The 72089-nt window shown below is 49.1% G+C and overlaps 2 protein-coding genes across 2 annotated transcripts in view; both read left to right on the top strand.

Annotated features, from left to right (window-relative positions):
* Window positions 1-6098, top strand: part of LOC144947482 (E3 ubiquitin-protein ligase TRIM11-like) — a 13763-nt gene extending 7665 nt beyond the window's left edge. The window contains exons 3-6 of the mRNA XM_078876710.1: window positions 1-76; window positions 2405-2427; window positions 2863-2966; window positions 5551-6098. The exon at window positions 1-76 is cut by the window's left edge and continues 158 nt beyond it. Coding sequence (XP_078732836.1) covers window positions 1-76; window positions 2405-2427; window positions 2863-2966; window positions 5551-6098 — 751 coding nt within the window. The remainder of the gene's footprint in view (window positions 77-2404; window positions 2428-2862; window positions 2967-5550) is intronic.
* A 21964-nt stretch (window positions 6099-28062) lies between these two features.
* LOC144947481 (E3 ubiquitin/ISG15 ligase TRIM25-like) lies at window positions 28063-51636 on the top strand. Its single transcript, XM_078876709.1, has 6 exons — window positions 28063-28635; window positions 29256-29351; window positions 43890-44123; window positions 44971-44993; window positions 45346-45449; window positions 51089-51636. The coding sequence occupies exons 1-6, from the start codon at window positions 28063-28065 to the stop codon at window positions 51634-51636; spliced, it is 1578 nt and encodes a 525-aa protein (XP_078732835.1).
* Window positions 51637-72089: the final 20453 nt, after the last annotated feature.

Raw genomic sequence — 72089 nt, 5'->3', positions numbered from 1 at the left:
GATCAACGAGCTCCAGGCAGCAGCCACGCGCCTGCACACTCTGCAGGAGGAGAGGGACTCGCTCGCGTTCCTGCAGGTAGAGTGAGTAGGCATCACCCCACCTGGCCACCATTGACCACTGTTGCCTTTGCAGTGGCGATGTTTATGCACCAAACCAGGAACTCCTTTGAGGATGAGAAGACCTTGGGGAGGTCCAGGACCCATTCAGATAATTATCACTGGTGTTGGTCGTGAGCAGGAATCGAACTCGTGTAGCCGGGTTGGTAACACAGTGCGCTTACCATTGCACTACCACTCCCCCTACACGAACTTGTACACACACGCACATGCGAGCACGGGTGCACACATGTGTGGTGGTCATTTTGAAACACACGCGCCACAACCAGGGGGAGTTGTAGAAACCGGTCCGGACCGGTCGGGCCAACGTCGGTTGGAACCCCTCTGGGAGAAAGAGTATAAAGTGCGGGTCCCTGAGAGAGCGAGTCAGTCCGTCTCAAGCCGAAGCCAGAAGCCGCCTGAAGAAGAAGACCCTGGACCCCAAGCCGCCGACGTCCTTCTAAGGGATGGGGCTCAGTGCGGTGCCAGTGGTCGAGGGGTTAGGACCCTGAGGTTCCCTCGGCCTGATGCCCTTCTAAGGGCCAGGTCCGGACGGGCCAGTGGTCAGGGACCCACCGGGCCAGCGGTGGGTCAGCCTCTCCTAGGTATAGCCAGCCTGAGGGCTAGAGTAGATAGAGTTGTAGGTACGATAGCTCGGAGGCTGTACCTCCCTAGGTTTTGGGTGAAAGGGGCCTTACCCCTTTTTGTTAGGGTTAAGTGTAACTGTTTGGTATAATAAACCGTGTGGCCTCTACGAAGACTCTGTGTCTCTACAAGAACATTACACATGCACAAACACTCACTGCCAGCACGAGGCTGACTCATTACATCTCAGATCGCTCCACTGAAAAAACATTGTTCCGTGATTAAATTCGCGTTTTATGTCGAAAACTGCCCGTATATTTAGAAAGGCGGCACATGCAAGGTTTCACAAAAAACATAATAACGCAACTTGCATTGTCAATACAATCTATCGGCCATAGATTGTATTAAAACACGTCCACCAATGTGAATTTGTATGTTCTATTAAAAATATAACTTACTACTGAATTTCCAAATAATGAATAAACGATTAACATTTTGACTTTCAACTTTCGTGACTGCAGGAATTCATATTCTTTGGTTCTGTCGGTAAAGTCACGTAGATAGAAAAATAATAATAAAAATCATGTGTTTTGATTTTTATTATTTTATTTGTATTCTTTTTATTTTCATTAAATTTATTTTTATTATTATATTTCTATCTACGAAACCATTAACACACAAATCCTTCGAGTTAATAATCAGTTGGTAATGTATACAGACGTTGACACTACAACATCTATCCACATGGTCCTGTAATATACAGATCTAAGCTACTTAAATGTCGACCAACCAAGAGTAATGCTGAAAAGAGAAGAGCTTTTAATAACAGGAAAGCCAGAGGCATTTATTATTTGATCAGTCTCGGAAAGTTTAAACCAATCCGAAGATTGTCTGCTTCAACAAGTGTTCACCGTTAATAAGTTTTTATTTGGGTTAGATCACTTAAATATAAAGGTGTCATTAAACCCGCCACCACCCGATACAACCAATTAGATGTGTCATGTAAATATAAAATGCCAATAAGTTACTAGTTCAGCACACCGGTGTGTTGGAGAGTAAACGAATAACATTTACAATTGGAGTACAACGTTTTGCCAGTAATTAAAACCAGCCTCATCAGGTAACCGTCAGAATTATGGAGATATTCTCCTGTTTTGGTCTTCGAGGAATAATTGTGATGTCATCACCCTGAACCAATCAGGTGCGAAGCCCAGAGTGGGAGACGTGAGTTAATGTATGCATATTAATGACAATGGATCTCTATTATTAGTTGGGTTATTCACAGTTAATAATTATGTAGGTACGTTATGTATGTACAATACCGACTTTTGGGCACAAATTGTATCAATGGTGGGCTTCTCTGAGGTTTTTGGGCCCAAAAAATGTCCCTAAAAGTCAAAACTACTGACAAAGTAACACGATGCTCTGTGTGTAAGTCACCCTCGCAGTGGATAATTATTTACAATGTTGGTTCACAATCACTGCCACTCAATGTCGAGTGACACGTACGCCTATTGCCCGTGCAACGGTTTGAGAGGCCACACCTTGCTGATGAGAACCATCGAGTCCAAACGAGTTAACGGCTTTGTCTTGATGACAACCAACAACACTGGGATAAGCAAATGGTTGAGTGCAGCCTCATCGCCTCTACCAATCACCGTGTGGTTAATGTGGCTGGAGGTGAACTGATTCGCGTCCCCTGTTCTGTGTCTGACTCCTGCAGGTTCACCTGAAGGAGACAAACCGGTATGGAGTCATCAACTTGCACAGAATATTTTACTTTCATTACTTTTAATGTTTTACCTACGTGACTTTACCGAAAAAACCTGAGAATATGAATCATTGCAGTCACGAAAGCTTCAAATCTAGAATTGCACAGAATAACACACGGGGTGACGCCTTATCTGGGACATGGGCTGCATGATGATGATTATAATAATGCTGTGTGTAATGATGCTGTGTAAGGTACTGGCTATGATGATGCTGTGTGACGATGATGCTGTGTGTGATGGTGCTATGTGTGATGATGCTGTGTACCATGATGTGTGATGCTGTGATGATGATGATGTGTGTGTGTGTGATGAGGCTTTGTAAGACACTGGCTATGTGTGTTGTTGCGGTGTGTGTTGGTGCTGTATAAGACACGGGCTGTGTGAGTCACTGCTGGTTCTGGTCTCACAGGAGAGACGCTCAGAAGGGATCTCCACCCTCATCTCCCAGCGAAAAAGACATCGCCGCGATCAGCACCATGCAGGGAGCTGTGGTCAACCTGCTGGCATTCATGTGTGAGTTCCACAGACTCTTACCACCTGTGTGTGTGTGTTATTGTGTGTGTAATTGTTCTTGTATAAGTATGTTGTGGAGCGGTAGTGTAGTGGTTAGCGCACTGCGCTATGAACATTACCCCCTGGTGTGACGTGCGGGCCTTCACAGGTGCTTGCTAACAGCACTTGCCCCAAAAGTTTGTTGAGGATAGGCAGGGGCATCTTTATCTTTGTAAAAGTGTATAGATCTACATTGAACTTCTTTCACACCAACCGTGCTAATCTGAGTTGTATGGGTGTATGGATGAGAGTGAGTATGGATGTCCAGTGAAGATGGTTTGGTTTGTGCACTGAGCTACAAACATAGTCACCAACAGGCTATTCACGGCCATGGCTAACATCAGTGATGAATGGATTCAAAACCAATTGTGGAGCTCTCCTAGGTACACTCAGCCTTAACAAGTACCTAGTACGTCTTGTAAACATCACCACTGCATACACAAAGGGTGCCTGTAGGATTTGTACGGTTCAATGATACAAACTATAGCTTTAGAACAAGGTAACGTTTAGGAATCTTATTGTTGATTGTTAATATCCAAGAATCATTCACCAAGACTAGGACACTTTTAGGAGTCTTCGGGCTTCATGTTAACAGTTTGATGCACAGAGTCAAACTTAGGAACTTTTACAATTCTTAGCTTCCCCAGTTAATGGCTGAGGCTCACAGAGCCAGACGAAAGGCATAACCTTGCACGACACGTGCAAAGATAAACATTACGACTGCAATGTATTCATTGGACAATAATATATAGCACAAACACGAGAGTATTTCACTATTACATGAGCTCCATTGATATTACACGTGTGTATTATCTAGTGAGGATGCTGGTGGCCAAAGTAGTAGATGAATCAATTCTTAGGGATCAGTGTTACAGCCTGAAGCCCTCAGAATCAAAGTCAACTTTAGGTTTTATTAGACAGCCAGGCCAAGGCATCAGCTAAGTTGCCCGTGCAAATCACTACACAGGCAACAACAAGTTAATTACAAAAGAACACTAATCAATACATACCAATACGTTGATATAGATAAAGATCCCTTGCATGGCCTTAACAGACTGTTGGGGTAAGTGCTATTAGCGAGCTCCTATGAAGGGGTGGGTGGCCAGCACCTCGCCAGACCGCCTTTGTCTCCCCAGTGGCGATGTTTATACACAGCAGTAATCATTACACTATCAAACACAAATTGTACATCACTACACAATCACACACACACATTGTACATCACTACACTATCACACACACACGAGTGTACATCACTACACTATCACACACATACACACAGTGTACATCACTACACTATCACACACACGAGTGTACATCACTACACCATCACATACACACGAGTGTACATCACTACACTATCACACACACACACACGAGTGTACATCACTACACTATCACACCCACCTCGTGTGCCGTGCCGGCCTTCACAGGTGCTCACCAACACCACTTGCCCTACAGCCTGTGAAAGGTGACACAAGGGAGATGTTTGTGTTTGTTGTACACACACAGAGACGCTACGGCGGTATTGATATCCACGCTGCTGCCGCTGTGATCCACTGCCTCCCACGGGCACTACCGCACAGTCGGGCTGAACGATTAATCGATTTTAAATCGAATTCGCAATTTGAAGCAATGCGATTAGCAAATCGCAAAGGCTGCGATTTTTTTGCGATTTGAAAAGTCCAATTACTTTAATGGAATTGTTTTATTTTTTATAATTATAACTTTATTTATTTAACTTAACAATTGTTATATGTTTGATCGTTCTATTTCAATTAAAACATTTTAATAAATACATGTTGGAAGCAATTCAAATCTGTTAAGTTATCATCCTTGCATTAGAATAGATAGAGCAGTTCACATTTTGATGGTATCATGTGGTAATGCTCCATCACGTGTTTTAAATCTATTACACAGTGACTATTGAACTGAAGCTTGACTTTAAAAAATGTAATCGCAAATCAAATCTCAATTTCTGTCAGAAAAATCGCAATTAGAGATTCTCCCCAAATCGTGCAGCCCCAGCGCACAAAGCGCCCCACCTCCTGGCACCTCGCAAAGCCCCGCAGTGGCTGGGCCTGGGCAGGGCTCGCACGGGCGGCCACCACCACCCTGCCTAGCAGGTGCTACAGGCTGCGGGGCCACGTGGCGGGGCAGCCACCACCCTGCCTAGCAGGTGCTACAGGCTGCGGGGCCACGTGGCGGGGCAGCAGATGGCGGGGCAGACAAACGCACCGCTGTACTGTACTTTTGTGCTCTCTCCAGCTGCGCCGCCTGCCTTCGCCAACGCGCGGTGACCGGCGTGGTGAAGTATGGTCAAATATCCCCCACGATCTGCACGGTGTAGGGAGGCCCTTATCCAGCAGTGGATTGACAAAGTGCCCGTTACATGTCATCACACCGATAGCTACGCATTACAACGTTGTATAATAATGCTCATTATGAACTGCTCTAATGTAGTGTACGTGTGTGTTAGTGCACGAGTGCTGTTGTTATAGTGGTGCTGTTGTTAACACGGCTACTGTGATTATCGTTACTGCAGACGGACGCTCACTGACTGTGGATCCAAACTCGGCCCACAACAAACTCCAGATTTCCTCGGATTTCAGGACGGTGACGCGGACCGCTGTCTCCCAGGGTCTCCCCAATCACCCACACCGCTTTGATGCCTGGTCACAAGCCCTGTGCTCCCAGAGCTTCTCGTCGGGTCATCACTACTGGGAGGTGGACGTGGGGGGTGCGGTGGGGATATGTGAGGTTGGAGTCACGTACGGGACGATCGCACGGAAAGGGAGTGGTAAAGAGTGCGAGCTGGGAAGGAACGACTCATCCTGGGTTTTATGTAAAAATAACAACAGCTGCTCAGTGTGGCATGGTGGTGTACGGACCTCACTGCCGGTGAGGGATCCTCCCCGGAGAGTCGGGTGTCACCTGCACTGGGAGGCGGGGCTGCTGTCGTTTTACCGCGCCGACTCCATGGAGCTGCTGCACTCCATCCACCACTCGTTTAGTCAACCGCTCTGCCCTGCACTGAGTGTGTTTGATGATGGTAACTCAGTGAGGATTCTGGATCTGAGTCGTGCGTCCTGAGAGCACGGAGTGTGAGCAGCGCAGAGAAACGGGCACAACGCACAGACTCACACACACAAAGACACAGATCCCCGTGTAGCCTTATCAGACGGTTGGGGCAAGGGCTGTGAGCAAACGCCTAAGAAGGCTGACACGGCATTCGAGAGGGTGGGTGGCCAACTCCACGCCTGGCCGCCTTTGCTTCCCCAGTGGTGACATTTACAAATTGCACCAGGAACTAATTTGAGGCTGAGTCGACCTAGGGGAGGCCCATGACCCCGTCACCAACACTGTTGACGATTATCTGAACCGGGCCTCCCCTAAGTCGACTGAGCCTCAAATAAGTACCTGGTGCGGTGTGTAGTAAACATTGCCACTAGGGAAACAAAGGCGGTCGGGCGTGGTGCTGGTCACCCACCCCCTCGTGTGCCATACCGGCCTTCATAGGTGGTCGCTACCAGCACTTGCCCCAACAGTCTGTGAAGGATATACGGGGGATATTTGTCTGGGTGAGTGGGTTGGTGTGTTTATGCCTTTCTGTGTCTTTGTTATTGTGCCTGTGTCGTCATGTCTGTGTGTGTCTTTGTTATTGTGTCTGAGTCTTCGTGTCTGTGTGTATCTTTGTTATTGTCTCTGTTTTCGTGTCTGTGTGTGTCTGTGTTATTGTGCCTGTATCTTTGTGTCTGTGTCTTTGTGTGTTTGTGTGTGTGTTTGTGTGTGTCTGGACATTGTGATTGCCACCCACCCCCTTGTGTGTCACAGTGGCGGCCTTCATAGTTGTAACTCGCTACTTACAGAACTTTCACCAACAGTCTGTTAAGGCTACACGGTGTATCTTTGTCTTTAGTGTATAGAGGGGCATGTGCGTAGTACAGGTAGGAACAATATGTTCCACACTGCCCACCAGGGATTATTTGTCTGTCTGACTGTCGTGCATAAATATATATATATAATACAAACAGCTCTTTGATTGGTGGAGACCTACTGCCGGGTACGGAGAGGGGAGGTGCCTAAGGGAGGAGGGTCAGGGGAGGGACTTAAGGAAGGGGGGAGTCAGGAGAGTGCCCTGAGAAAGGTGGGTCAGGGGAGGGGCCTAAGGGAGGGGGGGGGGGTAATGGGAGGGGCCTAAGCAAGGGGGAGGGGCCGATAGTTAAGGGGGCTGGCTACCTGCCTGGCTGCCTGGCTACCTCAAATCAAGTTATATTTTTTACACGTAGGAACAACAGGTTGCACACTGCTCACCAGGAATTATTTGTATGTCGTGCATCGGAATGCAGCCCACCCATGCACCTCCCCCCCCCAAACGCCAAGCGGGGCCGCCATTGGTAGAGGTGGGGTGTAAACATGCCAACTCATGCAATCCCCACCCCACCGAACACCAAGCAACGCCGCGATTGGTTGATGATGTCGGGGAGGGTGGGGGGGAAGGGTAAACATGCCCACTCATCAACTGCCCCCCCTGAACGCCGCGCTGAGTGTGTGTGTGTGAATCTGACAGTGTGAGAGTGAGTGTGTGTGCGTCTGACAGTGTGAGAGTGAGTCTGTTAGTCTGAGAGTGGGAGAGTGAGTGTGTGTGTCTGAGAGTGGGAGCGTGAGTGTGTGTGAATCTGAGAGTGTGTGAGTCTGAGAGTGTGAGAGTGAGTGTGTGAGTCTGAGAGTATGAGAGTGAGTGTGTGTGTGTGAGTCTGAGAGTGAGTGTGTGTGTGTGAGTCTGAGAGTGTGAGAGTGAGTGTTTGTGTGAGAGTCTGAGAGTGTGAGCGAGTGTGTGTGTGTGTGTGAGTCTGACAGTGTGAGGGTGAGTGTGTGTGTGAGTCTGAGAGTGTGTATGTGTGTGAGTCTGAGAGTGTGAGAGTGTGTGTGAGTCTGAGAGTGTGAGGGTGTGTGTGTGTGAGTCTGAGAGTGTGAGAGTGTGTGTGTGTGAGTCTGAGAGTGTGAGAGTGAGTGTGTGAGTCTGAGAGTGTGAGAGTGAGAGTGGGAGAGTAAGTGTGTGTGTGTTAGTCTGAGAGTGTGAGAGTGAGTGTGTGTGTGTGAGTCTGGGTGCAATAGTGGAGAGAGTGGAGAGTTTCCCATACCTGGGCAGTGTGCTTATGACCGGCTCCAGTTTAACAGCAGAGGTCTCACTCCGAATCAGTCGAGCGGCAATATCTTTACATTGGTTGCGTAACGCTGTGTGGAAGCTACCTGATCTGTCACTCCGCACGAAGCTTCAGGTCTTCTCGGCCGCAGTCATTTCCTCCCTTCTCTATGCTTGCGAAACGTGGACCCCCCTAATGGAGCATCTTCGCCGGTTGGAAACATTTAGGCTGGCCTGTCTACGATCCATCCTGGGTTTAACCAGGCTGGATTGTGTGAGGAGCTCACAAATCCTTGAAATATCTGGGCAAAGTCCCATTGGTGAGCTCCTCCAGCAGGCAAGGCAGCGTTGGCTGGGTCATGTAGCCCGCATGCCCAGCCACCGCATGCCTAAATAGCTTTTGTTCGGCCGGATCGAGGGGGCTAAACGGGCGCGGCACGGGCTAGAGAAGAGATGGAGTGATGTGGTACAGGAGGACGTGGAGCTGAGTGGACTTGCCGATGACTGGTACCAGTGGTGTCAAGCTCGGCCTCTGTGGAGGAGGCTCGTGAAGGACGCTACTGGGCAGTTGGAGGCAGTCGCCCTCCAACAACAACGGAGGGCGGAGGAGCGACACTCACAACAACGAGCGGAGCGCTGGGTGGCTAAAGCACAGCAAGTTGGTACAGTAGGGGGCACAGGTGGTGCATCAGCCAGTCATCTTGGTCATCTCGGTCAGTCGACCCGTGGCACCTGGGTCTGCCCCGTGACCTCCTGCCAGCGGGTGTTCGACACTTCACGTGGCCTCAAGGTGCACATGACCTGGCACAAGCGTCGTGGTGACGTCACCGCCACTTAGTGGCGAATGGCGGTTGTTGTTGTTGTGTGTGAGTCTGAGAGTGAGTGAGTGTGTGTGTGTGAGTCTGAGAGTGTGAGAGTGAGTGAGTGTGTGTGTGTGTGAGTCTGAGAGTGTGAGAGTGAGTGAGTGTGTGTGTGAGTCTGAGAGTGTGAGAGTGAGTGAGTGTGTGTGTGAGTCTGAGAGTGTGAGAGTGAGTGTGTGTGTGTGTGTGAGTCTGACAGTGTGAGTGTGTGTGTGTGAGTCTGATAGTGTGAGTGTGTGAGTCTGAGAGTGTGAGAGTCAGTGTATGTGTGTGCGTGTCTGAGAGTGTGAAAGTAAGTGTATGTGTGAGTCTGAGAGTGTGAGAGTGAGTATATGTGTGTGAGTGTGAGAGTGAGTGTGTGTGAGTCTGAGAGTGTGAGAGTGAGTGTATGTGTGTGTGAGTCTGAGAGTGTGAGAGTGAGTGTATGTGTGTGAGAGTCTGAGAGTGTGAGTGTGTGTGTGCGAGTCTGAGAGTGTGAGAGTGAGTGTGTGTGTGAGAGTCTGAGAGTGTGAGCGAGTGTGTGTGTGTGTGTGAGTCTGACAGTGTGAGGGTGAGTGTGTGTGTGAGTCTGAGAGTGTGTGTGTGTGTGAGTCTGAGAGTGTGAGAGTGTGTGTGTGTGAGTCTGAGAGTGTGAGAGTGTGTGTGTGTGAGTCTGAGAGTGTGAGAGTGAGTGTGTGAGTCTGAGAGTGTGAGAGTGAGAGTGGGAGAGTAAGTGTGCGTGTGTTAGTCTGAGAGTGTGAGAGTGAGTGTGTGTGTGTGAGTCTGGGGCAATAGTGGAGAGAGTGGAGAGTTTCCCATACCTGGGCAGTGTGCTTATGACCGGCTCCAGTTTAACAGCAGAGGTCTCACTCCGAATCAGTCGAGCGGCAATATTTTTACATTGGTTGCATAACGCTGTGTGGAAGCTACCTGATCTGTCACTCCGCACGAAGCTTCAGGTCTTCTCGGCCACAGTCATTTCCTCCCTTCTCTATGCTTGCGAAACGTGGACCCCCCTAATGGAGCATCTTCGCCGGTTGGAAACATTTAGGCTGGCCTGTCTACGATCCATCCTGGGTTTAACCAGGCTGGATTGTGTGAGGAGCTCACAAATCCTTGAAATATCTGGGCAAAGTCCCATTGGTGAGCTCCTCCGGCAGGCAAGGCAGCGTTGGCTGGGTCATGTAGCCCGCATGCCCAGCCACCGCATGCCTAAATAGCTTTTGTTCGGCCGGATCGAGGGGGCTAAACGGGCGCGGCACGGGCTAGAGAAGAGATGGAGTGATGTGGTACAGGAGGACGTGGAGCTGAGTGGACTTGCCGATGACTGGTACCAGTGGTGTCAAGCTCGGCCTCTGTGGAGGAGGCTCGTGAAGGACGCTACTGGGCAGTTGGAGGCAGTCGCCCTCCAACAACAACGGAGGGCGGAGGAGCGACACTCACAACAACGAGCGGAGCGCTGGGTGGCTAAAGCACAGCAAGTTGGTACAGTAGGGGGCACAGGTGGTGCATCAGCCAGTCATCTCGGTCATCTCGGTCAGTCGACCCGTGGCACCTGGGTCTGCCCCGTGACCTCCTGCCAGCGGGTGTTCGACACTTCACGTGGCCTCAAGGTGCACATGACCTGGCACAAGCGTCGTGGTGACGTCACCGCCACTTAGTGGCGAATGGCGGTTGTTGTTGTTGTGTGTGAGTCTGAGAGTGAGTGAGTGTGTGTGTGTGAGTCTGAGAGTGTGAGAGTGAGTGAGTGTGTGTGTGTGAGTCTGAGAGTGTGAGAGTGAGTGTGTGTGTGAGTTTGAGAGTGTGAGAGTGAGTGAGTGTGTGTGTGAGTCTGAGAGTGTGAGAGTGAGTGTGTGTGAGTCTGACAGTGTGAGTGTGTGTGTGTGAGTCTGATAGTGTGAGTGTGTGTGTGTGAGTCTGAGAGTGTGAGAGTCAGTGTATGTGTGTGTGTGTCTGAGAGTGTGAAAGTAAGTGTATGTGTGAGTCTGAGAGTGTGAGAGTGAGTATATGTGTGTGAGTGTGAGAGTGAGTGTGTGTGAGTCTGAGAGTGTGAGAGTGAGTGTATGTGTGTGTGAGTCTGAGAGTGTGAGAGTGAGTGTATGTGTGTGAGAGTCTGAGAGTGTGAGTGTGTGTGTGTGAGTGTGAGAGTGAGAGTGAGTATATGTGTGGGAGTCTGAGAGTGTGAGAGTGAGTGTGTGTGTGTGTGAGTGTGAGAGTGAATGTGTGTGAGTTTGAGAGTGAGTGTGTGTGTGAGTCTGAGAGTGTGAGAGTGAGTGTGTGTGTGTGAGTCTGATAGTGTGAGAGTGAGTGTGTGTGAGTCTGAGTCTGAGAGTGTGAGATGTGTGTGTGTGAGTCTGAGAGTGTGAGAGTGAGTGTATGTGTGTGTGAGTTTGAGAGTGTGAGAAGTGAGTGTGTGTGTGTCTGAGAGTGTGAGAGGATGAGAGTGAGTGTGTGTGTGTCTTAGAGTGTGTCTGAGAGTGTGAGGGTGAATGTGTGTGAGTCTGAGACCGTGGGAGTGAGTGTGTGTGTGAGTCTGAGAGTGAGTGTGTGTGTGTGAGTCTGAGAGTGTGAGAGTGAGGGTATGTGTGTGTGAGTCTTAGTTACCTAGAGTGTTATACAGGTAGGAACAACAGGTTCCACACTGTCCACCAGAGATTATTTGTCTGTTTGTCGTGCATACACGGAATTCCGCCCACCCATGCACCTCCCCACCGAACACCGAGCTACGCCGCAATTGGTTGACGATGTCGGGGAGGGTGAGAGGGAAGGGTAAACATGCACACTCATCCAACTGCCCCCCCCCCTGAACGCCGCGCTGTCCAACCAAGTTCCTACCTGCCCACTCCGAAGGAACGTGTTGTGGGGTGGTGCAGTGGTTAGCGCACTGTGGGGGAGGGAGGGGGGAGCCAAGGTTCTCTCTTACGCCATCGTCCCTCGCACCACACGCCGCGTGGCGCTCAACGCCGAGAGGGTGGAGCTCCACCGCGGGCGTGCATGGAACACGCGTCACGTGACGCTACGGGGTGACGTGCGCTGTCCCCTCGCGGTCGCTCGCTCGTTGGGCGATAAACCAGCGGTGGGAATGGGATGGCATCACTAGGGGGGGACTACTCGTGGTGTGTGCCGAGCGTCGCTGGGCTAAAACACCACCCAAAGTAGTTTTATTTTACAGGGCATCGAGAGAGAGAAGCCATTTTATGACCAAGTAGGAGGGCTTTCGCCACCAATATTATCCGTAATAAAGGTGTGTTTTGTTTAATGTTTTAATTATCTTTGGACCTCCAGCCACAACCTTCGATTCATGGGATAACACCTCCCTTTGCTGACAAAAATTGGAACTATCTTTGACTTTGAAGTATGTTATTTAATTAAGTCTGATATATATCTCGAGTGAAGATCTACCTTTCACTACAACACGACAAATATTGTCTCAACATGCATTAGTACCACACATACACTGTGTGGTATTACAGGGAGAGAGACACTGCAAACTCCAAATATACAACAGCTGTCAGGGTCGGAATCCAACCCACGACCTCCTCCATATCAGTCGAGGGAGTTAACAGCTCCTAGTCACCACGGCGCCCCTCCTTAACGTGAGACACTAATCCGATGTGAACCCAACCTCGAGCCTCAGGCTGTTTAGCAATGCGTAAATGATTTGAAACGCATTGATTATATCGTACCAGTTGTGTAATTGTGTAAACGCGAATCGCATTGTGCTCTGGGCTGTGGGTGAAATTTATATTTGCTTCATTGCTGGCATGAGTTTGACTTGTTTTACTTTTTTCATTTTTGTGCCCCAGGTCACTCTTGTCAATGAGACTCATCCTGATCTCCTGAGTTCTCACCTCGTTAAATTTAAATTCAACTGGACTCGATCATCAGCATCAGCAGAAGTATCATCAGCAGTAGAATTAGTAACAGGAGCAACAGCATCAACAGCAGTAGCTCCATCATTATCATCATCAGCATCGGGAGTAGAACCAGCAGCATCAATAATGATAGAATCATTATCAGCAGTAACAGAATTATCATCACTCTTGCAACCGAGACTCATCCTGGTCTCTTGAGTTCTCACTTGGTTAAACAAATCGACTTTAACACGTAGGCTTTCGCAACCAATATTATCAATGATGAAGGTTTATTGGGTTAGATCGCGTAAATATACATAGACTTGATTGTGTTCTGGATTACCTGTGAATTGGAATAACATTGTATTGTGGGTAAAGGGTCAATGTGTTCTGGGTGAATAAAAAATGAAATCTGAAAATCTATTTTCAAGATTGTAATCCAGGCTGTGAATGCGACTATCTCATAGCTGAATGTATTACTTACTGTTAGTAGATCAGCTTATTGGAGAGTATATTTAGTATACTGATGATACTATGTAGTTTATACTTAAGTTGTTTACGTGGTGGTTGAGTTACTGCAGCTACATACTATTAACCAGAGGTGTGGACTCGAGTCATGTGACTTGGACTCGAGTCAGACTCGAGTCATGAATTTGATGACTTGCGACTGGACTTGGACTTGCATAACAATGACTTTGTCCCACCTATGAGATGTGGACTCGAGTCATGTGACTTGGACTCGAGTCAGACTCGAGTCATGAATTTGATGACTTGCGACTCGACTTGGACTTGCATAACAATGACTTTGTCCCACCTCTGCTATTAACATTCCTTCACTTTATTAATGCTACTCCTCCCCCCTCCCTTTGATTCTGCTAATCTTGCATAATGCACGGGCATAATGACGTTAAACCCCTTCCCACCTCCTACGCACTTCACAAGTAGTACTAATCCCATATCTGCATTTCCCATAAATATTCTAAATTCCTATTGATATGCAAATTATTTTGTTAAGGCGCACCTTCCCGCTCCAACCTAGCTTAAATAGACACTCCAAGCCTGGGGCGTGTCATTCAGACCCTGCCTTCTCGACAGACCTGTTTCTTCACCTGAGGACGGCTGCTTGCGTTGTGGCCGAAACGTCGTGAGAATTATTTTATTATGTTTTATTTTTATTATTTTATTACTTCCCTTCTACGCAACTTTACCGAAAGAACCAAGAAGATGAATCTCTGCCGTCACGAAAGCTTTAAATCGAAATCACCCAAATGTCAACAAGACGCAGGGAACTACTAACTTTTATATTTATATACTGTAGATGTCCATAATGCTGGTTGTTTGGGTGAGATGGTTAACCCCGAAAAAACTGTATAATGGATATTGGTCGCGAAGGCTTTACGTGTGTAATGCGTGCGTAAATGGGGTTGTTGCTGGGCTCGGGTCCAATCACACGGCCCGGGGTATTGGGGGGCGGAGCCTGGTCTGCGGGGCATGTGGGAGGGGGCACCGTTCACCTCGGCTCCAATGGGAGGCGAAGTGAATGGGGGCGGAGCCAGCAGGGTAGTTTGGGAAGGCCGGATCTGAGGATCCGGAAGGGGAGGAGTCAGGGTCACGTGGGGGAAATGTATATAAGTGGGAGCCCAGAAGAGATCAGGGCAGTCGGGGAAGTTAAGAGGCTGAGCCACGTTGGGTGGTGAGGGAAGATCCGCGCCATCGGCCACGTGGCCGAAGGACCTCAGCACGCCGTCGGCCAGCGGTGTGCGGAGTGCAGGAATAGAGGAGCTAACGGATGAGCGTGCGAAGCACGCGAGAGAGAGAGAGCGTGCGGGGCACGCGAGATGGAGCATGCGCGGGGCGCGCGAGACGACACTGGTCCGAGAGGAGGCCAGTGGGGGGTTTGGAGAAGAACCTAAATAAAAAAACAAGCGGAGACCAGCAGTGCCTGATGGAGTCTTTTATTATACGTGTTAAACTACTGAAGATGTGTTATGGTGATGTGTTAACTTTCCTTGTACTTGCACTACTATCATGTTTGTGTACTGTTTGTTGTTGTAACGTTCTTATCCCGTGCTCCTACTGGACATTGGTTAAAAAGAGCTTTACAGGTCATCGGATTCCTCCTGCAGTATAAATATTCAGATTCTGATGTACGTCAGTCCAAAGATGCCATATTAACATCTGTGATAATAACAAATCGCATTGCCGGTATCTGCTTTGATCCACATTGCTCACCATAGCTGTTGGGCTGTTCGGAATGTACCACTCACTCAGCGGGGGGGGGGGGGGGGGGTAGCAACAATTTCGCATGAACTTTTACTTTAAAACATAAATACACGAAGCAAGGCACAGCATGATAAAATCACTGTAACTGTTATTATACAATTGTAATAAAGGTCGGGAAGCAACTTCTACAATCAGGGTCTTTAGTTCTCTTTAGTTCACAACTCTCTTCATATAAATTCCACTACTGTCTAACTCCTTCACGCTGTTGACAGACAGCGTGAGAGGGAGAGAGACTCTTGCTGCCACGTGGCAGGCCTGGACCTCCACTCCTGCGTGGCCTCACCCTTCGTTCATTCCAGATCTGACCACATGTTGCCCGTTTCCACCTCTTTTAATAGCTGGGTCACGTGGTACCTTTCCACCAGTCATGGTTAACCTTCATGGAATCTTCCAGATTCCATCCTACGATCCCAGGACCACGCCCCTGACTCGTCCCCCCATTGGCTGTAGCTAAAGCCAGCAGATCCAATCATCTCCTCCCATTACGTCAGGGCCACGCCCCTAGACCTCTCCCCATTGGCTATGGGCCAGGACCGGTAGAGCCAATCATCGTAACGAGGTGTGATCAATCAACCACCCGGATATACCCTCACATTTCAATCACCCCCCCCCCCCCACCGGTGTAAAAAAGTCAGCCGTCTCGGCTGGGAAAAAGGTTTACGGCCCGAATCCTGTGAATAACATTTTAGGGCGTCCATGACGCGTAACAAGGTAAGGGGAATAGGGCGCCAACAATGCGCAGAGGAATTAAAACATTACAGACGTAAAAAAAACACATACATTAGGGCGCCCCTGTAGCGCAGTAACACCAGGGCGACAGACAGCAATGACAACAGTAATAGCGAAATGGAAGAGACTTTGACCGCATACGCGACGCCGGACCATCTCCTCCCCTTGTGCGTGGTTGCCTCACCGACTGTAAAAGGCAGCTCCAACCAACTCGCCCTCGCATTAAATTGACTTGCTCTTCCCTACATTCATGGCCTCCTTCAGCCACGAATATTCCATCAAGATCGTTAAGATCCTCAGCTTGTGCATTGCTCACCGTCCCACGGTCTCTAGGCTACACACGTGGGGTGTAACGGTGCCTTGGCAATCGCGGCACCTAAACTCTGGAACTCGTTGCCCTTCGAGGTCAAGGGGACTTCCGAGACACTGCTCATCTTCACATCTCCACTAAATCCGTATCTGTTTAAAATGGCTTTCTCCCTTTAGTGGTGTTCAAATGTCCTTCTCACTTCTTTCCTTGGGTGATGTTCACTATTTTCTGCATTACCATGCATAGCAACCCGAGAGCGATTGTTTATGGGCGCTTAATAAATGTAAATTATAATTATTATATTGTTATTAAATTACCATGATTGATTTATTATTTAAGCAGTAATAATTAATTATTTTATTACTATAGGGGTTTTTCCCATTATTATCATCAAAGTATTACAACATAATTGTTCTATTATTAAATGATTACACTGGTCAACAAAAAAAACTAAAAATATTTCTGGCCTGGACTTTTGCAGCTGTTTTAGACTAATTTCAGGGTGCTGATTCCAAATCTGATCTCAGATTTGCTCTATCACATCTCATTTTTAAATCCTTCATAATAAGTTCACTTGCTTGCTTGCGCGCTTCCGACCGTGCAAATCAGCCATCTCAAGCCAGAGGACGAGAGGACTCTAGCCGCCACGCATATAAACGATTTATAGTGAAAAACTTAGTTTTTACGGGTTAATTTTTATGCTATCGGCATACCCCATTTTCATTGATTTCACCCGAAATTAACTCTGTCACATATGATTGCAAGTTGTTGCGAGTCAGTGACTGCTTTAGTGTTAAAATATGGTGTTGTATTTTTAGGATAGTGTGTTTATAATATCATTTTATGTAGATCTCCACATTTATATAATATTTTTATTCTGCAGGGCGTGATCTAACAATGGCTACAACATCCGACAGAAGAAAATGGAGTAATGACCCAGATATCTTCTGCTACATCTGTGGCAGCTTCACTTTGCAGGATCAAAGGGGCAAAATCAATACCATTGTCAAGAAGGTTTATCTTGCCTACTTTAAAGTACGACTTGGAGACCAAGACAAAAATTGGGCTCTTCACAAAGTGTGTAAAACCTGTGTTGAAACTTTGCGATAATGGTCTAAAGGAAAGAATGCTAAGCTGAAGTTTGGTGTGCCAATGGTTTGGAGAGAACCTACAAACCATTTGGATAACTGCTACTTCTGCCTTGTCAATGTAAAATGTTTCAATAAGAAAAACAAACAACACTTACAATACCCAGATATCCCATCTGCCAGACGACCAGTTGAACACTGTGAGAAAATACCTGTGCCTGTATTTACTGAGCTACTAGAGATTGATGTTGAATCCCTCAGTTTACCTGCTTCTACAGTCTGATGAATTGTTGGCTTCCAGGCTGCAGAGAAATGACTACTCAGACCTGGCACTAGTGTCTCCTTGTATCATAACAGAGAAGCAGCACTGCGAAAGTACTTCCATTCAGATGGTCAACTTGTTTATTGTAATGATGTTGAAGGGCTTCTTCTCAATATGGGACTGCCCGCATATGATTCAAGTGAATGGAGACTTTTAATTGACAGTAGTAAAAGGAGTTTGAAATGTGTGTTACTTCACAATAGAAATATATATGGTTCAATCCCAATAGGACACTCTATAAAAATGAATGAAGAGTATGCCAACATCAAGATTGTTCTGGATAGATTGGAATACCATGTTCATGGATGGCTAATTTGTGTTGATTTGAAAGTGGTTAATTTTGTGCTGGGTCAGCAAGGAGGTCACACCAAATACCCTTGTTTCCTGTGCTACTGGAACAGTAGGGCTATATTAGAACACTGGGTTAAAAAGAACTGGTCACCAAGAATCAGTTTGATGCCTGGTGACAAGAACATCAAGAATGAGCCTCTGGTTGATAGGAATAAAATTGTATTTTCCCCCACTGCACATAAAACTTGGGTTAATGAAGCAATTCGTCAAAGCTCTTGATCACACCGGATACTGATTCAGCTATATATGTTCAACCTTTTCAAGTCTCAGTGCCAAGAAGAAAAAGGCAGGAATATTTGATAGCCCTCAAATAAGAACACTCATCAGGGATCCACACTTTGTTACAACAATGACTGCGGCAGAGGCTAGAGCTTGGAATGCATTCTCTGATGTGATGCGGAATTTTCTTGGGAACAGGAAAGCGGACAACTATCGAGAGATTGTGGAGGAGCTGCTCTTGAGTTTCCAAGCACTTGGATGTAGAATGAGGATCAAGGTTCACTACTTACATAGTCACTTGGCCCAGTCTCCAGAGAACATGGGTCACGTGAGCGAAGAGCAAGGTGAACGCTTTCATCAAGACAATAAAGTTATGGAAGAACGTTACCAAGGCCCATGGGACTCAAACATGATGGCAGATTACTGCTGGTCCTTTATGAGAGACATTCCACAAGCTATACATCGGAGATCGTCAAAGAAGAGGTCCTTTATGCAAATGCAACATCACTATTGTGAATGACCTTTTTGTACATATTTTTCTTATCTTCACAATTCAATTCTTACATGGTAATATGCATTCACTCACATTGATATGCAGTCACTCTCACAACTTTGTGCTACGGCTCATTAAATGTTTGTTTCATTATTATTGTATATTGTATCTTATCTTATTCTTGTATGGATGTCTGTTTAGATATTCGTATATGAGCATAAATTTGCCTTTGTTTTTTGAAAATGCAATATTTGATATCTCAAAAACCGGATGTGATAGACAAAAACTGATGCCAGATTTGGAATCAGCACCCCAACATTACCTTAAGACCGTTGGAATACCTTATGCCAGAAAAAGTGTGTTGACCAGTGTTATTATTATTACTTGACGCTCACGCCAGTTGGTTCAGGGCACGCGGTCGGCAACCTGCAGCTCCGTAGCAGCGTGCGGCTCTATGAGGGACGGCTGCTTCGTGAGACGTTTTTTATTTATCAAGGACCACCACCACCACCGTGTCTCGTTCGCACACCACGTTTTTATTTATCAAGGACCACCACCACCATCACGTTGGATTGTGGCTCTTGGAATAACGAGTTGTTTGGTTTCTATTTTACTTACCGAATTGTAAAAAATAAGAAAAATGTCTTTCGTTGTTTTGGTTGGTGACCCCCCTGGTTTAGGGGAATCGTTTTACTTTTAAACAATGAATACGAACTGACAGCTGTGTGGTTTGCTGGGCAAAACGCACAGCCTCAATCGAGGGGGAATGTTTTTTTTTGTTTAGGTGACAAACCTTACTCATTGGTTGTGTCGGGTGGTTGCGGGTATAACGACACTTTTATATTCATGCGATCTACCCCAAAACACTTTTAATTAATAATATTGGTCGCAAAAGCCTACTTATAATTTTAAATCTTTAATAAAAATTTACACGGTGCGGTTTACAGTGGAAAAACACAGCCTCACCCAAGCGGGTGTAACCAGTCTATAGGACAAACCATCACTGTTCTCATGGTTACCGTGGGGTTTTTGTTCAATATATCAAATGCGACTCTTTAACCTCGACACTGTGTGTGATTGTGACGCCACGTCTACACAGGTGAGTACGGGCTGCCGCGTGCAACATTCTAGGGCGCGTTTCGTGGTGTTTATAATTTAGCTGCAGGTGATGTCAGCTCGTTTCCTTGTTCGTTGTCGCTGCTCTGTGATTTTTTTTTACATCTCGATGCGGTGGCTGGAAGATGTTAACTATCTCGCATGGTATACAGGAGGTCGTCGGTTTGATCCAGACCCTGCCACCTGTACATGTGTAATAACAACTATAGTGGGTTCACGTGGGGGATTGGCTTGCCGGTCCTGCTTGTAGCCAATAAGGGTCGAGATAGGGAGCGTGGGGCCGGCGTGATCACGGCATGTCATCAGGGGTGATTGGCCCAGCCATTTGGGGCCCCAGCTAATGGGGATCCGGATAAGAGGCGTGGTCCCGGAATTGACAGGGAACCATCGAGAACGGTCGAGATTGCCCATGGAGGATTGGCTGGGGGGACCACGTGACGAAGGGATTAAGAGGGAGGAGAGAGGAATGATCGAGAGGAGACTGGGAACTGAACGGGGCGAGAGCCACGCGCGAACGGGGCTCCGGGTGCCACGTGCGTGGTGGGAGCTGGTGGGAGTCCGCCGCTCTCTGTTGTCTGCCAGCAACGGAGCGTGTGGGAACAAGTGTACCGTGAAGTGAAAATAAAGAGGACCGATTCCGAATCCGTCTCCGGAGAATTATTACATTGGAGTCAGAAGTGCTTCTGCGACTGTTTGGACGATCGTCAAGATGTCCAAGCACCCCAGAAAAAAGAACCTGCCCGTGCCTCTATCGGAGGAGGAGGTCGAGACGGATGAAGATGAGCTGTTGGGAGCTACAGCCCCTATGCCGCCTGCTGAAAATGTACTTCTCGACGTCTCTCAGCGTCGACCGACGGAAGACGCGACCACTGCAGGAACAAAAGGCGAGTGGCGGCTGATGGCGGAGCAGATCGCGTCATTACGCGCCATTCTGCTTAGTCTGGTGACCGCGGTGGCATCCTCACCAGCCGCGGGCCGCCAGATTGCCGATCAACTGGACGCCGCGGGAAGGAGTCCGGTGAAAGAACCTGCGTCCGCCATTCCTTCTGCTACGCGGGAGGACGCCGTCATTCTGGGTGGAGCGGCTGCGCCGGAGCCGTCGGCCGCCATTTTGGGCGCGCCTACCGCCACGCGGCCGCCGGCCGCCATTTTGCCTGATACGGGTGGAGAGCGGGAATGGCAGTCGGATACGCCCGCGGCGCGCGCTTGCCACCGCGGACATCGCCTTCCACAAATCAAAGAATTCATCGCCGGGGGTGATTGGAGTGCTTTCACATGGCGCTTTGAATCGGCTTTTAGATCCGTCAATTGGACGGAGGATGAAGCACTGGGAGCGCTACCTACACTGCTCGACGATGTTTCTCTGGGGGTCTTCCGTTCCATCCCGGCGGCCAAGAAGAAGACACTGCGGGACGCGTTCGCAGAGATGGCAGAATTCTATGACCCACCGACGTCAGCCACCAGAAAATTTATGTTACGTCGCCGAGCATCGGAGGAATCGCCGTTGGCCTATCGTGGGGCGTTGATGGCGCTGGCCATGGCTGCCTACCCCGACGCGACGGCCGACCATTTGGATCCTCTCATCCTCTCCCGTATGCTGGAGTTGGCTCAGGAACTCAAGATTTCGCTGCCAGTGTGCGGCCACGAACCACTTACATCGCGATGGGTGGCGCGCTGCCTGGACGCTAAATTTAATATCAGGCGTTGGGACCAGATGGCGGCGTGGACGGGGAAACCAGAGATCGACGGGCCACCTTTGGGGTGGTCTCCACGACTGGTGGTCCACTGCTCCGACGACTCGGGCGACGACGACATGCTGGCTGCTGCTGTTTCGCATGGGATTCCGGGACGGCGGCTGCGCGACCAGCGTGGCAACTACATGGGCCGTCCACGTGCAAGGGCCGGGTCGTCCGACCGCCGGCCGACGTCGGCGGCGTGCTTCAAGTGCGGCAGACGGGGCCATTTTGCCCGTGACTGCCGCTGCCGAACTCTACTGTCGCCTCTTCCGACGAGGGGACCTCCATCTCCTCTACCTGCTGCGGAGCCGCAACAACCTCGGGCGAGTCGGCACACATCGGACACCCGGCAGGTCCTGTCACATCACCCATCCATTCGCACTCATTCTCACACTCCTCAGGAAAAATTTACTTCCCCCGCTACATTTACGTGCTCTGCTACGCAGTGGAAAAAATTGGCTCGCAGGGTTGTAGCTGCGGCGTCGGGCTCGTCGACGGTACGCGGTACCATCGACGGCGTTGATGTGCGCATCTTGGTGGACACGGGCGCGTCGGCCACCATCATTTATGATGTTATTTTCCATTTGTTGTCCATCCCTGCGTCGCAGATACGTAAGGTTAATGATGCGTGTGTCGCCGCGAATGGGGGAAGCATGGGTATCTGTGGCCAGGTAGATGTGAACATCACTATCGGAAATATTACCGCCGCAGGACCTGTGTTAATCTCTCGCTCGCTAGCTGTTCCATGCTTACTCGGTACTGATTTCCTGCGTCGGATGCCGCTGAAAATACGAGTCGACCAGGACTGTTTAGAAATGCCGGGGGGTCGTCGAATGGCGTTCCTGCCTTCCTTGTTGGCCAGCGCGCCTACAAGTAACGCAGTTACTGCCGTTGTTGCTGCTACGGTAGAAGTACCGCCGGGAGCACAGATGCTAATACCGTTGCGTTATCGTAAACCCCTTCGAATGGGGAAGGGTGCAGAAGGCGTGCTGCTATCCCCATCTAATTCGGCATCTAAATCCTTTTCTTTAGCGGCGGCACAAACGATCGTGCGACCGGGTCAAGCACCTTTTATACAGGTGTTAAATGGGGGACCTGACCGCGTTATTGTTCCGGAGGGGTCGGTGTTGGCTCACGCCACTACCGACTTCGCCTCTTGCGATGCAGCGCCGCGCGCACGAATGCCCGCTGGTAGGCCCCCACACGATCGCTCTCAAGAACGCTGGATCGCAGATTTGTGCGGAGAAAATTCTTCCTTGTCGAACGAACAAAGGAACGCCCTGCATTCATTATTGATACAGTACACTGATGTTTTCAGTAAAAATGATTTGGACCTCGGCCGCACGTCGCTTTTGTCGCACTATATTGACACCGGTGCGACGCCTCCCATCTGTATGCACCCTCATCGCATGAGCCCGGCGGAAAGGGATCACGTGCGCGGAGCGGTAAATGAATTGTTGGCGGCGGACATCATTTCGCCGTCCAACAGCCCTTGGGCCGCGCCCGTCATTCTGGTAAAGAAGAAAGATGGTGGTACAAGATTTTGTGTTGATTTCCGCCGGTTAAACAAAATTTCGGTGGCAGATGCATACCCCTTACCAAGGATGGATGATTCGTTGGACGCTTTATCGGGTGCTAAGTTATTTTCCACCCTTGACCTGTCCTCGGGGTTCTGGCAGCTTCCCCTCGACGATGAGTCGAAGGCGAAAACGGCATTCCGCACGCCGCAAGGTCTCTTTGAATTTAATCGGTTGCCTATGGGCTTGAATGCGGCACCGGCGATGTTTCAGCGGCTCATAGAATTGGTACTGACTGGACTTCAGTGGGAAACGTGCCTCATATATCTTGACAATATAATTGTTTTCAGCCGCACGTTCGAAGAACACCTCCAACGTCTAGAGACGGTTTTTCAAAGAATGCGTACGGCTGACCTTAAATTTAAACCTAAAAAATGCCACCTTCTGCAACACTCTGTCCGTTACTTGGGTCATATTGTCAGTTCAGACGGCGTATCCACTGACCCTCTGAAAACGAAATGTGTATGAGAGTGGCCCACACCCACTTCAGTGGGAGATGTTCGGCGGTTTATTGGGTTCGCTTCCTATTATCGCCGCTTCGTAAAAAATTTTGCCACGTTGGCAAAGCCATTACACGTTCTGACTGGCAAAAATCAAAGGTTTAAATGGGGAGCGGAAGAGGAAAATTCTTTTATGGCACTTCGGGACCACCTCGCCACGGCGCCAACGCTGGATTACCCAGATTTCTCACAGCCGTTCATCCTCGATATGGATGCTAGTGATATCGGCATTGGGGCCGTTTTGTCGCAACGTAAGGACGGGGTAGAGCGAGTGGTGACGTACGGCAGCAGGGTTTTATCCCCTGCAGAAACACGCTATTGTGTGACAAGACGGGAACTTTTGGCAATTGTTCACTTTGTCCGATTGTACCGGCCGTACCTGTATGGACGGAAATTCCTAGTTCGCTCAGATCATGCGGCTTTACAATACTCCTTGAAATTAGATCAACCGTCAGGCCAATTGGCTAGGTGGTTGGAATCGCTACAGGAATTTTCCTTTGATATTACATACAGAAAGGGGGCCCGTCACGCGAACGCTGACGCGCTCTCAAGGCTGCCGCCCCTTCCTCCGTGCACTTGCCTGACGGGCACGCACCGCTGTGCGGCACCGGCCACCTCGCCTTGTCCGGTTATGGGGGCGATAGCGGATGAGGATGCAGGGGCGAAAGCGAAGGAGGACGACCAGCAAGGGTCGGTGGACACGGATGATATCTTACGGCTGCCACACGCGGTCTGGCTACGTGAGCAGGAGGCTGATGCCTCGCTGTCTCCACTACGGAAATTGATAGGGAAGCAAAAATCTCAATTGGCGGGTTGGAAATGACAGATGTTCCGAGGCAAGTCGGGATTGTTAATGTGTACTGACGGGTTGTCTGACCGACCACGCTTGGTGGTGCCTACTTCGCTTCGCTACGACCTGCTTCGTGCTCTGCACGCTGATAAGTTGATGCACCTCGGCGTCCAAAAGACTTTAGCCGCGCTGCCGAAGGATTTCTTTTGGGCCGGTATGACGGCAGACGTCAATGACTTTGTTCGCTCATGCCAGGACTGTGCAAAGAGGAAGCCGCCTCGGAACCCCTATGTACCACCGTTACGTTCCATTGAGGTGTCCCGCATTAACGAATTGGTTGCTCTCGATATTCTGGGCCCGTTTCCCCCGTCGGCGAGGGGCAATAAATACCTTCTCGTCGGGGTGGAATATTTTTCTCGATGGCCGATGGCCTGGCCTCTGCCCGACCAGATGGCAGCGTCCATTACCGACGCTTTCTTGAACGGGTATGTCATGGACAAGGGGGCACCTGAGAGGCTGCTCACAGATCAAGGGCGGAATTTCTCTTCCAAATTGCTTAAGGAAGTTTGTGACGCGTTGGGTACGAAGAAAATTCGCACTTCTCCTTACCACCCACAAACAGATGGTATGGTGGAACGATTCAACCGCACCCTCTCGGCTATGCTTTGTCACACGGTCAGTGAAAAGCAAACCGATTGGGACCTGCACATACCAGGCGTCTTAGCGGCTTACCGCATGGTTCCACACACGTCTACGGGATACTCACCATTATTTTTGATGTATGGCCGTGAAAATGTTCCACCCATCGATGTGCAATTGGGTGAGCCGAGTAAACGACCGTCCCGTTCCTTGCCTGACCACGTGCGTGACTCGCTTGAACGAGTGACGGAGGCGCGAGAGGCTGCCCGGTGTGCGACAGCCCGTGCTCAGGCAAGGAACGAACGTTATGCGCGTCGATTGCGTACTCACATGTCTTGGTCAGTGGGGGACCGGGCGTGGCTCCACTGCCCCCAGGTACCGGCGGGCACATCCCCCAAACTGCACAGGCCGTGGCGAGGGCCTATGACACTAGTAGATGTTCGGAACTTGCAGAGTATCCGTGTTCAGTACGGAAATCGGCGGTGGTATGTCCACTCCTCACGGCTTAAACCCTATGTTGACGCGCGTGTCGGCCCTTCATCCCCACTAGTTGACCTGCCGGGTTCCGTCGAGCCAACCACGCCGATTGCCACACCCATTGATCCCAAGGGGGACTGTGTTGTGCCTCCTACAGATGAACAGGTTCTGAGAGCTGAGGTGGCCCCAGCCGCCCCCCCTCCAATGAGACCTGCCCTGGACGTGACCAAGCATCAACAACCTACTTCTTCTTCAAGCCTACCACCTCCTGTCCATCCGGAAGCAAGGGGATCATGCGCTGGAAGCGGAGGGGGTCCCGCGTCGCGTACGCGGTCGAAATCTCTTCCGTTTCGTTAACGTTTGATCGTTCGTTTAATTCCCTGTTGTTACTGCGCTGCAGGGGCGCCCTAATGTATGTCGTGATTTTTGTTGTATGGGTGACTTTTTAAATGTTGTTAGGCGCAGGGACGCCGGTTCACCCTCGTATCGTTAAACGCACCTTGGTGCCCTAATAATATGTTTCGGAATTGGTTTATCACCCTTTCCCAGCCGAGACGGCTACTTTTTTTTCACCGGGGGGGGGGGGGGGGTGATGTAATAACAGCTATAGTGGGTTCACGTGGGGGATTGGCTTGCCGGTCCTGCTTGTAGCCAATAAGGGTCGAGATAGGGAGCGTGGGGCCGGCGTGATCACGGCATGTCATCAGGGGTGATTGGCCCAGCCATTTGGGGCCCAGCTAATGGGGATCCGGATAAGAGGCGTGGTCCCGGGATTGACAGGGAACCATCGAGAACGGTCGAGATTGCCCATGGAGGATTGGCTGGGGGGACCACGTGACGAAGGGATTAAGAGGGAGGAGAGAGGAATGATCGAGAGGAGACTGGGAACTGAACGGGGCGAGAGCCACGCGCGAACGGGGCTCCGGGTGCCACGTGCGCGGTGGTAGCTGGTGGGAGTCCGCCGCTCTCTGTTGTCTGCCAGCAACGGAGCGTGTGGGAACAAGTGTACCGTGAAGTGAAAATAAAGAGGACCGATTCCGAATCCGTCTCCGGAGAATTATTACACATGTACTTGGAGTTTGCTTGTCTCTCTCCCTGTAGTCGCGTGAATTTGTCTCCGGGTTCTCCAATTTTTCCCGCCACACTTAGAAACGTGCGTTTAGAGTGTTTGGCTGAGAAAAATGTCCACGTAATAAGCCACGTCGTTAAGCTATAAATTGTGGCCAGGTCGCTTCTGAAAAGAGCTATAAATATCAGTGGGCCTTACCTGGTAAAATAAAAATAGGTTTTATAAAATCGTCCAAACTCAGCAATTCCAGGATGTAAAATCTTAACATGAACAATAGGTGATGAATATATATTGTTTAGGTTAAGAAGATTTAAATCCTTGAAATTTTTTAAGCATAATAGGAAAATGGATAGTGAAAGTCATGAACCACGATGTTTATTTAGCCAGGGGCTGTTCGCTGTGGTAATGGTGAGGCCATCCACCCAGGTACCCAATCACTCATCCGCACGCCCTCCCGGCCACCCTCCCTCCCTACCTCACCGCCTGCTCACCCACCCTTCCCGCCATCCTCCTGCCCATCTGTCTCCCCTCTCACCAAATAACCCCCCCCTACTCACTCAACCACTACCACCCACTCACTCGCACCTTCGATTAGCACGAATGGCTACGTACGCTGCGAAATAAGTATACCATACATATTCACACACTCACCCACACACCTACTCACCCAACCACTCACCCACACACTAAACCAATCACCCACCTACACCCTCACCCACACACCTTCGATTAGCACTGCTGATTAAGTATGGTGTAAAAGAAGTTCAACATACATACAACCACCGTCCACTCAGGATTAAACGGTGTCGTAGGAATAAAAATAAATTGACAAATGAACAGAGGATGCATGAAGCCAGTAGTTAAATATTAGTCGATAAAGGGGGAAGACGATTACAGACTGTGAAGCTTAAACAAACAGGCCTTGCAAGAAAAAAATTATAAAGACACATATGGGAAAAAACTAGTTAACCATTACCATCAGAATGTTTGTACAAGGTGCGGTTCCACTGTGTGCAATGCACACAGCCTGACCCTAGCTGGTCAATCAGCCAGTGGGACAAACCATTATCGCTGTGTCCCGCGTTGCTGCTGCTGAGTTTTGTTTGTACAAATATATCAATTGAGACCCGTCAAAGCTATGTATGCATGTTGAATTTCTTCCACACCGTACATAGCCAACCTTGCTAATCGGAAGTGAAGGGGAACGACAACTAAACACAAACATCATTTTTAGCTAACACAGTGCGTGCTGTAACGTCACGTCTACACAGGTGAGCCCAGCCGCCGTGTGGAACATTCCAGGGCGTGTCTCCAGGTATTTAAAACTTAACTGCGGGTCAAGTCAAGTTCATTTCCTTGTTCATCTCCACTGTGTGAGCTGCTCACACAGCGTCTCCTGAACAGAACACACCTCGTCAATGGTAATCAACATCTCACGATATTATAAACATAAATTATTTTTGTTGAAATATATTCGCTGAGCCACAGTGAGAAACTATTTTGGGTGCATCCTTGGGTCATGGCGAGCGCAGCTCCCGCTGAGAACGTGGACCGTGAGTTGACCTGCTCCATCTGCCTGGACACGTTTGACTGCCCCTCCACGCTGAGCTGTGGCCACTCGTTCTGCCTCCAGTGCCTGGAGGACGCCTGGAAGGAGACAGACTCCTACTGCTGCCCGCAGTGCCGCAAGACCTTCCCTCGACGACCCCAGCTGACCAGGAACGTGACGATCGCCAACCTCATAGAGCAGCTGCTAGTGACTGAGACCATGGCTGTTGCTGCTGCTGATAGTGTTGTTTTCTGTGATAACTGCCCAGAAGGAGAAACGCTTGCAGTGAAGACTTGCCTCAAGTGTGACACATCCTTCTGCACGGAGCACCTCGCGCCTCACCTGGAGAAGAAGAAGTTTAACGATCACGTCCTGGTTTCACCAGATGTGAACCCTGAAGCACGCAAGTGCAAGAGGCACAACGAAGAGCTCAAGTTCTACTGCAAGCAGGACGTGAGCCTCGTGTGCACAGTCTGTGCCATCGCTGGAGAACATAAAGGACATGATGTTGACACGCTGGAGGACGAGCATCAGACACGGAAGGTGAGGCCCGCATGCCGACAGTGAGAACAACTGAGGTGCAGAAAAAAAACATGCATTGAGATTATTTGTCTGCTATACATTTCCACATGATAAGCCGCAATGTTGAGTTATTATTTGTGGCCAGGTCGCTTCTAAAAAAATAAATTAATACTTGGGTGGGATTTGCCTGGTAGGATGGGGATGACTTAGTTGTATGTGTATGTTATTGGGTGATTTGTTTACCTTTCTTGTACTCTGCACTACTATCTGGTATTTGTATAGTTTGTTGTTGTAACGTTCTTACCCACCCGTACTGGACATCTGTGAAAAATATCTTTATAGCTCATCTGATTCCTCCAATATAAATACATATACTTATTCTGATACCTCTACATGAACTGATCAAAATTGTCACCTGGGAATAATAAAAAAAACATCTCATACAACGAACATCACCGTGAGTTGATTCTCTCTCCACGGTCCCTTGTCGTTTAGCCTTTTTGAGTCAGTTCAGGCTGACTTCCTCAACACTCTTCTGGTGGCATTTATAGAGCCATCACTGTAGAGGGCTCCTTGTGGAGTGGGGCTGAGAGGGGACGCCAAGGGAGTGGAGTCTCATCTGGTGACTTCGTCTCTTACAGAGTGGAGTCGGAGAGGAGATGCGAGCGGTGGAGGAGAAGAGGAAGAAGGCGGAGGCGTCCGTGGGACGGATGGAGGCCGCTCGCAAGCACGTGCAGGTAACGCGTGTGGACTCTGTGAATCCGTGACCTTTACCCTGCGTGGAGTCTCCCTGTGAGTGTCTGTGGAGTTGACATCACTGTGAGGCCCACTCCGTAGACTCAAGTGAACTGTAAGTCTTGAGTCAGTGTGTAATAACTGTGCAGGATATTGAATTATTATGGAAATGCGTGCTTGAACTGTAAACAAATGCAACTTTTATAGAAAAAAAGTGCTTACCTCGTGAGACTGCAAAGCACTTCGCAGGATAACTCGAATGACTTGCAATGGCTGAGATAAAATAGCACAGTATGGAGCAACGACTATATTGAATTAGAAACTACAAATTAAACGAGTGAAGTTGACGATTAAATATGATAGGAAATATGCGTTAAATGCTACAATAAACACAAGAAACGCGACTTCAAGAGAGTAAAGGGGATGCTTGAAAAACACGTTTGCTCTCATGACACGAACCCAACTCAAAAGCAGACACAACGTAGAGTCAATGACTATTTAAAACATTTTAAATGTAATGTGCACACGTCGTGATGTATTAGTGATTAACTCTTTTGGAGTCGTACATTTTAATGGTAAGGATAATTACAAAATTGCGTCTACCTTTAATGCCTTCAACGATATTGCTATGTGCCTGTTTATGTTGGCGTATGCGTAAGTATTCATTGTAACACAAATCCTCCTGTAAAACAGGGCATACAGTCAGCTGGTGATATGAATAATTTACATAAAATATCCAAGTTGTGGAGAATATTAGTCACAAAAAAGCAGATAATAGGTCTCCATCATGCACCTGCATCTGTATAAATTATGAGAACAAATGTACACATTCCTTCAGCCCCACTAAGTGGGAATGCATATTTACAAAAGTATGATTCCGCAGTCTTCTGGGAGGGCATCATTTTGTCAGCATTGATTCAGTAGAGGCAACAATAGACTGGTTTATGTATCATAAATTTGCGTTCAACTTGGATCCATATCATAGCAGCTCACCTGCATTGATTCAAGCAAGCCTGACTCTGCATGTCAAAACCGCTCAAGAGTTTTCATGTACTGAATGAATACAGGCAGACCTAACTTTGCACGACGCCGTAGAACACTCATTCATTATAGCACTCATGGGCCTGGAGAACATTTTTCCAAAAATAGAAAATCAGAACATATGTATCTATATATTAACGGCTAAGGATGACTCAAAAACTCAGCTGGTTTCCAAAAAACGGTTCCTGGATCATCTGCTTTGGCTCCTAAGATGGTGTTTAAGCTCTGAAGACTAGAGAGGAAATATCCACGATTTATTTTGTGAAGTGACATTTAAACAATATTCGTGTCGCCTTCTTCAGTGTAAAATTTCAACGGTTTGAATAATTTCAGATTTTATTTTTTATAAAAGGTTTAATTTTACAACTGTTACATACCTCATTAAAATACCAGGAAGCCATAATCTATGATGTATATTTTTGAATAGTTAAACGTAATTATTATCTTTAATATACATAGCTAGACGGCTCCGGCAACGATGCTCTTTTAAATATATATAGATGAGATGGTCGGGCCCTCATAACGTGATAGTGATGGATCGAAGTAGTCGACACTATTACAGACAGCGGAGTGAAGATGAAACATCAGAAGAAAGAAACCTATGATTAAACACTGATCGAAATCTACATGCACAAAAAAAAGAGCAAACGAAACGGCAGAAGAAAAAGGCGACGATTAAACTCAAATAGAGAGAGAAAGGAAGCCAAAAGGAGAAGATTAAATAGTGAATTGCCCAATGCCAACAACCAAGAAATATATGTAGAAGTCGATGAACGTAATATTGTTAATACAACAATTGAATGAAAATTTTGTGAAGCAAAATATTGGTCCGTTGAACTAAATGCATCAATGAAATAGACAAAGTGCTGTCGTGATGGGAAAGTTTTTGTCTGGCACCTTAAACAGAAGCACATGAACTATTAAAAAAGGCTATTGACAGAAGTAACACCAGAAGCACGAAATTACTGAGATCATATCAGAGACTGAAATTCTGCTGGAGCTTTTGCATCGATGGGAGCTGAAATGAAAAATTTATAGAAAATAATAAAAAATTATATGAAGATTTGAAAAATGCGTAAGTATTAGAAATTATGATAATGTGTTTAATATGTGCATACAATATGCTAATTATGGAGATAATCTTATCACTGTATGCGAATGTATGTGATTATGCTAATGTAGGCTGTTATGATAATTAGGCTTAGCTTCGTTGTCTCGGGTCGTATTATCAATCGGGATGATACCATGAGTTGTATGAAGTTATCCAAGTGTTATGTAATTATGCTAAATTAAGCTCGGCTTCGTTGTATAGGGTTCTATTATCAATCGGGATAATACAATTATTCTCGTTTTAACATTTACTGATTATGTCTTAGAGTGTTTATGTCAGGTCTTCGAATTCAAATCTCAACGGAGGATACAGTTTTTATAAATAAGATTATTATGCATGAACTCAGGAAGAAACCACTCAGACTATTTAAGCAATTTTAATTCTAAACAAAAACATAACACTCTAATATGCGAACTCTCATGCTTGGAATTATCCACAGTACCACCGGCGAAGTTCCCCTCACTGATCCGTACCTTTAACCATCAATGATTACGTTGTTAAACTGGGCAACCGAACAATTGATTAATTCCACCGAGTAACGCGAGCATATACGGCAATAGGGAAAAGTCCTGAACATGCATGCGACGATATTCATACGAAAGGCAATAAAAAGATTATCAGTATATCCCGAAGGCAAAAGTATACATCAATAGATTCATCGGGAAGATCATATAATTAACTAAATGTCTTGGGGCAATGGTGTGCGGCAGTGTAGGTCTGTTTACGCCAGATGCTTATTTTGAGCGAAAGCTTCAATTAATTCGTGGGCAAGATTCGGTGTTCAAAAGAATGGTTTAACACAATATTCTCCCGGTGAGCGTGTAGATTCGTAAAAAAAGGTTTCAAACGTTTAGTTTACATCGATTAATCTATTGGTAATCTTGATATAATTAAAAAGAAAAATAACGGCTAATGTACTTATAAACGACCGTATTCATATCACTCGATGAACACCAATGTCTCCACGATCAGCTAATGGTTCATGCACACTTATAATGAGTCTTTTATTATTGGCTCAGGTTTGGTTCATGTGTGTGTGTGGATTGCCCCTTGATAAATTATTTGTATTAAGCAGACGCCGGGCGCTGCATCGTGAGCTTGTGAGGGTGGGGGAGGGGCATAGAAACAGTTGGTTGCTCTCTCTCGCTCTCTCGCCCGGGCTGGTTTGCTGTTAGCTGCCGGCTCTCTCCGCTGCTGGATGAGCTGCATCGGCATAGCGTGCAACAGCTCGTCCGCTGGGCCGCCGTTCCTCACTCTTGCTCATTCTCTTTGAGGCAGCAGCAGCAATGTTGCTTGTCCGCTGCTGGATGTCTTGGTTCCCAGCTGGAGCAGGTCAGTGTGTGTGGTCGAACACACGGCGCTCTCGCTGGCGCTGACACTCTTGCTCATGGGCGGCTGGTCGGGCTCTTTCCACTGCTCCGTGCTCTCTCCTTGATCGTGCAGCTGCCAGCTTCACACGGACACCCGCCCTTACTTCAGGACTGCGCTGACTCAAGCTCTTTCTACTGCTCCGTGCTCTTTGGCGATGCACGATTGCTCTTGCAGCGTGTCCTCTGTTGCTGGTCCTGTGTGATGCTCGCTTGGTCGATGCTTGGCGCTTTCTGCCCTTTCTCCCAGTTGATTGCTCGTCGTTGCTCGTCCGTTCAACTCCAGCTGCAGCTGCTGGCATTCACTCTCAAAACTTGTAATTGTATTCGCACACCTCTTAGACGACTGTGAAAGCTTAGTGCAATCCAACTTATCGCAATCCTTGACTTTGCGAGCGACTCAACACATCAGGATGAATGTAGAATAAAACTTTCAGCGATACTCTGTCGGCTCATGCCGAACTCAGCTTTTAATCAAGACATCGTCCCTTTTCTCTGCGAGACACGACACCCATGGCTGATCTCAAGGCCATGCCCCGGAGCCTGCCCCTCGCAAGACTCCCTCACAAGCCTCCGTCGCCAGACTGCCTCGCAAGACTGCCTGACAAGACTGAACTATTTGTGAATCATGTTCGTGCTTAAAAATGTGCAATTCCCTCCCCTCTTTGCGCGTCCCCCGCGAGAGAAAAACAAAAACAGATGCCCTCCTTCACCGTCCTCTCTCCGTGGCCGCCCTGACTCCCCCCCTCCCCTCTTCCCTTGATGACCCCGGACGGGCTGTTTTAGCGTCAAAGTTTATGCTTGTTTGCATTTCCCCCCCTTTCTTCGTAGTGTTTGTTATCTCGAGGCCAGACACCCTTCGTACGTATTTATGGCTGCCATGTGTTTGTGTCAAATTGTTGGAAGACAAATGTGGCCGGGGAGGCTTTGATTCCATGGAATACATTTATCTGGTCTTGTGTGTGTTGGACCTGTTTCTTGTATCTCTTATGAGTTACCCCCGGTCTAATATATCGGGGTTATTATTTGGTTAATGTTTAATCAATATTCGTAATGCCCCTCGTTACATCATTATTTCGAGGGTTTGCCAAGCTTTGTTATAAGTTTGTGTCTCCAGGGATCGGTGTTTTATTTTGAGTTATATTTTGATGTTTGGAGGGATAGCTTAGTTTGGACTTACGTTTTCGTGATGGCAGGGGCTCATGTATTTTGGTTAATTTGGTGAAATTACATGGATAGAAAGATACCATACGAAATAATGTATGAGTTGAATGAGGGTGAAATAAAATAAGTAACAATGATAAAACCACTGATATAGACTGCAGTCTATCACGTTGATTTGTTCTTTTGCTGAGTTTCAAACTTTTACCGTTAAAGAAAATGCGAATTGTAACGTCCGTTTGTCTCTGCTATGTGTGTGTGTTTTTTTCTGGCTCTGTTTGTGTGGGGAGGTCATGTGGTGGCCCTTTGACAATCTGGAGATTTTGCAAATAGTCGTTAGCCTTCCTTTGCCCCGGAGTTTATTATTTAATGGTCTTTTACGACCTGCAGATGCTTGGTGTGGCTTGTGAGGGGTAGCGGGTCGAGTGTTGGATTTATTTATTTGTTATTTTAAAAAAATTGGCAGAATTATTCTTAATCTTAATTTTTTGGGAAAAAGGTCTATATATAAAACAACCTTACTGTTTGAGAATGCACGGTCAAATGTATCATATGGTGCATCCATTATACGCAACACCGGCAATAAACAGCATATGAACAAATTTTGATTTAAATCTTTCGTGACTGCAGGAATTCATATTCTTGGTTCTTTCGGTGAAGTCACGTAGAAGGGAAATAATAAAATAATACAAATATAAAACAATATTGGCCGCATGACATCACAGGATGTTATGTCATGCGGACCTTCCGGGGCAGCTGGAGCTGCTCCTGCGGACGATGGCGCAGCTCGTCGCCACAGTGGCCGAGGTGGGAGAGCGTGTGCGCGTTCCCGACACATTTTTGGAGCGGGAGCGGTGAATTCCCGCCAACTCCCCAACAGATACGGCGCGGGAGTTGGGCACCATTTTTGATGCGATGCCACCATCGGGTGCCATTTTGTATGCGACGTCGTAACCGGGCGCCATTTTGAATGCGACGCCGCCAACCACCGCCATGACCGCCGTCATAGCCGCCGCCATGGTTGCCGACGCTCCGCACACCGCCACCGGTGCTGGCGTGGTTCCATTCCCTGCCGCGACTCCGGGTTCCCCCGCGGTTGCCGCCGTGGCTCCACGCCCCGCCGCGGCTTGCCAGCTGAATGCCAGGGCTGATGCGGTTCGGCAACCCAGCGTCGCTGTCGCAGCCCTAGTGGCGCCGTTGGGGGGGGGGGGCATAGGTGCGTCCTCGCCATGTTTATTGTCGGGTGACCGGCAGTTGCGCCGGCTGCCTCCTGTCGCGCCGTTCATTGTGAAAGGGGGCGACTGGCTGTTCTTTCAAGACTGCTTCAATGCGGCGTACGAATCAGTGAGTTGGCCAATAGAAGAGGCGCTGCCAGCCCTTCCTACGTGCCTGGATGGGAGGGCGCTACAGGCTTTTGAAAGCTATTCTGCCGGCTGACAGAGCATCGCTCCCGGCGGCGTACCACCAGATGGCCACCGTGTTTGAGCCGCCGTCCAGCGCACGCTTGAAGTTTTCCATGCGGCAGCGGGAGGAGGGGGAGTCACCACTCGCATACTGCTGCTCCCTCCTGGCGCTGGCTCATGCCATATATCCCGACCTTGGGGAAAGGCGTTGGACTCGCTGGCCCTCGAACGACTGCTCTCCCTTGTGCGGGAGCCCGGTATCGCATTAACTATAGCCGAGAAGGGCCAGATAACATCTTTAAAAGAACATTCAAGCACATCTCGCTCTGTGACAGCCGCCCAGGGTGGCGGCATGCGCGGGAGGTGGCCTGCGGAGATGACCGCCTCTCAGGGGAAGGACACCCTCGCGGCCCTGACGGTGCCCGACCACCATGGGAAGGGTGCCAGAGGTCACCGGCCGGAGCAGCGGTGGCGGGCGTGACCTCCTTGCCCGAAGGGCTCTAAGCCGGTTTCCTGCATCTGCTGTGGTCAGCGGAGCCACATAGAGCAGGGCTGCCGCAACGCTCCAGGGGAATTCGCCAAGGCCTCTCTTCCTTTCCCCGGCTCCTCGTCATGAACAGCTTCTGGGCCCCAGGCGAGTCGCGACGCATCAATCACATGGCCGCTCCCCTCACCTCACGCATCTAGCGTGGTTAGGGTCCATCCTCACAAAGTCATCTCTGGGGTGTCAGGCTCGGTCCCTGCACGTCCGTGGCTATTGGCCGGGTGGCCCAGGCAGACCTGCCAGTGGGATGTGCTCACGCATTGCATTGTGGCAGCTGCTGCCGGGTCCTCGGCAGTGGCAGGGTACGTACAAGGGGTTAATGTGCCAATCTTGGTGGACACGGGTGCGTCCCCGACTATTATTTCGGAATGTATTTTTCTGTTGCTGCCACAGAGCATTGGGCCGCTGCGGCCAGTTCAGGGAGCTTGCGTGGCTGCAAATGGTTGCAGCCTGGGCATTTTGGGCCACATTGTGGCTTCAATCAAAATCGGGGAAATTGAAATGGTGGGGCCCATTCTGGTCTCCAGGACCTTGGCAGTGCCATGCCTCTTGGGGACTTACTCTTTGGCCAAAATACTCGTTCGGATCCTTGTGGACGAAGGTTGTATAGAAATGCCATCGGGGGGGGGGGGGGGGCGATTGCACTTTCTGCGATCTCCCACTGTGCTGTCCCCCCTTGCTGCTAATGTGCGGGCCTTGACTAAGATGTCTGTGACTGTTCCACTGGGGTCACAAGTCCTACTACCCCTTCAGGCTGCGCAGACCATTGTATTGCCCGGAGGCAGGTATCCTCTTGTCTCCCTCCAATTACTTTTCAAGAACGAATGGGTTGGTAGGTTAATTGACGGCCGTGTCGGAGGGCCAGGACCTTGTTTTACAGGTCCTAAATTCGGGGCGGTTCTTTTCGACCCTAGACTTGCTCTCAGGCTTCTGGCAATTGCCACTGGATGAGGTCTCTAGACCCAAGACAGCGTTCCACACACCCCAGGGGCTGTTCCAATTCAATCGGCTTCCTATGAGTCTCCATTCAGCCCTGGCCACCTTCCAGCGTCTCATGGAGATGGTCTTGGTGGGGCTGCAGTGTGAGTGTTGTTTGATCTACTTGGACGACCCTATTGTTTTCGGACGTACGTTTTATGAGCACTTGCAACGCCTTGAGGCAGTGTTCGTCAAAGTGCGGGCCACAGGATTGAAGTTCAAACCACATAAATGTCATTTATTGCAACCATCAGTTAAGTATTTGGGACACATTGTGAGTGCGTCAGGTGTTCCCACGGATCCGGAAAAGACAGCTTGTGTCCGGACGTGGCCGACTACTACATCTGTCGCTGAGGTGCGTAGCTTCGTCGGCTTCACATCGTACTATCGTCAGTTCGTCCGCGATTTTGCGACAATTGCGAAACCACTGCACGCACTCTCCGCCAAAGGGCAAAAGTTTCGCTGGGGGGTGGAGGAGGAAGCCACTTTTGTGGCACTTCGCACGGCCTTGGCGGATGCGCCGCCCTTGGGGTATCCGGACTTCTCGAAACCGTTCCTCCTCAACACTGATGCCAGTGACACGGGCATTGGGGCTGTCCTGGCTCAGGTGGTCAACGGGGTTGAGAGGGTAGTGGCCTATGGCAGCCCCATTTTGTCTCCCACTGAACAGCGGTACTGTGTGACCCGGAGGGAGCTGCTGGCCATAGTGTTATTTCTTCAGCTGTACAGGCCCTATTGTGATTGGTAGGCGGTTTACCGTCCGGACCGACCATGCGGCCCTGCAATATTCCCTGTGGATTGACCAGCCCTCAGGTCAGCTGTCCTGCTGGCTCGAGGTGCTCCAAGAGTACCCCTTTGACGTCATCCACAGGAAGGGGACACAGCATGGAAATGCGGATGGCCTTTCCAGGTTGCCTACGGACGGCGGGTGCGCTTGTGGCCTGGGTTCTAGCCACTGCAAGGCCCCAATCGACATCGCGGCCCAGTTGGTTGCATCGGCCAAAGCGGCTCCCCTCCGGGTGTGGTGTTGCCTGTTGATTTCGGCCTGGAACTCCCCCGAGAGGTATGGTTCAAGCTGCAAATGGAGGATTCATCTCTGCTGATGCTACGACGCCATGTTGGGTCTAATGCCCGGAGCTCGGCTCCGTCGGCTGCCCTGGTGATCGCCGTGCATGATGGCCTCCTCATGCGTTGGGATGCTCAATTGGAACGTTATTGTGTGGTTGTGCCCATTGGCCTACGAGGTAAATTAACCCGAGCTATTCACAGAAACGTATGCACCTTGGCTACAATAAGACCTTGTAGACCTTTAAACGGGACTACTATTGGCCGGGTGTGGAGGGTGACGTGGCACTGATTTTGAAGGGTTGCCACGACTGTATGCGGAGGAAGGCCCCAGTTGGCCAGGATCGGGCCCCGCTGCAGTCCATCCGTATTTCTCATGTCAATGAGCCCGTGGCGCTCGACATTTTGGGCCCATTCCCAGCATCCCAAACGGGGCCACAGGTACCTCTTGGTGGGAGTCGAGTACCTCACACGTTGGCCTATGGCGTGGCCTCTGATGGACCAGTAGGCCTCGTCCACCACTGAGGCATTTGTACAAGGGTACGTTCTGGACAAGGGTGCGCCGGAATAGCTGTTAACCGATCAGGGGCGGAACTTTTCTTCTCGGTTGCTGAAGGAGGTGTGCCAAGGAGGTCGCAGACCTTTTTTTAACATAAAATTCCGAGCAACAATTGTCCACCTTACCTTGCAGAGTTTTTTTGCATTGCTTGTTGGTGAAATGAGGTGCCCTGGGTTTGTCTTGATCCCTGACATTCATGCCGAAATATGCCTCGTAGGCCTCACACATCTTAGCAGATGCTTCCACAGAGTACTTTTTCGCTCATCTTGATAAATTGGCCGCAGACATAGCAAGATGTGTCTGTGGGATGCTTACAGCCTCTTGTTGCCATCTCAGAAAAATGCAGATATGAATCCACTTAGGCAGGTGGAACTAAACTGAACTGGTGGGCTTAAGGCCCCTGTATTTATACTATTTATATTCCTGGAAAGTTCTAGAATGTTCTAGAAGATACTTCAATTTAACTCAGCACTGAATCTATCTGGAATGTTCTGTAAAATAGGTAAATTTCAGAATATCACTGTTCTGGTCATAAAAGCAAAGTTTGTGGGGAATAATAGTCGTTTTCTGTACTTTTGAGCCATAAGCAATTAGGAAACAACACTTACTACCCAGGAACAAGTTTTTTTCACGCAGTGTTATTAAACATGGTGTACGGTGATTCAGATGATATCACTAAAGGTTTTTTTTATGGTCCTGCTGGAATGGGGAAAACGTTCGTATACTCAATACTACTTTATACTAGAGGAGATATAGCAACACCAATTGCGTCAACAGGAATACCAGCAAAACTATTAGCTGGAGGCTGATCTGCTCATTCAGTCTCCAAAATCCCTTTAAAATAACAGCAACATTGATTTGCAATATAAAGCCAAACAAGAAACCAGAAATCTATTCCAATCGAAACGAACAGTCGTGGATGAAGCACACACGTGTGTCAGACTGTTTATAGATTATTGGGTGATTAAACAGTAAAATGTAAACGATTTGGAGGCAAGTCCTACCTGTTACTTTACGTGGTCCACGGCCTCTTACTGTTGCAAGTTGTATAAAGAAGCATCGTTTTTGGGGAGAATTACAGGTGATGAAGCTGAACCAGAATATGCGAGCTCTGGAAAGTGAAAAGGAATTTGTGGAATGGCTCCTGAACGTTGGTGATGGAAAACAGGTGATACAGTGACATTACCCTCATACTGCTATCCAGAAAATCAAGATACATTTGCGCAACGATGATATTGACTTGTCTACGATTACTCCTGAAAAGCTTAAAGGAAGAACAATACTATTACAAATGGAGACTCTCTAGAGCTCAACAATAAAGTACTCAGCTATATTAATGGAGCTGAAGTGGTTTTAAAAAGCATGGATACAATTGTGATGATACTGCTGATCAACTTGCATTTCAGAATAATTATTAAAGGGTTACTCCAACCGGAATGCCTCCTCATGAACTAAAACTTAAAGTAGGAGCCGTTATCATGGTCATTAGAAATCTAATGTCATTGTGAGGATTATGTAATGGTACAAGACTTAAATACAAATACGCATAATCAAAGCAAAGCTGATTGTTGGAGCAAAAATACCACTCATTCCATCAGACACAAATTTACCATTCAGTTTCAAACGCTAACAATTCCCCATACGATTGGCTTTTTCAATAACAATCAATAAGTAACAAGGTCAAACGTTTGATAAAATATGCCTTTACTAGGTTCCATCTAAAAGAAACCTGACCAGAGAAATGTAAACTGAGGTCACCGCTAAGATAACGGAGGTCCTGGAGCTCTTCTCTGAGAATGACCCCGAACTGGGAGCGCAGCAGCTCCTCCACCCTCGTTTCCCACTGCTGCCATGGTAGCAGGAGTACAGTGTTATGCACAGTACGTCATACTTAATGAGGTTGTTATAGTTAAAAAAAACTGTATTCATGAAATATGGTTTACTATCTTTGAATAATTGGTGCTTTTATCAATACCCCAATGAATCCCTCATATATTGGTCATCCGAAAGCAATAACCCTGATAGGAACGCATCCCCATATATGTAACGGTATGACCACTTTTAGCGCCGATTCGATAAGTGCTCACTTCTTCAAGAAGCACATTGAGCGTTTAGCGAGTTCTGCCTGTACTGATAAAATAATGCAGTGACAAAAGGCCGTGGGGCCAATAGATTATGTACAAAATACTTTTATTGGTGATGTGCAGAGATAAATCTATAAAGAAGGCGAATCGTGTGCTTATCTGTTTTTGTAAATCATTTACAGATCCTAGATTTGAAGCTTTCGTGACTGCAAGGATTCATATTCTTAGGTTTTTTCGGTAAAGTCACGTAGGTAAAACATTAAAATTAATAAAAGTAAAAACTTAAAAACGATCCTACTAAAAGCCTAACGACAAAAACCAACAGTATCATCACGAGTTCGACTTCCCTAATCGAACCAAGCAAACGTCCCTCTCTAAAACCATCGGCGGCTAGACCTCCCAGACTCTATGGTCTTCCCAAAATCCATAAAGAAGGCACCCCGCTACGACCCATCGTGTCGACGATAAACTCTCCTTCCCTTCACAGGCAAGACCTCTTCGGCAGTACTCAACTCAACCCAATTAGTCTCTATGGTTAAGGACATGGTACTATCTCCTGATGACATCCTCGTCAGCTTTGATGTAGTATCTTTGTTTACCAAAGTCCCAGTACCGGACACCCTAACAATAATTGAGGACTTAGTCCAACATGGATTGAATTCTGATGTACCTGCGCTGGTTAGGCATTGCCTCACCAACACCTATTTTACCTGGAATGGCACCTTCTACAAACAGAATGAGGGTACCCCTATGGGCTCCCCCTTGTCACCAGTTATAGCCAACATGTTCATGGAAAAGTTTGAATCAGACGCCATCCAGACATCCACCCTGCGTCCTTCCCTGTGGAAGAGGTATGTGGATGGCACATTCGTCATCTGGCCACATGGCCGCCCAGCATTGAACCACTTCTTGGACCACATCAATTCTAGACACCCATCCATCAGATTCACCATGGAAGTGGAGAAAGACGGTAAACTACCATTCTTGGATATTCTGTTTGAGAGGAGGCCTGACGGATCCTTGGGACATTCTGTCTACAGGAAAGCCACCCACACAGATTCCTACTTGAAACCGGATTCCCACCACCACCCATCTCAAAAGAATTCTCTCATCAAAACGCTATACCACAGAGCCCATGGCATTTCTGACCAACACCACCTGGCCGGTGAATTAAGACATGTATATCGGGCCCTCAGGATGAACGGATGCTCTGACCGCACTATCCGCCAAGCTGTTTCTCCCACCACACAGAAACAGCCACATGAAACTCCGACCAAAACTATCACGTTACCATACATAGCAGGCGTGACCAAAAAGATCTCCAAAATTTTAAACAAACTTAAGATCTAAGTCCGATTCAGTACAGTGCATAAAATCCGTGATCTGATTCCATCTGTGAAGGATGTCGTTCCTGACTTACAGTATCCTGGAGTCTACAAATTGAGTTGCATTTGTGGTGATTGCTACATTGGAGAAACGAAACGTCATGTTTCTGATCGTGTCCGCGAGCACAAGTCAGATCTGAAACACGGCAGAACTGATTCTTCGGCCATTGCCGATCATTGATACAACTCGGTGGGCTCTCATGAAATTGTCTTTTCCGAGACCAAGGTTCTCTGCAAACCTCATGGCTACCATCAAAGGTTTGTACACGAAGCCATTCAAATATACAAACACAGACATAATTTCAACCGTGATGATGGGTACAAACTTAGTAATCATTGGAAAGATGTTATCAACCAAGCAAAAAAGACTTAATTACACATTTTTGGACCATCTTATCTGACAGGCACTATTTTACTTTCCTTTACCGAGTGTTAACATCCCCAGTGTTTAACAGTACTCTCTTTATTGTTCAGCCAGCACTGGTATAAACATGGGCATTTTCGTTCCTTTTCTATCATGTGTATCAACAGGTGCTTGTACACACACATGTCCACGTACACTTGCATCCCACACTCTCTTTTGGCCTCCCCTCCCCCTCTCTGTCCAATACGTTGGCGTGTGCAACAATAGTTGCTTGCACACAACCACGTCCACGCCGCCGACTCTCGTGTACCACGTCGTCCATCATTTTGGCCCCGCCCCCCTCCCCCTCCCGATACGTTCTACGTAGCACTTCGTGCCTTCTTTTAGCCCCGCTCCCCTCCCTCCCGATACGTTTTATTCATTGGCTACCACATTCTGATGAACTCCCCCCCCCCCTCTCCTCCCCCCTCAACTTGCATTTAAGGGATTACATCTTGAATCCTTGCCTCACTTGATGCAGCAAATCTGGCTGTGACGGTCTCACCTGATGACGGAGACTTGTGTTGCCTCCGAAACGTCGTGATTTTTATTATTAATTTTAATGTTTTACCTACGTGACTTTAACGAAAAAACCTAAGAATATTTACAGATCCTCACCAATACACTTCTGGACGAAGATTCCGCAACATCGTGTTGATCGTTGAGGCTAGTTGGCCATACTTAATTGAGTGGGTCAATGCAGGTTGATGAAGGTAGAGTCAGGCACTGGTTCATATCTCACTCATCACGCAGCTCTCGAATCGTGTTGGAGGCTGGGGAAGGAGCCCAGCCTAGGCTGAGAGGCAAGGACACTTCAGTAACGTGGAGTAGTATCAGCAGTGTGGAAGGCCGCGTTGCAAAACCTTGTTTTAATATAAGGTAATTTTAGAGAGAACAGGGAGGTACTTTTGAGGTTGCGACTGGGAATTTGCGGAGTTAAGAGGTCCTTACATATTTGGCGGATTTGTTTTTAAAGGAATCTTAGGATGAAGACAGCCCAGTGATGGTTTCTAAACATATCCAGGGGGGATAAATTGGAGGTGATACAGAGGTTGCAATAATGTGTTGATATGGAGGCATCAAGGTCAAAGTGGGCGGCCAGGTGGTATAATGGAACAAGAGGCTAGGCGGTTGATGATTTTACAGGAGTCAAAGATGGGGAAGATGGCGGCTTGGATTATATCAAGATGGAGCCAAGGTGAGAAAATGTGTTTATTTATAGAGGATTCGTTTATTAAATCTTACTGGCGATACTATCAATGTGAAGGGCAAGATAGCACCTAGATACCTGAATTTATCGACCTGTTCAATGAGATGTGAGTCCAAAGACATAACGTGGAAGCAGGGAAAATAGGTTTCGAGAAACCGGAAAGCAATGTGACTTTGGTCTTAACTGCATGGAATATGAATTTATAGAATCCATCACACGCCCTTTGTAGGATTCCATGCTCCAGACCAAAGCTGGCATTTCAGACGAGTTCACTCGCATGAGGGTGACGCTGGATGAGGATGAGAGGGCAGCTCTGGATCGCGTGGACGTGAAGGGGCGCGAGCTGCTGTCCCGAATCGAGGAGAAAATTGCTCATTACAAGCGCGAGATCAGCGACTTCCAGGCAGCAGCCACGCGCCTGCACACTCTGCAGGAGGAGAGGGACTCGCTCACGTTCCTGCAGGTAGAGCACTCAGGGATCCAGGGCGAGTGCCCCAGTTCGCGTGTTCATCGCGCTTGTAAACATGGCACATGCGTTGCAACACAAAACACAATATAACGCCACTTGCATTGTCAAAACAAAATATAGCCCATGGGTTCTAAAAGTTAACGTAGAGTTAAGTTCACCAACTTGAATTAGTATATTTTAATAAAAATATGAACTACCGCTGAATTTCAAAAGAAGAAATATACGATTAACACACAAATCCCTTGAGTTAATTGGTTGGTAATCTATGCAGGCATTGACATAAAAATTGTAACCTCATCATCCTGTAATGTACATCAGATTGAGGCCACTTGACACTAAATTTAAATGATAAATTTAACCAAATGTATACCAACCAATAGTAATGCTGATAACGGATGGGCTTTTTCACATCAGGAAAGCCAGAGGCAGTTATATTTCAGCACTGACATCTTATGAGTCTTAGAAAGTTGAAACCAATCCCGAGATTGCCTGCCTCAACAAATGTTAACCCTGCTAAACTATGGGCTCTGGTAACGCAAAGCTAAGTGTGTAATTCACTCTCGCAGTGGATCATTATTTTGAATGTTGGTTCACAATCACTGCGACTCGACGTCGAGTGCTATGGACGCCTCCTGCCCGTGACATCGGGTACCATGTGGTCACGGTTTTAGAGGCCACACTTTGCTGATGAGAACCATCGATTCCAAACGAGTTTACAACCAACAACACTGGGATCCGCGAATGGCTGAGCGCAGCCCAGATCATCGTGTCTACCAATCACCGTGTGGTTAACGTGGCTGGAGGTGAACTGACTAGCGCCCCCTGTGTCTGACTCCTGCAGGTTCACCTGAAGGAGACAAACCGGTATGGACTCATGAACTCGCACAAATAAACACACGGGGTGACGCCTTGTGTGGAATTTGGGCTGTGTGATGATGTGTGGTGATGATGATGATGTATGATGATCATGCTGTGTGATGATGTTGTGTTATGTTGTGTGATGATGTGTGGCATGATGCTGTGTGATATTATGCTGTGTAAGACAAGGGTTGTGTGATGATGTTGTATGCTGTGATGCTGTGCGCAATGTTGCCGTGTGTGATGATGTCATGTATGATGATGCTGTGAATGATGATGCTGTGAATTATGATGCTGTGTGTAATGATGATGTGTAAGACATAGGCTGTGTGTGTCACTGCTGGTTCTGGTCTCACAGGAGAGACGCTCAAAAGGGAGATCCACCCTCATCTCCCGGCAAAGAAGACATCGCCACTATCAGCGCCCTGCAGGGAGCTGTGGTCAACCTGCTGGCGTTCATGTGTGAGTTCCGCGGACTCTTGACAAGTATGCATGTGTTATTGTACATGTAATTGTGTCTTGTGTGTATGTTGCTGAGCGGTGGCATAGTGGTTAGCATGCTACAATATGAACCTAGCGACACAAATTCCATTCCTGTCCACAGCCCACACCAGTGACGATTTTATAAACTGGTCATGGTCCTCCCCTAGGTCGACTCAGCCTCATATGACTACCTGGTGTAGTGTGTTAAAACCGCCACTAGGGAGACAAAGGCGGCCTGACGTAGTGCTGGCCACCCACCCCCTCATGTGCCATACCGGCCTTAAAGTGCCATACCGGCCTTAAAGTGCCACCCGCTAACAATACTTGCCCCTCCAGCCTGTTTGTCTGTTTGTGTGCGTATGTGTACATGAGCGAGAGTGAGTATGGATGTGCAATGATGATGGAATGCTCTGTGCACTGAGCTACAAACATGGTCACCTACACGTGACTCACGGCCATGGCTATCATCAATGATGAGTGGATTCAGAACCAATCAGAACCAATTCTGAGCCTCTCCCAGATGAACCCTTGGCTTAAACGAGTACCGGGTACGTCCTGTAAGCATCAGCTCTGCAGACACAAAATCGGCCTGCAGAATTCATATGGTGAAATGGCTTTTATAACTACATCAATATAAATTTAAATAATGTTGTGGCTTGGCTCTCCAACACACCGGCGTGCTGTACTATTGACAAATTGGCATGTTCTGTTTACGTGACAACCCTTACTAGTTGTCTGTGTTGGTTGGTGGCGGGTTTTAACGATCATACATCCAGACTAAGACACGTTGAAGATTTTTAGGCTTCATGTCAACAGCCTGATGCTCAGAGAGTCAAACTAAGGCATTTTTAGGATTCTTAGGTTCCCCAGTTCATGGCTGAGGCTCACAGAGTGAGACTAAGGCATAACCATGGTACCTTGTATATCACTACACTGCACGTGCAAACATCAACTTTACGACTGTAATGTATTCATTAGACAATAATATATAGCACACACACGAGTGTATTTCGCTATTACATAAGCTCCACACACGTATGTATTATCCAGTGAAGATGATGTTGGCCAGAGTAACCATCGTAGCAGATGAATCTACGAGTAAAAGTATTTTCTGTAATGGATGTCATCATCAGACTCGAGTCAGACTACATCACCGTAGTGAAGCGTAGGGTTAATTGTTAATGCTGTAGGCTCATAACCAGACTAAGGCAGCCTAAGGATTCTCATTATTCATTCATAATGCTTGAGGCTGCTATATCCCTACTAAGGCATCTTAAAGATTATTGGGGTTCTATGTTAATACCCGAGGCTCACAGAGCCAGACTGGGCTATCACTGTGGCTGACCACATGTATCACTGTGCTAACAGATACATTGCTATTGCCCATGTATTGCAATACCTCTACGTTCACATACAGCACACACACATGAGTGTAAAGGAGTATTGCTTGAGCTATATTAACCCTACAAGTGTGTATAATTGAGTGAGGATGCTGTTGCTATTCTGCGTGTGAGTGTTTTACACAGAGACACTATGGTTGATATTCTTAGGATTCATTATTAGTGCTTGAGGCAGCGTGATACAGACTCAGACACAGTTAGGATTCGTAGGGTTCCGTGTTAATGTCTGAAGCTCTCAGCATCAACGGCACTGAGTCTTTGACACACACAGCTATGGCTGATATTCTTAGGATTCATTACACTGTGTAATAAAAAAAAATGTCCCTGGGTAGTAAGTGTTATTTTCTAATTGCTTATGCATCAAAAGTACACAAAATGGCTATTATTCCCCACAAACTTTGCTTTTGTGACCAGGACATTGATATTTAGAAATTTACATATTTTCAATGAGAATTCCAGATAGATTCAGTGCTGAGTAGTAACTTGTAGTAACTTCTAGAACATTCTAGAACTTTCCAGTAATAAAAAAGTAGTATAAATATAGGGGCCTTAAGCTCACCAGTTAAGTTTAGTTCCAGCTGCCTAAGTGGATGCATATCTGCATTTTTATGAGATGGCATCAAGAGGCTGCAAGCATCCGGCAGACGCATTTTGCTATGTCTGCGGCCAATTTATCAAGACAAGAGTGAAAAAGTACTCTGTGGAAGCATCTGTCAAGATTTTTCAGGCCTACAAGGCATATTCCAGCATGCCTGTCGGGGATCGAGACAATCCCTGGGGACCTCATTTCACCTGCGAGCAATGCAAAAAAACTCTGGAAGGTAAGATGGACGATTGTTGCTTGGAATTTTATGTTATGAAATTTGTTTTTAAAAATGTCATTGTAAAAGTTTTTTTTAAAGTTTAAAATGTTTTACAATTTTCAATGTTATTGAAAAAATATATCATATATGAAAAATGTTGCGATAATCTTTTACACATTAGTCATGGGTGAAATAAATGTATTTTTGTAGAATGGTACAGAGGGGAAAAAAGAGCCATGAAGTTCGCTATCCCAAAAATTTGGCGGGAACCCACTGACCACTCAAGCAATTGCTACTTCTGCCAATAATGCACCTGCTATTACGTATCTGGATCTTCCTTCATCCATCGCCCCGGTGTCACACTGCAATGAGCTCCCCACACCCACTCCTCCAGAGAGAGAGCAGCCGTCTTTAGAAGAGAGCAGCAAGTCAGAGAGTGAGGAAGATGTTGTAGATCCAGATGACAATTTCAGAGGTGGAGCTGAGGAGAGAAACCCATACTACCCCAACCAAAAAGACCTCAACGACTTGATCAGAGATCTTGGTCTGACCAAGTCCAATGCCAAGCTTTTGACATCTAGGCTCAAGCCGTTACACTTGTTGGATGCAAGCGTGCAAGTCGCAGATCAGAGGAAGCGTCACCAACCTTTTTGCAGCTTTTTCATCCGTCAAGATGTGCTCTGCTTCTGCCACAATGTGACCAGTCTGTTTGAGGCAATCGGAATCGCCTGTAACTAGAATGAGTGGCGCCTCTTCATTGACATCTCATCCTGGAGCCTCAACGCCGTGCTGCTCCATAATGGTAACAAGTACCCGTCTCTTCTGCTGGCTCACTCGGTGCACTTCAAAAAGCGTTACAACAGCATCAAGACCTTGCTGGATGCCTTGAAGTATGATGAGTATGGCTGGGAGGTCATCGGAGACTTCAAAATGGTGGCATTCCTGATGGGTCTCCAAGGTAGGTTTACCAAGATTCCCTGCTATCTTTGCTTTTGGGACAGCAGGGACACCGAGGCGCACTACCACAGGTAGGACTGACCACAGCGGACCAAGTTCTCTGTTGGGAGGAACAACGTCAAGTGGGAGCCACTGGTGGACCCCCGGAAGGTGCTGATGCCACAACTGCACATCAAATTAGGCCTCATGAAATAATTTGTCAGAGCAGTAGATAATGTTTCGGTAGCCTTCAAGTACCTTCAAGACTTCTTCCCTACTCTGTCTGAGGCAAAGGTCAAAGCCAGTGTCTTCGTCAGACCACAGATAAAGAAGATCCTGGAGTGCAATGAATTCCCCAAGAAGCTCACTGTAAGGAAAAAGTGGCTTTGAACAGCTTTGTCGTAGTGGTTTGGGGCTTCCTGGGCAATCACAAGACCGAAAACTATATGTAGCTGGTTGAGACTGGCTGTAGGATGTCCCTCAAAGTCCAAATCCTTGATGCTCATTTTGATAAATTCAAGGAGAACATGGGAGTGTACTCGGAGGAGTAGGGCTAGCGCTTCCACCAGGATATACTGGACTTTGAACGCCACTACCAAGGACAGGATAACGAGAACATGATGGGAGATTACATTTGGGGGCTGATTCGTGAAAGTGATTTACAGTATAATCGTAAATCTCGATAAACTACTCACTTCTAAATTTTTAGTAGTAATTTTTTGTGTTACTTTAGTATAAATATATGTTCATTTCGATTCATATGTTGTTTTTTGCTGACTTTATTTGAACGAAAAGACACACATTCGTCCGTTATCTCGTTAAAAATATGTACATTTCAAAATATCACTGTCCTTGTCGCAAAAGCAAAGTTTGTGGGGAATAATAGCCATTTTCTATATTTCAGGCATAAGCAATAAAAAAGATAACACTACCCAGGGACAAAAATTGTGTTACATAGTGTTATTAGTGCTTGAGGCAGCGAGATACAAACACCTTGAGGATTCTTAGGGTTCATTGTTACAACCTGAAGCTCTCAGAATCAAATTCAACTTTAGGTTCTATTAGACAGTTGAGTTGCCCGTGTAAATCACTACACATGCAACAAGTTTATTACTAAAGAACACGTATCAATAAATATCAATACGTTTATATAGACAGATCACTCGTATAGCCTTAACAGACTGTAGGGGCAAGTGCTGTTAGCGAGCTCCTATGAAGGCCGGCACGGCACACGAGAGGTGGGTGGTCAGCACCACGCCCGATCCGCCTTTGTCTCCCCAGTGGCGATGTTTACACACCGCAGTCATCACTACACTATCACACACACGAGTGTACATCACTACACTATCACACCCACCTCGTGTGCCGTGCCGGCCTTCACAGGTGCTCACCAAAAGCACTTGCTCCAACAGTCTGTGAAGGGTGACATGGGAGATGTTTTTGTTTGTTGTCCACACACAGAGGAGGGCTGAACAATTAATCAATTTCAAATTGAAATCGCAATTTGAAACAATGCAATTAGCAAATCGCAAAGGCTGCGATTTTTTTGCGATTTGAAAAGTCCTATTACTTTCTTATTGGAATTATTTAGTGTTTTATTATAACTTTTTTATTTAACTTAACAATTGTTCTATGTTTAATCGTCCTATTTAAGTTAAAACATTTTAAGAAATACATATTAGAAGCAATTCATATATTTTAAGTTCTCATCCTTGCATTAGAATATATAGAGCAGTTCATAGTTTGATGGTATCATGTGGTAATGTTCCATCACGTGTTTTAAATCTATTACACAGTGAAATCGCAATATCTATCAGAAAAATCTCACTTAGAGATTCTCCCCAAATTGTGCAGCCATAGCGCACAGAGCGCCCGCAGTGCGCCGCACCTCCTGGCACCTCGCAAAGCACCGCAGGGGCTGGGCCTGGGCAGGGCTCGCACAGGCGGCCACCACCACCCTGCCTAGCAGGTGCTACGTGGCGGGGCAGTCACAACCCTGCCTAGCAGGTGCTACAGGCTGCGGGGCTACGTGGCGGGTCAGTCACCACCCTGCCTAGCAGGTGCTACAGACTGCGGGGCCACGTGGCGGGGCAGCCACCACCCTGCCTAGCAGGTGCTACAGGCTGCGGGGCCACGTCGCAAGGCAGCAGAAGGCGGCGCAAACAAACGCACCACTGTACTGTACTTCTGTGCTCTCGCCGGCCACGCCGCCTGCTTTCACCAACGCGCGGTGACCGGTGTGGTGAAGTATGGTCAAATATGCCCCGCGACCCGCACGGTGTAGGGTGGCCCTCGTCCAGCAGTGGATTCACAAAGTGCCCGTCACATGTCATCACATCGACAGCTACGCATTACAACGTTATGTAATATTGCTCATTATGAATTGCTCTATTGTACTGTCCGTGCGTATTAGTGCACGAGTGCTATTGTTATAGTTGTGCTGTTGTTAACACGGCTACTGTGATTATCGTTACTGCAGACGGACGTTCACCGACTGTGGACCCAAACTCGGTCCACAACAACCTCCAGATTTCCTCAGACCTCAGGACGGTGATGCTGACCGCTGTCTCCCAGGGTCGACCCGATCACCCACACCGCTTTGATATATACTACCAAGCCCTGTGCTCCGAGAGCTTCTCGTCGGGTCAGCACTACTGGGAGGTGGACGTGGGGGGTGCGGCGGGGGATTGTGAGGTTGGAGTCACGTACGGGATAATCGCACGCAAAGGGCGTGGTGAAGAGTGCGGGTTGGGACAGAACGACTCATCCTGGGTATTATATAAATATAACAACAGCTGCTACGTGCGTCATGGTGGTGTAGATACATCAGTGCCGGTGAGGGATCCTCCACGGAGAGTCGGGTGTCACCTGCACTGGGAGGCGGGGCTGCTGTCGTTTTACCGCGCCGACTCTATGGAGCTGCTGCACTCCGTCCACCACTCGTTTAGTCAACCGCTCATCCCCGCACTGTGGGTGTATGGTGATGGAAGCTCAGTGAGTTTTCTGGATCTGAGTCGTGCGTCCTGAGAGCACGGAGTGTGAGCAGAGAAACGGGCACAACGCAACAGACTCGTGCACACAAAGACACAGATCCCCCTGTATAGCGTGAATAGGCTGTTGGGGCAAGTGCTGTGAGCGAGCACCTATGAAGGCCGGCACAGCACTCGAGGGGGTGGGTGGTCAACACCACGCCCGGCTGCCTTTGTCTCCCCAGTGGTGATGTTTACACACCGTACTAGGAACATTTTTTTCAGGCTGAGTCAACCTAGGGGAGGCCCATGACCGGTTCACCGACACCAGTGATGTTTATCGGAATCGGTCCAGGCTCTCCCCTCGGTCGACTGAGCCTAAATGAGTACCTGCTGCGATATGCAAACATCGCCACTAGAGAGACAAAGGCGGGTCGGGCGTGGTGCTTGTCACCGACCCCCTCGTATGCCACAGTGCCGGACTTCATAGGTGCTACTAGCAAACAGCACTTGCCCCTACAGTCTGTTAAGGCATCACGGGGGATAATTTTCTTTGGGTTAGTGGGTTGGTCTGTATGCCTTTGTCTGTGTGTGTGTCTTTTGTTACTGTGTCTGTGTGTGTGTCTTTGTTACTGTGTCTTTGTGTCTGTGTGTGTGTGTCTTTGTGTGTATTTTTGTTTTGGTGGGTGGCCAGCACCATGCCCGTCCGTCTTTGTCTCCCCACTGACAATGTTTACACACCGCACCAGGAACTCATTTGAGGCTGAGTCGACCTAGGGGAGGACCATGACCGGTTTACAAACATTGATAGCGATTATATGAATCGGTCTTGGGTCTCCCCTAGGTCGACTCAGCCTCAAATGACTACAGGTAGTCCTCTACTTACGATGGAGATGCGTTACGACGACCCCATCATAAGTCAAAAATATCGTAAGTCGAAGATGGCTCAGCCTACGCAGGAGTCTTAAAGAATGGTGATAATTTAGCAAAACAGAGCAATTTACAGTACCGTACTGTTTAAACTATATATTGTATTTATTAATTACAATACTGTATTGCACAGTAAAAAGTAAAAAAACAGGTTAAATTCTTAGCCTACCTATATGATCTGCTATGAAAAAAACTTTTAACATGCATTGAACGTATCGTATCGTGGTAACCCTAAAATGAAATCGCTAAAGCTACGTATCATACATGTGTAATGTAGGAATTACGGCGGGAGACGACTTGACGGGTAGCACACTTTTATTAACGCCAACTTCACTCCACTAACACGTGTGGCCAACTGCAGCCTACGCTACGCGGTTCCCCCGGCTACACACACACGGGCTCTCCCGCCCCGTAGCTTCCAGGGAACCCACCCCGGCTGGGGTATGGGTCCCGATCACTGGGTCCCACAGCCTCGCCCTCACAAGGACGTCGGGCCGCGGGTCCCACGGTCACGCCTCTGAGCCACACAGGGTCCCGGCCCTTACAAGGACAGCGGGACTAGGGGTCTCAGGGCCCTATCTCTTCCAACTCCGTCTTCGATCTTCACTGGTTACCAACTCTCCGAGCGCCCCCGCGCATCGCCTTTTATAGTCCTCCGCTCCCGGGGAGACGGAGCCTATGCAGACCTCGATGTGAGCACCCACCCTAGTTGGCCAATCACCACGCGCTGCCACACGATCCTTTTTCCCAGCTTGTGTCAGTGCACACAACCACTCACCACGCGCTGCCACACGATCCATCAGTGTCAGCGCGCGTCACCACTATACCACGCGATGTAGCCACACCCGACGCGCTCTCACACGATCCCCCCTTGTCAGCGCGTACCGTCACTACATCACCCCCCACCACATAGCTCGCAGCCGGCCCGGCTGCTAAGAAAAAAAAAAACTCCCTCCCCGTGTGTGCCCCGTAACACCAACAATAACCACAACAACACAACAACATAACACAACACAACACAACAAGAACTCCGCGAATCCCGTAAGAATCAGAACACGCCACCGTAACAACAAGAATAATATGTACAAACCGCCGAGTGACAACAATAAACTATATACAAGAATGACCCGTGCAGCGTCCCTACATTACCGACCGCCCCTTGAACGGGACATTAGACCGGACCGAAGGGGAACGCCGCGACGAGATGCAACCCCGGGACCCCCTCTCCACCCCTTTCAGGAAAAGTGTCGCGTCTTAGCACGAGTCCGCCTGGCCGGTCCGTCGTACGGCACCAGACGCGGTTGACCATCAGGTGGCTCCGGCAGTCCAGGAAGGCACGGGGCAGGCATTGGAGATCCGCGCGTGCCTTGGGGTTCCGGTTTCCGACGGTCAGCAGCCGTCAAGTCCGAGACACCTGGGAGTGGATCAGGCGGAGACACGTGAGGATCAGGCGGCGACATGTCCCTCCCCGAGTCAACGGCCACATCACATGCTCAGTCGTCACGACACAAAGGGAGGCCATGTGGCGCCGCGAAAGGTTTCAGATGGGAGGGGTGAACGTACCAATGGCGTTTTCCCCATTTAATCTGAACACACTGGGGTCGCGCAATACGCACGACTTCCACAGGTCCCCTCCATGGCCTCAGCAATTTTGGGGACGTAGCCAGCGGTGCATGTGGGCAGTGCAGCCAGGCCTTATCGCCTGGTTTCCAATCGTGCGTATACACCTTCCGTGCACGCAATTTTTCGTTAGCAATCTGGCGAGATCTTGAATTCAACCTCGCAGCCTCCCGCACTTCAGCCAGTTTAGCGATATTAAATTTGATGTGGTCGGCCAATTTCGAATTTGCACGCGGCTCGGAAATCCCCAGTTGGGCATCCATGGGCGGATCGGCCTCTCGACCATACATTTTATACGCCGCGAGGACCCCAGGTACCTGTAAGTCCCAGTCAACCTGATCGTCGCACACCTGTTGGCACAACATAGAAGTAATCGTCCTGTGGAGACGTTCAACCATTCCATCAGTCTGTGGGTGGTACGGGGAAGTACGCACTTTTTTCGTACCCAACAGGTCGCACACCTCGCGCAACAAAACGCTCGAAAATTTTTTTTCCCTGGTCAGTCAGCAAGCGTTCGGGGGCACCTTTGTCCAAAACATAGCCCTGGACAAAGGCGTCCGCCACTGCCGCAGCCGACTGGTTGGCGAGCGGCCATGCCATGGGCCATCGGGTGAAGTATTCCACGCCAACTAGCAGGTACTTGTTACCCCTAGGTGTAACGGGCCCCAAGATGTCGAGCGCGAACAGTTCGTTCGTGCGCGAAACCTGGATGGACTGTAGCGGTAGATTAGCTGCTACTGGCGGCGGTTTTCTTTGAGCGCACCCCACACACCCCTTGAGGATGTTCGCCACATCGCTTCCCATACCCGGCCAATAATAGTCCCGTTGGAGTAGGGCGAGCGTTTTATGAAATCCCAAATGCAGGAGTCGTTCGTGAGCAGCTAGAACGACCCTACCCCGCATAGCAGATGGCACAACGAGCGCATGACGCCGGGACATATTGTCACACTTCATCAGGAGGCCCTGTCTGACCACCCAGGAGCCGACCCCCATCTCCCCCCCCTCGGGACCCTCTGCCTTGCGACGCAACGTGAGTAGGGAGCTGTCAGCCATCTGGAGACGGCCCCACTCAATAAGAGGCAACGCGAGTAACGAGTCCCCGCACGCGGGAGCGGCAGGTACGTCGACCCGTGATGCGTCAGTGGCGGCGAGCAAAACTCCCGCGGGGACGGCGACAGGGGGTTTACAACGCGCCAATCCCAGAAGACATGCGCATTCCGAGCGAGGCGACAATCGCGACAAGGCATCCGCATTCGAGTGCCGCAATCCCTTACGGTAAATGGTCGTGAATTGGTAGTCCTGGAGGACCTCCAACCATCGGGATAACTGACCGGAGGGTTGGGCAACCCGCATCGCGTACTGAAGCGCCGCGTGGTCCGTACGAACAGTAAAATGACGGCCGTAGAGATACGGCCTGAATTGCTGGATAAAAAAAACGATCGCCAGCAATTCACGACGTGTCACACAGTAGCGCTGTTCCGCTGGTGACAAAACCCTGCTACCGTAGGCGACCACCCGTTCGACACCCCCGACCACCTGTGAGAGCACTCCCCTGATACCCGTGTTACTGGCATCCGTGTCAAGCAGGAACGGTTGCGTGAAATCGGGGTAACACAAGGGAGGAGCCCGCACCAAGGCGTCCCGAAGGGAGCAGAACGCAGCCTCCTCCTCCGGCCCCCAGTGAAACCTTACCCCTTTCGCCATCAAAGCATGTAGGGGCCTGGTTATGGTGGCAAAATTTTCGACAAAACGGCGGTAGTAGGAGGCGAACCATATGAAGCTGCGGACCTCAGTGACTGAGGTTGGCGTTGGCCACGAGCTGACGCAGTGCGTCTTAGCAGGGTCTGTAGAGATCCCTGAACGGCCAATGATATGCCCCAAGTACCTCCCCGATTCCCGAAGCAGGTGGCATTTCCCTGGTTTAAATTTCAACTTAGCGGAACGCATCCTGAGGAACACCCCCCTTAATCGTTGGAGGTGCTCCTCAAAGGTCCGGCTGAAAACGGTGATGTCATCGAGGTAAATCAAGCAGGTGTCCCATTGGAGACCTGACAAAACCAATTCCATGAGCCTCTGGAACGTCGCGGGAGTGGAATGAAGCCCCATGGGCAAACGATTAAATTGAAATAGGCCTCCCGGTGTCCGGAAAGCGGTCTTTGGTTTCGATTCCTCATCGAGGGGCAATTGCCAAAATCCCGAAAGCAGGTCAAGCGTTGTAAAGAAACGTGCCCCTGCCAAGGCATCTAGAGACTCATCCATTCTGGGGAGTGGATACGCGTCGGCCATCGAGATTTTATTAAGGCGGCGGAAGCCTACACAAAAACGTAAGGAGCCGTCCTGCTTTTAACAAGGACGATGGGAGCACCCCATGGACTGGAAGAGGGCGAAATGATGTCGGCAGCCAGCATGTCATTAACAGCCGACTGCACATGCTCCTTCTCGGCTGGGCTCAGCCGGAAGGGATTCTGCCGAATTGGGGCCGCATCACCCGTCGCTATGTGGTGGCGCAACAGGTCTGTGCAGCCAATATCGTATTTGTGTCTGCTAAACACATCAGAAAATTCGAGTAGCAGGCCCCTCAGTGCTCCCAACTGCACACTAGACAGGTTCTAGAACCCGCACACAACGAGTCCAACCATTGTGTGTCCTCCCCCGATGGAGCATGCAGATCCAGGGTAGAATCAACATGTGCAACAAGCTGCTCATCCACGGGCAACAGCGCCGCGTGAGCAAGCACGGTGCCCTGTGTAATAACAGCTGGCCGCGACCCCGCGTTCAGAACCATAACGAATGGATCCCTGTCCGCCCGCACCATGGTCTGAGCTACCGCCAAGTCGAGGCCCCCAACAGCTTTGTTTGATGGCCCCAACAGAACACCCTGTCCCGCCGCATCCACCCCGAAGTGTTTTCGTAACCGAAGGGGTACCAGCATCTGCGCTCCCGGGGGCACGCGCACCGTCTGAGTTGCCAGCGCCTGGACCGTTGCACAAACCGTGCGTAGTTTGGTAGGACTTGCCAAAAATGCAATACGCCAACCCGATGGAAGCTCAATACAGGCCTGATCGACGAGAATTTTAATGGGCATTTTAGCCAAAAAGTCCGTACCCAGTAAACATGGAACTGCCAGGGACGATGAAACCAAAACAGGACCCGCCAATTTAATATCCCCTATACAAATGCTCGCCCGAATCTGGCCGACAATGCCCAACGAGCCCCCATTCGCCGCGTAACATGGTACGTCCACCGGGAGTAGGGGTCGACATTGGACAGGGAGGATGTTATAAGGTCCGAAATGATAGTGGCCGACGCACCCGTGTCCACTAGTACCCGGACCTCAACCCCGTCAATAAATCCCGTTACCACGGACGACCCAGCCGACGCAGCCACTATTCTGTGGGCCAACTCGGACCATTTGACTGCTCCCAGGCCGTGTACGAACCCCCCTCGCCGAACCGAATCCCTGGCCCCCATGCGCGTTCCCTCCACCGCAAAGCGGCGACCCAAGTGTGCCGTGTATGTGGACCGAGCATGTGTGGTGCCGCGACTTGCCGGAGGTAGCTGGGACGACTTGGGCCCTTGGTCGTCGTCCGGACGTGGTCCCGTGGCGCGCTGACGCGGAGCCCGGCACCCGGACGCGACGTGACCCCGAAGGCCGCAGTTGTAGCACATGACGAGAGATGTTGCAGGTTTCGGTTGCTCCAGCTTGCGGGTCGATTGCAGGGGCGAACGACCTCCCGATCTCCACTCCGCCGGTCTTGCCACGGTGAAGGCCTCCTCCCGAGATGGAACAATCTGAGGCTCGGCGACCATCGAGGCAGGTGTTGCAACTCCCGCCGATGCACAGACGACCATCCGCTTCCGCTTCAGGACCTCGTGTGCATGGATACTCGTAGCAACCCCCAAAGAGCAAATGTCCATCTCCTCAGCCGTATTGATGGGGACCCCCAGGTCCTGGGCCAACGCCAGCAGCTGCTCCGTCACCATGGCGTCCTTCACCTCCTCGTCCATGCGGGGAAAGGCGGCGTCCGCAAGGGCGAGCAGCGCCGTGCAGTAGGCGAGCGGAGTTTCCGTGTCCCCTTTACGCCGCTCGTAGAACTGGTGGCGACAGGCCGAGGGCGGTCCATACACTTTGGCCATGAGGTGTAGCGCGGCCTGGAGCGTGGAGCGGGACGATCTTGGGGCAGACCTGAAGGCCGCGAGTGCGTCGTCGTCCAGCGTCGCCAGCAGCGCACGTAAGGCCGTGGCGTCGGACCACCCCGACATTTCTTGATGTGCGAGAAACCTTCGCTGGAAGGCTCCCCAGTCGCCCCCCTCAGCCTTGAATGCCGTCAGCGCGGGAAGTCTTTGTTGGAAGACTTGGTCGTCCTCCGACAGATGATTTTCCCGTGCGCCGCTTTGGTTGAGAAGAATGGCAGCTCCCTCGGCAGGTGTTTGGTGAGAATTTTTGGCGCGCGCTGATGACGCGGGCTGTGAAGAGTGGAGGTCCCCAACCACGTGGTGCACACAATTCCCGCCAATCGACGGCTGATTAGCGAAATTGGCGCCAATTTCAAAATTTGAGGCGCGGAGCGCATTCTGGCGGGATTCTTCGGCCCGTGCTCCCTCCTCCAGCCTTGTCGTCGTCCTCCCTCCTCCAGAAGCGGTGATTTCCGCCAAAATAGAAGCGGTGGCGAGCAGCAACTCCGCCAGGCGGGAGTGCGCATTCTGGAGGCCGGTGTCGGACCCCAGCGGAGCGTCGGGCATCGCCGCGAGGTGCTATGGCGTCGGCATCTCCTCTTCCTCCCCTCCCGAGGCTTGCAGTCCCGGTACGTCGTGGTCGTCTTCCCGATCTCGCTCGTGGGTACGGGTAGTCTTCCTAGTATCCATTCTTTGAAGACAGGTTCACTTCTGACGCCAGTTGTAATGTAGGAATTACGGCGGGAGACGACTTGACGGGTAGCACACTTTTATTAACGCCAACTTCACTCCACTAACACGTGTGGCCAACTGCAGCCTACGCTACGCGGTTCCCCCGGCTACACACACACGGGCTCTCCCGCCCACAGGGTCCTGGCCCTTACAAGGACAGCGGGACTAGGGGTCTCAGGACCCTATCTCTTCCAACTCCGTCTTTGATCTTCACTGGTTACCAACTCTCCGAGCGCCCCCGCGCATCGCCTTTTATAGTCCTCCGCTCCCGGGGAGACGGAGCCTATGCGGACCTCGATGTGAGCACCCACCCTAGTTGGCCAATCACCACGCGCTGCCACACGATCCTTTTTCCCAGCTTGTGTCAGCGCACACAACCACTCACCACGCGCTGCCACACGATCCATCATTGTCAGCGTGCGTCACCACTATACCACGCGATGTAGCCACACCCGACGCGCTCTCACACGATCCCCCCTTGTCAGCGCGTACCGTCACTACACATGCATTGAACGTATCGTAACGTATATTGGACTGTACTCACCAATATTCATACCTCGTACGCTGCTGCGTTTGATGCCGCGCAAAATGTAAAATATTTAACAATTTTGTCGTATCGCTATCACCATCGTAAGATCGAAATATCGTAAGTCGGACCATCGTAACTCGGGGACTATCTGTACATGGTGCGATGAGTAAACATTACCCCTGGGGATACAAAGGCGGGTCTCTCCCAGGCTGGCGTTCATAGGTGAAACTCACTAACAGCCCTTAACTCAACATTATTTGAAAGCTATACGAGATCTTTGTCTTCGGGTAAGTGGATTGGTGTGTATGCCTTTGTGTGTCTTTGTTATTATGTGTGTGTCTTTGTTACTGTCTGTGCGTATCTTTATCTTTGTTATTGTGTTTGTGTCTTTGTTACTGTGTCTGTGCGTATCTTTGTCTTTGTGTGTCTTTGTTATTGTGTTTGTGTCTTTGTTACTGTGTCTGTGCATGTATTTGTCTTTGTGTGTCTTTGTTATTGTGTTTGTGTCTTTGTTACTGTGTGCGTGTCTTTGTGTGTCTTTGTTACTGTGTCTGTGCGTATCTTTGTCTTTGTGGTTCTTTGTTATTGTGTTTGTGTCTTTGTTACTGTGTCTGTGCATGTCTTTGTGTGTCTTTGTTATTGTAATTGTGTCTTTGTTACTGTGTCTGTGCGTGTCTTTGTGTGTCTTTGTTATTGTGTTTGTGGCTTTGTTACTGTGTCTGTGCGTATCTTTGTCTTTGTGTATTTCTGGGCGTGGTGCTGCCTACCCACTCCCTCGTGTGTCACAGTGCCGGCTACTAACAGCACTTGCCCCAACAGTCTGTTAAGGCTACATGGGGGATTCATCTTCCTGGTTCTTTCAGTAAAGTCACGTAGAAGGAAAATAATAAAATAACGCAAACTCCAAATATATATTAGCTTTCAGGGTCGTAATCTAACCCATAACCTAATGTATACCAGGCGAGGGAGTTAACATCTCCGAGCCACCGCAGTGCCCCTCTTTAATGTGAGACACCATTCAGGCTGTGTACCAACGCGTAGATAATTTGAGACGCATTGATTATATCGTACCAGTTGTGTAATTGTGTGAACGCGAATCGCATTGCGCTCTGGGCTGTGCGTGAGATTTCTATTTGCTTCATTGCTGGCATGGGTTTGACTCGTTGTGCTTTTTTCATTTTTGTTCCCCAGGTCACTCTTGTCAATGAGACTCGTCCTGATCTCCTGAGTTCTCACCTCGTTAAAAATAAATTATACTCGACTCGATCATCAGCATCAGCATCTTCAGCAGCAGAATTAGTAACAGTAGCAACAGCATCAACAGCAGTAGCTCCATCATTATCATTATCAGCATCAGGAGTAGAACCAGCAGCATCAATAATAATATAATTATTATCAGTAGTAACATAATCATCATCAGCAGCAGAAGCAGCATCATTATCATCACTCTTGCAACCGAGACTCATCCCGGTCTCTTGAGTTCTCACCTGGTTAAACAAATCGACTTGAACACGCAGGCTTTCGCGACCAATATTATCAATGATAAAGGTTTATTGATTTAGATCGCGTAAATATACAGACTTGATTATGTTCTGGGTTACCTGTGAATCATATTGTCTTGTGGGTCAAGTGTCAATGTGTTCTGGGTGAATAAAAAATGAAATCTGAAAAATATTTTCAAGATTGTCATCCAGGCTGTGAATGTGACTCATAGCTGAGGCTGACTGACTTGTGTAAACACGTATTTTTTGGGGATGGTTACTGTTGTTTTATTTGTATAGATGCTATATTATCGGAGATTAAACCCGGGCACGGTTTGTAAATCTACAGCTTACGCCTTCACAGGTAAGTGCTGTCTGTAGCCTTGGGTCACATTCCTTGGCGCGTCTCGTGGTATTTATAGCTGCACTCTTAATTGGTTTGCTTGTTCCTCGTCATCATGAGCTATGATGATGAATGGATCTTGACTGATGGATGATGATGAAGAGCACGATCATGATGATAATGACTATGCTTGGTAATTATGATCGCCACCAACTCACCTGCATCCAACACTCTTTTACTTGCCACCTGCCCCTCCCTAATCTACTACCCCCCCAGCAATCTACAGAGACCCTCCCTCCCACCTGCCCACACACACCTGCTCGGCCATACACTTGCTCGGCCATACACCTACCCATCCTGCTACCCTCCCACCTGCCCACCTCATGCATATTCAAGCGCCCATTCCCGGCTGATCTCCCTCCCATCTGAACATCTGCAAACCCGCTCACTCATCCACCCGCACAAAAAGGCAAAGATCCCCCGTATAGCCTGAAAAAACTGGTGGGCAAGTGCTGTTATCGAGCATCTATGAAGGCCGGCACGGCACATGAGTGGGTGGATGGCCAGCACCAAGCCCTGCCGCCTTTGTCTCCCGAGTGGTGATATTTATACTCCACACCAGGTACTCATTTGAGTCTGAATCGACCTATGAGAGGCCCATGACTGGTTCAGGTTGAATTTACCTAAGGGAGGCCCATGACCGGTTCAGACAATGGTCATTGGTGTTGGTGGCCATGAGTGGGAATTGAACTTAGATCGGCAGGTTCATAGCACAGCGCACTAACCTCTACAACACCAATCTCCACCTACACACACACACCTGCTCAACCACCCACATGATCACCCTCCTACCCTCCCACCTGATCCCCCACTCATTTACACGTGAAGTTGGGAGACAATTAGTCAAATAATTAACAATATTAAGTTTAATTTTTTAACGTCAATTTTAAACTATCATGCTCAATAAATCATGAACAAATAAATGACAATCTTGATTTGAACTAAATGGCAATGATAGAGACGACATGCTTAAAAAAATACTTTAATACGATTTTTTTTACAAGGTACGGTTTTGGTGCAGAAACCCACAAAGCCTCACCATAGCCGATGGCAAACCATCACCGTTTGCCTGGCCACTGGGTTTTGTAAAAAATCGCGACCCGTGAACCCCAACACTGCGGTGTTAATGCAACGCTCCTGTCTACGCAGGTGAGAGTCGATTCGCGTCTTGGTTCGTCCCGCCGTGTGCGCTCAAGGAACAGCGTCTCTCAGCCACAGCGAGTGGCGATCAGTGAGAAGCCACGAGTCATGGCGAGCGCAGCTCCCACTGAGAGCGTAGCGAGTGGACCTGGCTCCCGTCTGGAAGTGATCAAAGCCGACCGTGTAACGTGTCTCATGTTGCGTCTAGAGAGCTGTGTGCGATACGAAGCTCGTGTCTGTCACCTTGACCACCTGAGCACATTTCCACGGAGTGTCTCGTGAGTGTTATAACCTCGTGCTAAGTAATGTTGGCTTCCTTGTTCATCTCCGATGTTGTGAGTCCCCAGGATGTTGATGGTTAAAATAGTTTACCTGGAAAGTCGCTCGATTGAACTTCTCATTCGCAAGGGTGTCCATGGTGTCAAGTGACACATGTGTAATAAAAGACTTCGTCAGGCACTGGTGGTCTCCGTTGCTCTTTTATTTAGTTTCCTCCTCGCACCCCGCTGGTCCTGACCACGGACCAGCGTCTCCTCGCGCGCGCCCTGCACGCACTCCCTCGTCGGCTCCTCTCCTCACGCGCGCCCCGCACGCGCTCCCTCGTCAGCTCCTCCGCCCTTCCTCGCACCCTGCTGGTCCTGACAGCGGACCAGTGTCTCCTCGCGCGCGCCCACGCGCGTTCCTCCGTCAGCTCCTCTGCTCCCCCACTCCGCACACCGCTGGCCGACGGCGTGCCAAAGATCCTTCAGCCACGTGGCCGATGGCATGGATCTCCTCCGGCCACCCAACGTGGCTCAGCCTCTTTGCTCCAGCAACTGACCCGGATCCCATATGGGCTCCCACCTATATCCTCTTTCCCACGTGACCCTGACTCCTCCTCTTCCGGATCGTCACATCTGGCCTTCCCATACTGCCCTGCTGGCTCCACCTCCATTCACCTCGCTTCCAATTTGACCCGAGGTGAACGGTAGCCCATCCCACACGACCCCCATACTGGGCTCCGCCCCCCAATACCCCGCGCCGTGTGATTGGGCCAGAGCCCAGCAGCAAACCCCGTTTACGCTCGCATTACATGCACCCCCCCCCCCCCCCCGCCTGATGTAAAAGACCAGCCGTCCCGGCTGAAACAGGATAAAATAATGCGAGCGACGGCAACACATTCAGGAATCACCACCGACACAACGGAGAGCACAAAACGACGAACACTATCAACGAAAGGGAAGGGATCTGGAACGAGTGCGGGTCACCGGCCCGTCCTTCACGAGAGGCGGCGCCCTCGGAGGTCGCAGTCCCGACAGGGTTTGAGGAGCGGTGGAAACAGAATCATCCGCCGCTGGTGGAGGACTGTCCTTCCCCGCACCCCGTTCACCAGAGAGGTCCGTAACCGGGGCCCCCTGCAACTGCAACCGGAGCGGGTTTAGAGGGGCAGCGGGGCCGGGTGTCCCCATCGCCGTGGTAAGCCCACCCGGTGCAGGAATCCATTTGTCCGGCAGGATCACCGCCGGGCCGTCTACAGGAGGCACGATAGGCACGCTTGCAGGTTGAACAGGCAAGGACAGTGGCGCGTCGGATGCGACAAACACCGGCAAGGCAACGTTAGGAGATGACGCATCGACACGCGGGGCAACGTAGGGTTTCAATCGGGACATGTGAATGTGCCAACGTCGCGACCCGACCCGAACGCGTGCGGACTGTGGGCTAGGGACCTCAATCAGCACAACTGGCCCTTGCCAGGGTTTGTGCAACTTAAGGGAGGTCCCCACCGGCACCTGTGGGCAGTGGAGCAAGGCCATGTCCCCCACTCGCCAAGGGGACCCACAATGAGTGCGCCGGGTGCACCGTTCATTCCGGGCCTGGGTCTTGGCCGTAGCCAATCGGGCAGCCTCCCGCGCCTCCGCCACGCGCTGAGCGGCGTCGCGAATATACTCGGGGAGGGGTTTAATAGGAACCTTCACCCGCGTGCCAAGTTGCACGTCCACAGGCGGCACATTCTCTCGACCGTACATCAAAAAGAAAGGTGAGTACCCCGTCGACGTATGTGGTGCCATCCGGTAAGCAGAGAGCACTCCTGGGATATGCAAATCCCAATCGGCCTGCTTCTCGCTAACCGTATGGCAGAGCATGGCCGACAGGGTCCGGTTCAACCGTTCAACCATCCCATCAGTTTGTGGATGGTAGGGAGAGATCCGAACTTTCTTAGTTCCCAGTGCGTCACACGCATCCCGCAATAGGTTTGAAGAACAATTTCGCCCTTGGTTTGTAAGCAGCCTTTCCGGCGCCCCCTTGTCCATCACGTACCCGAACAGGAATGCCTCCGTGATAGACAACGCCGACTGGTCGGGCAAAGGCCAAGCCATTGGCCATTGGGAAAGATATTCGACCCAGACCAGGAAAAATTTGCTTCTCTGAGCTGACGGGGGAAAGGGCCCCAGAATATCCAACGCCACCAACTCGTTAACCCTCGTCACTTAAATCGACTGCACTGGGGGAACATACGGTTATTTTGGCGGCTTCAGCCGGGCACAGTCAGAGCACGCCCGAATATGCCCGACGACGTCAGTCGTCATGCCGTGACAAAAATAATCACGTTGCAACGTCAACAAGGTTTTCTGCACCCCGAGATGTAACAACTTTTCCGCGTGCAGAATCCGAATCAATTCGTATAGCAACGACGATGGCACAACAAGGCACCAGCGATCCTGCAAGCCCTCCCTCCACATCAACAAGCCGTCACGGAGAGCTGCTGCCGGAATCCCATCAGACGACAGATACCCCTTCGACTTCGCAGCCTGACTCCGCAAGGCCCCAAGCGAGTCATCGAGCAATTGCTCACGAACCCACATGGAACGCGGCAAATTCAAAACCCCATCGGCCGGTTCAGCACACGTGGAAGCCGCGGGCATCTCCACAGCGAATGCGACAGGCCGCGGGGGCTGTGGAACCCGCATGCACCTATTCGTGCCAGAGGCACAGGCGCAGGTGAACCCCTGCGGCAATCGGTAGAGCGCATCCGCATTAGCGTGACGCGAGCCCTTACAGTATTGAACATCAAACGAGAACTCCTGCAAACTTTCCAGCCATCTGGCCAGCTGGCACGATGGCTGGTCAACTTTCAGGGAATATTGCAAAGTCGCATTGTCCGTGCTCACAATGAATTTCTGGCCATAAAAATACGGGTGGTATTGTCGGACAAAATGCACAATAGCCAACAATTCCCGCCGGGTGACGCAATAGCGGGTCTCCACCAGAGAGAGAACGCGGCTCCCGTAAGCCACAACGCGCTCGACGCCACCCTTAAACTGCGATAGGACGGCGCCAATACCCGTGTCACTAGCATCGGTATCCAAAATATAAGGCAGAGCGAAATCAGGGTAATCCAGCGCCAAGCCATCGCGTAGGCCATGAAACGCCGCCTCCTCCGCCGGCCCCCATCTGAACCTCTGGTTCTTTGCCGTAAAGAGGTGCAGCGGCCTAGCAATCGTAGCAAAATTGTTAGACGAATCTGCGGTAATAGGAAGCGAACCCAACAAATCGACGTACGTCTCCAACCGTGGCCGGAGTCGGCCAGTCCCGAACGCACGCCGTTTTGTCCAGGTCTGTGGCCACACTATCAGGGCTGACAATGTGACCCAAATAGCGCATGGAGCGTTGCAAAAGGTGACACTTCTTTGGCTTAAATTTCAAATTGGCGGAACGCACCCTAGCAAAAACAGCATCCAATCTCTGAAGATGCTCCTCAAACGTGCGGCTGAAAACAATGACGTTGTCCAAATATATCAGGTACGTGTCCCACTGCAGGCCGGTCAACACGAGTTCCATCAACCTCTGGAATGTAGCAGGGGCGGCGTTCAAACCTATGGGGAGACAATTAAACTGAAACAGGCCCTGTGGCGTATGGAAAGCCGTCTTTTCCCTCGACGATTCGTCCAGGGGGAGCTGCCAGAACCCCGAAGAGAGGTCAAGAGTCGAAAAAAATGTCGCCCCAGACAAGGCATCGAGGGAATCATCCATACGCGACAGGGGGTAAGCGTCTGCAACCGACACTTTGTTTAACCTCCGAAAATCAACACAAAACCGCAGGATACCATCCTTTTTCTTTACCAGGACCACCGGAGCGCCCCATGGGCTGTTGGACGGAGAGATAATGTCGGCGGCCAGCATATCATCTACTGCGCCGCGGACATGATCCTCTCTGCTGGGCTCAACCGATGCGGATTCATCCGAATGGGACTAGCATCCTCGGTATCAATGTGATGGGAGAGCAACAATGTGCGTCCCAGATCGAAATCATCTTTGCTAAAGACGTCACAATATTTGGACAGCAGCGCGCGAAGCGTCGACGGCTGACACGTAGTCAGGGACGCGTTTTCCTGACATAACCCGGCGATCCATCGATCGTCCTGTGGCGTAGATACCGAAACCCCCGCCACGAGACCCTGGTGACCCGGATCATCATGGGCCGTGAAAGGCGGTCGTGGCATGGGCCAGGACCGTACCGGCCAGCACCACAACCTTGTCCGCGCCTCCGTTTAACACTTGCAAAAACGGAGGCTGACCCGGCCGAACAATCGACTACCCCTTACACTATGCCAACTGGCTTGCCCTGACTGGCCAACTCGTGCTCTGCCCACTTTCAAAGCCAGACTCTGTGGCGCCTTGGCTTCCGGAAATGGGGGTTATGGGTGATTTTCCCCCCATAACCACTCACCCACCCTTACATCATGTAACCTTGGTCACCCCTGCTCACCCAAGCGCGAAAGCATTCGTCCACACTGTTACAGGTTACTCATTTGTAAGATGTTACAAAGCTCACAGCTGGTTCGGGATAGGGAAAGGTAATAAAGCAATTTTATGGTCGGCTCGAGATAAGATTCCAAGTGGAGGTCTAAGCCTAAAAGCCGACGGATTAATGCGTTCAACGTCGTTATGTGCAGATGTCCAAATACGTGTGCTTGTTTGTGTACATGCATGACTGGTTAAGATATCAGTAGCAAATCACGGCCAGAAGTTACATCAAGTAACTGGGTTAAGGTCAGTGGTGTTGAATTTATAAAAATAAAAGGAATTGCTCCATGTAGCAGCCCAATTATTGCCGTACGCGAGTCTAGTAATAATTGAAAGCCATGGACCATTGATCTGTGAGCAGTGCTAGGGTTACTCATTTGTCAGATTGTACAAAGTACAAAGCTTAGTGCAGGAGGCCAGGGAGGGAAGAGACGTAAAAATCAGCTGAATGATTGGGGTGTTGGGGTGATAACGTTGTGTCTTTGATGCGTTATAGTTGATCACCTTTTGATTTTTATATTTCAACCTTATGAGCAATTATTATGATATCAATTCCCATAAGTTTACAATTGCATTTCGTGTAAACATCGGATAGTTTTTTGTGTTTTGATGGACTTTAGGTTCCCTTAAATATTATTTCAGAGTTTTAAACTGCAGTAAATTAGGAACCCCAGTCAGAAAATCTTGCTTGGTGCATCAAAATTAGTTCTCGCTATGTTAAAGCAGTCGAAAAACGAATATTATAAGCAGCTGAACACGAAACTTTACCGTCTGTGGCCGTGATGACGATTGGCTGCTCCGTGATCCAAATTCAGATTTCACTCGTGGCCTAGACTTGGTCAGACGGTTCATCGATTCGTTTCCAGAATATTTTCTTGGCGAACTGTGGCATCGGCAGTTCAAGACAATGACGAAGATGATGCTGCAGTCCCACCTCAGGCGCGTAAGGCAACGCAACAAAACTGCTGCTATTGCTGTTGCTCCAGGTGCTCGCCCTCCTCGTCAGCCCAAAAACTCGCGTGCCCCGGACCGAAATCAATGGTGCATATTGACCTTTAAAAGGAAATTAAGTCTCAGTAGACTGAATCAACCTTCGAATCACGTCAAACTTGACGACAGTGTCAATTAAAGAAGGATAAACAGATTTGCTAATTCAAATTTAGATTTTAAACAGTTTCATGAGCACTGGTGTGTTATGCTACACCGGTGTACCACCAATATGTCCATATCACGATTAACCCACAAAGACATTGTAATCAGCAGCAATTCGATTGGCTCTGATCCATTTCAGTGAAAGCCATGCGTCATCCAGAATTCTTCGTTGAGTTTTTTTAAACAGAGGATTAATTATTGGCCTTCCTGGAAATCGCCCCAGGTGTTCCATTACATCACAATTGCTACAGCGCACAGCTCGAGATGCCCGCCCATAAGTACCAATTGTCCAGCAACAGTAGGCTACTCAGACAGGTTCTCTCAAGCTTCGTGTGCTGTGATAGTCATGGGGGTTGTCTGGCCATACTTCACCACACTGTACGATGGTCACTGCAGTTTGATGGAGGAATAGCGAGTGCTGGATGTAATTACCAGCGAAGCGTCCGAGTACTCAAATTGTAAATGTTGTGAATTTACTCTTAGACACACAAACGGTGAGCTGAAGTAGTAACTAATTACCAATTGGCTGTTTCAGGTGGTGGGGGGTTAATGACACATTTATATTTACACGATCTAACTCAAAAAAATATTACGAACAATATTGGTCGTGAAAGCCTCCTACTATATGTTAAACTGGCTACGACCATTTCTAATGTCAGTCACTACTGATTTCGGCTGTGGCCTGGAAGCTGGTGGGTTGACAGTGCGCTCATCCACTTCATCCACAAAGGCGGTGGAGTTGTGATTGGTTGTGATCCGGTTTTGAGAAACCGTGCAAGTTTCTCAACATTTTATTTTCATTCATTGAAAGGAATTAATCTGCGAATTAGTTAATGCCTTAGACTTGTATTGCGAGTTGGCGTGAGTGTAAATCGTTTGGCACAATGAAGCAAAGGACAGAGCTTGGTCGAGGAGCGAAGAAGAAATACAATCCGGAGTGTGATTGGTTGTGGTCTGGTTTTGATAAACCAAACGAGTTTCCTGTGCTGTATGCCAGGGTATATCAAGTGTTGCAATGTTACAAACAACATAGCTGGGTGGGGGAAGGTAAGAGTATAATAAATCACTTTTATGATTGGTGTGAGGCCGAGATAAGTGGTGGGCTAAGTCTAAAAGCTGACGATTAACATGTTAAACATTTTTTACGCCTTATCATGGTGTTGGGGTTTGTCATGGTGGTGGGGTTTGTTTTTTCCAATGGCCATCAGAGCATTGTCGCCTGGAGTCTTGTACTCCTGGTAGGGTCTCCCTTGGAAAACAGGTCTGGGGGAGGTTCCAGACAAATAACGGTCCAAATAATAAAAATGTCCGTCATTAATGGCAAAAAAATACAAAAATCAGAAAACCTCACCCAGACAAGGTATAACGGGCCTCCCCCCTGAAGCCAATCCTGGGGTTTGTGTTAGCCGGCAAGTAACCTGGTCGAGCCAAGCCCCATATGGCTACATGGCGACATCCTGTGGGCGCACCATCTGCAGGATGAAGGGTGAGGGGCGGGTGCGATGCCAGTAAGGCAGGGAGAGGGATGGTCTCAGACGAACTGGACTTTGGCGATGGGCACTCGCTATTGAGACATGGAATGTCACATCACTGGGGGAAGGAGCCAGAGCTGGTGGAGAAGGTGTAAAGAAACCAACTAGATTCCGTCGGTTTCACCTCTACACACAGCATTGGTACTGAAACCAAACTTCCCAACCGTGGGTGGTCTCTCTTTCCAGAGCAACCCCTGGTGAGAGGCCCCCAGCGGGTGAGGGGATACTTACAAGCCGGGTGCGTTTCAGTTGGAGTTTGTCCCAGTGCATGAGAGGGTCGTCACATTGAGACTTTGGGTCTCAGCAAGGAAAACTCTGACTGTTGTCTGTACTTATGCACCAAAGAGCAATTCAGAGTATTTGGCCTTCTTGGAGACCGTGGGTGCAATGCTCGACAGAGTGCTGCCTACCCACTCCATGTTCTTACTGGGGAACTTCAATGCTTGGGAAATGATGGAGATACCTGGAAAGGCGTGCCTGGGAGAAATGGCCATCCTGATCTAAACCTGAATGGTGAGTTGTTATTGGAATTATGTGCTAGTCACGGAATGTCAATAACAAACACCATGTTCGAACACAAGGATGCTCATAAGTGTACTTGGTACCAGAGCACCTTGGACTGAAGGTCAATGATTGATTTTATAGTTGTATCATTGGACCTAAGACCATATGTTCTGGACGGTCAGGTGAATAGATGGGCAGAGCTGTCATTTTGATCACAACCTGGTGATAAATTGGATCCAATGCTTGGGGCACTGACCAGATAGACATCGAAGGCCCAAATGATGAGTGCGGATTGTCTGGGAACATTTGGCAGAAGACTTGATTGAGAGGTACCGGCTTGCCAAGAGGGTGGTAGCAGTCGCAGTTAATGAAGTGAAAGGCTAAATGTGGGAGGAGTTTGGAGAGGCCATGGAGAGGGACTCTTGGGCAGCCTCAAAGATGTTCTTGCAAACCATCTGACACCTTTGCAAGGGTTGATGGACGTGGCCCAGACTCTTTTCAGTAAGGGTGGCGTAACATTTACCTGAACTAAGAAGATGGTCGAGAGGTAGAGGAACACTTTGAGGAGCCCCTCAACCCGGTGGACATGCACTCCTCTCGGATCCATCATGAAGGAATCACACTCCTCAGCATCCCAGGTAAAGCCTTTGCCAGAGTGCTGGAAAGGAGGCTCTGCCCAGTAGTCCAGCCTTAAATTCAGGAGGAACACTGTGGATTCTGTCATGGTCATGGAACAATGGACCAGCTCTTTTTCCTCTCACATATATTTGAGGGGTCATGGGAGTATGCTTCTCCAGTTTACTTCTGCTTTGTAAGCTTGCAGAAAGCACCTGACCATGTTCCCCGCAATGTCTTGTGCGAGGGGCTGGGGAAGTATGATGTACCAGTGCAGCTTTTGTGCATTATCTGGTCCCTTTATTCCCGGAGTGAGAGTTGTGTCTGTATTCTTGGTGTTAAATCAAAGTCGTTCACTGTGGGTGTTAGACTCTGCCAAGCGTGCGTCTTGTCTCCACTCCTGTTTGTGATTTTGATGGACAGGATATCATGGTGCAGCAGAGGTATGGAAGCTATTCAGTACAGACACATGGACATGGCGTTGCTGCTTTTTGCAGATGATGTTGTCCTCTTTGCCTCGTCAGTCTGTGATTTCCAGTGTGCACTTGAACGAGTTTATGCCGAGTGTGACGCGGTTGGGATGAGGATCAGCACCTCCAAATCTGAGGTCATGGTTCACTCCCGGAAGATAGTGGATTGTTCTCTCCAGGTGATGGGGGAACAGCTGCCCTTAGTCGAAGAGTTTAAGTACCTCGGGGTCTCTTTCGCGAGTGATGGTAAGTGGGAGGGAGATCGGAAGGCGGATTGGTGCAGCATCTGCAGTGTTGCGGGCACCTTACCATTCTGTGGTAGTGAAGCAGAAGCTGAGTTCTCGAACAAAGCTCACGGTTTACAGGTCAATCTACATTCCCACCCTCACCTATGGTCATAAGCTTTGGCTAATGACAGAAAGGATGATATCACGGGTATAAG

The sequence above is a fragment of the Lampetra fluviatilis genome, chromosome 45, assembly GCF_964198595.1.
Source record: "Lampetra fluviatilis chromosome 45, kcLamFluv1.1, whole genome shotgun sequence".
Taxonomy (NCBI): Eukaryota; Metazoa; Chordata; class Hyperoartia; order Petromyzontiformes; family Petromyzontidae; genus Lampetra; species Lampetra fluviatilis.
This window is presented reverse-complemented; position numbering and strand designations above follow the sequence as displayed.

Coding starts and splice junctions, on each gene's coding strand:
- LOC144947481 (XM_078876709.1), top strand. CDS start 28,063: ATGGCGAGCGCAGCTCCCGCTGAGAACGTGGACCGTGAGTTGACCTGC. Junction 29,352..43,889: donor CCGCTCGCAAGCACGTGCAG/GTAACGCGTGTG, acceptor CGCCCTTTGTAG/GATTCCATGCTCCAGACCAA. Junction 45,450..51,088: donor CAACCTGCTGGCGTTCATGT/GTGAGTTCCGCG, acceptor TCGTTACTGCAG/ACGGACGTTCACCGACTGTG.